The sequence below is a fragment of the Triturus cristatus genome, chromosome 1_2, assembly GCF_964204655.1.
Source record: "Triturus cristatus chromosome 1_2, aTriCri1.1, whole genome shotgun sequence".
In the NCBI taxonomy this organism is placed as follows: domain Eukaryota; kingdom Metazoa; phylum Chordata; class Amphibia; order Caudata; family Salamandridae; genus Triturus; species Triturus cristatus.
Genome location: NC_140580.1, coordinates 941,024,027 through 941,096,115, shown reverse-complemented (window position 1 = coordinate 941,096,115; position 72,089 = coordinate 941,024,027). Strand labels below are relative to the sequence as shown.

At 46.9% G+C, this 72,089-nt stretch overlaps 1 protein-coding gene across 4 annotated transcripts; it reads right to left on the bottom strand.

The window, feature by feature from the left end:
* Positions 1–12,776: 12,776 nt before the first annotated feature.
* AGTRAP (angiotensin II receptor associated protein) lies at positions 12,777–56,962 on the bottom strand. Of its 4 annotated transcripts, none has more exons than XM_085609901.1 (6): positions 56,806–56,962; positions 42,822–42,856; positions 17,304–17,412; positions 15,516–15,732; positions 14,506–14,581; positions 12,777–13,706 (listed from the first exon to the last, which is right to left on the bottom strand). In XM_085609901.1, the coding sequence occupies exons 1-6, from the start codon at positions 56,839–56,841 to the stop codon at positions 13,661–13,663; spliced, it is 519 nt and encodes a 172-aa protein (XP_085466027.1). In that variant the 5' UTR covers positions 56,842–56,962; the 3' UTR covers positions 12,777–13,660. The 4 variants fall into 4 exon arrangements, with proteins under 4 accessions (XP_085466027.1, XP_085466028.1, XP_085466031.1 ...); XM_085609902.1 differs by having other exon boundaries at positions 56,815–56,956; XM_085609905.1 differs by lacking the exon at positions 14,506–14,581 and having other exon boundaries at positions 56,815–56,945.
* Between the last annotated feature and the right edge of the window lie 15,127 nt (positions 56,963–72,089).

Here is a 72,089-nt window from a genome sequence, read left to right as displayed (position 1 = left end):
TTAAAGGTTTCATATAAAAACTGATTAGATGCTAATAGAGACAGTCGTAGGCTGCATGGGAAAGTTAAGGTTCCAAACTGTAGAACTGCAGCACAACAGGTAGTAGATAATTGCGGGTTTAGGTATGTGGTGGGGACATTAGGGGTGGAGGAAGGAAAATAGATAGTTCATGATTTGTATAGTGAGATACTAGTTTTGTAAGGCGGAATGCCCAGGGAAAGGTTTGTGATGTGCATTTTACACACAAAATTAACTGGTCTGTGCAGCGCCCCACTTTCCTAATGGAGGTTTGGGCAATGGCTGACCAAAGGGTGGTCTGTCCCTTGGAGTTTTGGGTGGGTGGTGCAGTCCAGATGACTGCCACCTGGGATTTTGGGCTTCTTTCTTATTGGGAGTTAGCCCAAGGGGTTTGGGTTAGGCTGTTTTGGGGTCCCTGCCATCATTTTGGTAACAGGTGACCCAGTGGCAGGGAGACAAGTTAGGGCATTTTTGGCCCGCCCACCCATCCCTCTTTTTTAGGTAGTTTAGTTTTTGTTTTTTTTGGCAAAGTGTGTTTGCTTAAAGGTGCTTCGGCTGGGAAAGGTGCAAAAAAGGGGGTTGCTCCGTAAAATATTTGTTTGTTGCTTGCGACAGGTGCTTAGCGGTGGCCTGGAAAGTTTTGCATGCGTTCACATATGTTTGATTGGCCTTGCCACTAGCAAACCATGATGATAGGGAAGCGGTGAACAACCTCTCACCTGGACTAGGCAGAAAGTTAAAGGTTACATATAGGAAGTTAAGTGGTTAGATGTTTATAGAGACAGTCATAGGTTGTAGGGGAAAGTTCGGGTTACAAACTGGAGAACTGCAGTACAATGGGTAGTAGAAAGTTGCGGGGTTAGGTATGTGGGGGTGGACATTAGGGGCAGGGGGTAGGAAATATTTCATGTTTTGCATAGTGAGGTTTTTAGTTTTCATAAGGCGGAATGCCCAGGAAAATGTTTTGTGATGTGCACCTTTTCAATAAAGCGGCCTTCTTCACAAAAAATCAAGTGGTCTGTGCTGTGTCCACTCTCTCCCAAACTGGCACCAAAAGCTCAGTCAGAGGTGGGCCAGCACCCAGCATTTGTATGTGAACAAGACTGGCACTGACAGACACACAGCTAAGGCCACTCGGACTCCAGAGGGCACGTCGCAGCAGGCAGAAAGCCACCTTGGGTTCCACACAAGCAGAAAGCAGCAGCTCGGAGACAGCCGTCCCCAGCACGTTCAACACGCAGTGAGAACTGCTGCTTACCACAGATAGATTATGGTCATCTGCAATGATAGGTGGACACGTTCTCTTGAATGTCCAGGCCCAGAAGAGCAGCTTTGGCTTTCATCTTATTGGTGATTCGAGTCAGAAGACAAACATGGATGAACACGCAGGAGTGGGTGGGGAGAGATGAGAGGGACATTTGGCCCCAGCTGGACCAAAACCAGGAAAATAAAGATGGAGTCAGGCTACGCGAGGTTGCTATGGGCCCGAACGCTAAGACAAGCAAAAAAAATGCCCTACTGAAGTTTGGCCTAACAATCCCGCTAAAGGAAAATTACTGATTAGTAAAAAATTCCCCAAAGCAGCAGGAATTTCCATTTAAATATAAAATAGATTTAGAAAATGTGTAGATTTGCCCTCCCCCAAATCAGTGTACTGTTTCCTAAAACAATCAGCATCATTTTTTGTAAAGAAACTAACTTTGTCCCGGAAGATCAATCACTCCAATTTATTTTAGATTCCGTTTTTAGGTCTCGCCTAGCGAAAGCAGCGCATGCGTTGCTCTCGCTATTGCAAGAACCTTTTGGAGCTTATTCTGCCGAGGTCTTGCATGCACGCGTCTGCATGGACAAACATGGCTGCTCTTGCCATTTGTCCATAGCAAACAGCATGCGCGTGTCCGTAGTCCGTAGGGACTGTGGACAGCCCGACGCCATTTTGCATTTTGGTGTCCTAGCAACGAAAATGCTGTTTCCTGTATGGCGTGGAAGGTGTCCTAGCAACGAAAATGGTTATTTATTTATTCTTAACCGGCACGTTTTTAAAAAATGCCGCTTACATTGAGTGAGTTTGTATTTATTTTGTTGAAACGCGCACCGTGTAACTTGGTGCGCATTTTTGTGTGTTTTTGTTGTTGGAAAGGCTGCTTTCAGTACGCAGCTTGCCGGGGTTTGATGACTTTGAAAGTACGCAGCTTGCCGGGGTTTGAAGAGTTTGGAAGTATGCAGCTTGCCGCATTTTGGTGTTATAGCAATGGGAATGCCGTTTCCTGTACAGAGCTTGTCATAGTTTGATGACTTTGTATTTATTTTGTTGAAACATGCGCCGTGTAACTTGGCATTGGCATACTACTCACGCTCTACTACTCACTCTCTGCCTCTCTACTACTCTCTACCTCTCTCCCCTCTACCCCACCCCTCTACAGTCCCCCCACTACCCCACCCCTCTACCCCCTACAACCTCCACACCCCTCTACCCCACTACCCCATTTCCCCTACTACCCTACTACCCACTACCCTCTACCTCTACCCTCGTCCCTCACGACCCGTCTTCCCACTTCTACCCTCGTCCCGTCTTACCCACGTCCCCTCTTCTACCCCACTACCCCTCTACCCCACCACTCTACTACCCCTCTACCCTACTACCCCTCTACTACCACACTACCCTACTACCCCACTACCCTACTACCCAACTACCCCTCTACTACCCCACTACCCTACTACCCCTCTACTAACCCACTAGCCTACTACCCCTCTACTACCCCACTAACCTACTACCCTACTACCCCTCTACTACCCCACTACCCCTCTACTACCCCACTACCACCCTACTACCCCACTACCCCACTACCCAACTACCCCTCTACTACCCTACTACCACTCTACCACCCCTCTACTACCCCACTACTCTACTACCCCACTACCCCTCTACTACCCCATTACCACCCTACTTCCCCACTACCCCTCTACCCTCTACTACCCCACTACCACCCTACTACCCCTCTACTACCCCACCACTCCTCTACTACCATTCTACCACCCCTCTACTACCCCACTACCCCTCTACTACCCTACTACCCCTCTACTACCCTACTACCCCTCTACTACCCAATATCCCTCTACTACCTCACCACCCCTCTACTACCCCTCTACCACCCTCTACTACCCCACTACCCCTCTACTACCCCAATACCCCTCTACTACCCCAATACCCCCAAAACCCCTCTACTACCCCAATACCCCATTACTACCCCAATACCCCTCTACTACCCCACTACTACCCCTCTACCTCTCTACGCGCACACATATATATGTTGTACAACTCAGCTGCCTTTCCGCGGCTGTAAAAAACAGAGCACACTCGGATAATTTCCTCGCTGGTGTTTATTGTGCAAACTTCCCTTCCTTCTCTGACAAACGCGTTTCACCTATTGGCTTTCTCAACAAACAAAAATATATATATATGTATGCATATGTGTATATATATATATATATATATATATATATATATATATATGCATATGCATTTATATATGTATGTGTATATACATATATAAACATATATATATATACACATCTGCATATCTATATAAATACAACTATAAATTCATGCATACATACATACATATGCATGTTATGTACATGAAAGTTTGAAAAACACTACTAAAAGCAAAGCTAAAAAGCAACCTAATTACAAACAGAATTGCTTTAACTTAAACGAGGGCGAAACCTATTGCATTTTCTATGCTTGTTAATTCATGTGATGTGCAAAGCACTCATAGACTCCAATGTGGTTCTTAGTGCAGACCATTTAGAATCCTAACCCAATGAAGTAGGAGTAATAATGGTGATTTGAAAGAGCCATGTTAAACACGTTTACTCTTTTCCCACATAAAAGGAAATTGCATTATATGTTCATAGGTCACAATTGTGCACCCAGTCTCAAAATCCAGGGTCAGTCTTGGATACCCTGTTTTTGCCTCAAATGCATTCCTATCATGTGCTAGGGCTAAACAGTGTAGGCCATGGATGTCGAACAGACACTGTTGAAGGCCACTAGATGCCAAGGATGTCCACCAGACACCAAGGACGCCCACTGTATGACAGCTATAGAGGCCAGGAATTGGCAAGGCAGGGAGTGGGAGAGATTTTTTGAAGGGCCAGGCCAAACATGCCAACCATCCTAATTCAGGCTGGAGACTTCCGAATTCAAGGCTAATCTCCCGCCTGCATTCCTGCATGCAAAAACCAGATTCCTCTGCCGGTCTTCAGGACTGTTGTTGTGTGATTCAGAGTATGCACTGCCAGTAACCTGCTCCAGCATGCAACATTTTTGCCACACTCTCTCTGCCTGCCATAGCGGTTTCTTCTGTGCTCCTTACAGGTAAAGCAAACAACGTAGATTTAAATTTCTGAGATCCAATCCTGCAGCAGCACACTTTCAATCCCCACACATGTTAATAGACCCGATTCAGGCCTCAATAGAAGTCAATAGGAGAAATACATCCTCCCGAATCTTTTGTTCTTTTTAATCTCCCACTTTCCTCTTCTAAAATATTGGCATGTATGCCAGGCACATCATCATAATGTATATCTGGTGCTGGCGATGTAAAGCTGCAAGTCCTGCATGTCAGGGCCAGATCCATCACATTACCTATCAGGGCCTCAAACATAGCAAGGTACCTGAGATGTTCAGACTTCTGCACATGAAATCCTTGGCATCGCTGTGAAAACTCCCAACAGGGCTGCTGGTGCCACACCAATTGTATAGGAGAGGATCTGAGCACAGAACAAAGAAAGAGGTACATGGCAACCCAAAGTTAGGCAGTGACTTAGGGGGAATTTCTACAGCGAATTTATAGGGTGGGAGGAAGAATAATAGGGGTAGCGCCCGAGAGAACTAGGACAAAGGAGATCTTGAGTAGTGAGCGAGAGACTGTAAAGAGCTGCAAATGGATCAGGACGTAGAGAGGAGCATGTCAGAGAGTACGAGCCACTTCTCAGTGCACAATCATTGCCTCGTAGTTCGAGGCGTAACAATTACTCTACCAGTATGTAAGGTATGACCATAATGCCAGAATCCACATCGCAGGCACCCTGCAAGTACAGCACCATAGCTATCCTTGTTGCTAAAATGACCCTCACAAATAAAACATAAGGTTCCTATGAACCTAGTGTGAGCACTTCGTCACCGAGCATGCAGAACACCGCGGCATCTCAAGCTCCTCGATTGCCCCTGCATGTAGGCCGCAAGATATGCCGGCATCCTTAAGTGCAATTTGCTCATCATACAAATTTACAATAGGCATCTCAATTCTCAAGTGCACAACAGCATCTAAAGCATCGTAGCCATGTCATTACTCACACTGGCCAAACTGAAAGCACTATTGCCATGCCAACAACCCCCTATTGCCACAGTGCATAGACATCTCCTCTACCCCTGTTCCCCCCAGCCCTTTGGAGGTGGCTCTTGCCTGTGCTTACCTTGGTGTTGGCGCTCCAATGTCGGCGGGCGGGTCTTTTATTCTGATAGCACTATAGAATTCTGAACATCCTACAAAGCAGACTGCACAGTAAACCTGAGGCTGCAGTGCCTGCACAGGCTTGAGTACGTCCTACAGAAGCACGCCCCTTGACAACAGATTTGTTTAACGTTTGACGTGTATGGCACTTGAACCATCCATGGTGAACACATTATATGTTAAACTTACTTTAAGGGACTTTGGGTCAGCCTCCTTCAGCCATGAGCTACTTTTGCTCCAGAACCTTCAGCCATGCGCTCTAAAGAGCGCCATTCACATCTTGGATCAGTGCATTGGAGTATGAGGGACTATTTTGCATGTGAAATCGGATTGCAAGCAGCATGGTAGCCCTGAGAAGCGAGGGCTGACAAAAGCATCTGAAAAATGGATGCTACACGAAAAAAATGGATGCTTAATTTTCTCCAGATTTTTCAGAGGCTTTTGTCAGCGCTCACACTACAATGTTGCCATCCTGTGAACACAGTAGCGGTCTCAAAGTCTATTACACAGTTTATAATTGTTTTACCATAGCAAGATGGCGACCACTTTTATTAACTGCAGGCGAGCACCGACTAAAGTATCTGACGAAACACTGGTTGCTGAAGAAATGCAGCAAATGCAGGAACAGAAGCATGACAAAATCCTCGTGCAATCGTTCGTCACTGAAGGAAATCCCGTGAATGCATAGTGCAGGCACACAGCCATCACACAAACACTTGTTGATTAAGAAAAGTACTGAAGACAGGGTGCAGGAGCACTTGCCTCACCGATCATTTGCCGCTGAAGAAATGCAGCAAATGCAGGGTGCTTGGCAGGGACCTCACGAACATCGTTCGCTGAGCAGAAGAACTGAATGAAATATGCAGGCCTATGAGCCTCACACAATCATTCGCTGAACAAATGCAGCAAAGGCAGGGTGAGGGACACGGAGGACATGCACCATTTTAGGGCGGTGTGCGCAAGGAAAAACGTAGGTTGGGCTGAGTAGCGTTTCACAGGTTTTTGACCATTTTCTTTCCAGTGCCATATTGAATGGCAACCAAGTTTAGGTGAAACGGTCACTCGTAGGTCGTGGATTCCTCTCAGACCATTTCTGTACCATAACACAGGGAGAAGTGGATGGACAGGAAGCTCATGACGAGTGCTTGATTTGAGCCGGTGGTTTCCAACGCTCGGCACCGGCAATTAATTGTCAGCACCAGCACTTACAGGAGCCGGCCACCTGTTTGTCATCTTTACAGACTAGCACAACAGCAGTTTTTTATTAATTAGATGTACATTGAAATCACTAATACTTGCTGCACAAGCCATTCTTGTACCTCTTGGGGCATGGAATAGTCTGAATTGTCATACTTGTAGGAGTGTTCAGGTCAGTAGTTGTGTTTGTACTGTCACTGGCAATGCTGGGTAAGGCAAGCTGCAGCGCCCTCCTGACGAGGGCCCTGGCACTTGTTTTACAAATTAAGAACTGCTCATGACATTACTGATGGGCAGGCAACTGTAGTCTCAGACCAAACGGGAGGTAACTGTTCCAAAGTGGGCACACTAGTTGTCCACATGAAAAGAGAAATAGAAGGAGGGAACAGTGAAAAGAGAAATAGAAGGAGGGAACAGGCGAACATGTGCTAGCCTATAGAGCACATTACTGCTCTATCAGTAACACACAACCTACGGGGTTTTTAGCTTGTCAGGGGAACCCAGACATTAAACGTATCTCTTGATGGTATCCCCTAGCCAGTTTTAACATTCACTCACTCACTTTTCCTTACGAACCCTTAATCTAACACCCTCACTCATCATACGGCGTTACCAATAAAAGATCCCCCGAGCAACGCCCGATGATGAAGCATGACATCCCCTGGGATGTGTGAGGGCATCAAGAAACAAGACTTGCACTTGCCTCTATTCTGTGGGGTTTAGGCCTAGGTTTTTTCCCCGTTTCCTCCTTCTATTTCTCTTTTCATGTGGACAACTATTGTGCCCACTTTGGAACAGTTACCCCCAGTTTGGTCTGAGATTATGGAGCACGGGTACTGGACCATAACAAGCTCCTAGTCCCCCCCCTTCCTTTTTTGATACAGGCAACTGTAGTTACAGATACCCATCTGCTTGGCATGGATCTTTTTACTAAATCTGCTGGTGAGGCAAAGATGAATTTCGAGCACAGCTCAATTTTTTGGCCCATCTTTCAATCTTTTTAAAAGACACCCCCCAAAGCAGGGTGATGTTTCTGAAAGAAAGACATGCACAGAAAGAGTTTTCTCCCTGCATGTGGGACTTTTTGTTTTAGCTTTCTCGACCTGGAACCATTAGCATCAGTCTTTAGAAAGGACACAGTTTCTGATTCAGGGAGTGAGCATGATTTCAAAGGGTATTTGTAAAGGTCCCTTTTTAGGTCTCGCCTGGAGTGGGCTGCGCACATGCGCAGTCTCGCTGGCGAGATTTAATGTTTCGTGGTATTTTCTGTAAAGGGATTTAAGCCCCGCCCCTCTTTTCAATTGGCCAGCATCACCCTTTATGCTAAACGGTGGCCAGCCATTGGGAAAGAGCTGTTAATGACGTTTTCCTTCGGCTTTTTGAGCCGTCCCATTTGGACGGGCTCGTCTGCCTTCCTTCTGCCGTGAAAGCTTTCTTATCTTTATGGGGCCATGTGTTTCAAAACACATGGCCCCATAAAGACAAGAAAGCTTTCACGACGGACGAAAGTGAAAGCGGACTGTGCTTGTTTTCTCAGAAGGCTGGTACGCGCACTCTGGAGATGGCTGCTCCTTCGCGTGCATGCTCAACTGGCCCCAAAAGGCAAAGTGCTGGCTCGAGAGGATTTTGAAGAAGCGTCAGAGGCCTCTTCACTGCGCTTCTGGGCGCTGCAGCTTTGTTCAGATACTAATTTATTCGCGCGAGGGCCTGTGTCGTTCAACTGACCGGACTTTATGAAAAAGGCTAAGCCCCAGAGTACATCTAAACTAATCTGGTTATTCGGTACTGACATTGTTCTTGTCTGCGGCAGGATGGCTCAGTGAGCTGTATGCTGCTCTCAAACCACAGTTTGTTGTATAGGGTTCGGGATTCAAACATTGTAAGACTGAACACGCCTTCCCTCCTTCTCGGGTTGGGAAATGGACTACTGACACTTTAGAAATGGCAGAATTGCAGTATCAGATGCCGTACAAAAAAGCAAGTTATGGTTTTTATTTTTCCAATAATTGAGGCATGATCTGTTGCACGCAGCCGTGTGCCTCGTTCCGACTGAGTACCCCAAACATGACTATCATTATTAGGAAATCCCTGTGTGGTCCATGACGTTCTGTCCATGGTTTGGAAGCTCGTGTTTTTATAGGTGTTTTATGTAGCGCCTAGATATCACCTTGTTCCATACAGTCCGTGATTGGATGTGTCCATGCCCTCGAATTCAGCGGTGCGACTTCTATCGGCCTTCAAAGATTGAGAGCTGATTTGGCACGCCCGTATGCCATCACTTTAGGTCGAGGATACAGTAATCTTACTGGTCAGCAAGGCCAGGAGACGGACTTGCGATGTCTGTGCGTTCACTCGGTGTAAACACTGTAGGCAAGGAGTGAGCAGCCAGTCAAGCACGAAAGCTGAGCCAGGGCAGCTGCTCAGCTGTCACTCTGCACAAGTTGGGGGAGGGGGCGGAGGGGGGCTAGGGTGGTGAGTGAATGGCAAGCTGTGTGTGAGTGCATGGCGAGAGGTATGAGACCAGTGGGAGTGCAGGGTAATTGTAGTGAGCTGTTTAAAATGCTGGTGGGAGATGTTTGAGTGCAAGTTGAGTGTGGGATCTGTCAGTGCAGGGTGAGTGATATGCCTGGGTGATCGCAGAGCGAGCACTTTTTTCTGTATAAATGCTGGGTGAGAGGTGCCCTTTGGTGAATTCAGAGTGAGTTCATTGGTTTTGTGAGTGAAGGGTGCAGCAAATTAAACAGACCTATCAGCATTGCTAATGCTGGTTTCAAACAGGAATGTCTCAGTTGACAGGGTAGCATTACTTTCATCATCATAAGTGAGGCAGAGGAGGGGCTCCCTTATTCACGGCTACTAGGTAGGAGTATATCTTATGTTTAATGATCTCGAAAATACGCAGGTTTAGTCCATCGCTGCCTCAGCATGGCTGTTGTACTGAGGCCCATTTGTCTTGCTAGTGCTTTCAAAGGACCGTCGTCTTCAGCTTGTGTGTGTTGTGCATGTACCTGGGAATTCTTACTTTGTATTTGATACCTTAGGACTTGCATCTGATTGTCAGACGAGTTCGCGTTTTTAAACAATGCCTCTAAGTGCAGCACACACTTTGAAGTGATTTGCTTGGCATCATCAAGCGCAGGGGGCGAGAAACAATTTAAATGAAGCGTAAAGCACTAGAATGGGATAAACATACCAACACCTGCTTTTATCTCTGAACTAGAGGGCACCCCACCTTATATTGGCGGAATATTCTAGACTTAAACTGAGAGTACCTCTCTACCTCTCTCTACACGCACACATATGCACATATATATGTATCGCAAATAAAAGGTGTTACCTATCTGTTGTGGAGTGCGCCCTGAAGACAGGAGAAACCCGTGGAAACATATGTATATATATGTATGTGTGTGTGTGTGTGTATGTATACATATATATATATATATATATATATACACACACACACACACACACACACACATATACACATCTGCATATCTATATAAATACAAATATAAATGCATGCATACATATACATGTATGCATACATATGCATGTTATGTATATGGAAGTTTGAAAAACACTAATAAAAGCAAAGCTAAAAAGCCATCTAATTACAAACAGAATTGCTTTAACTTAAACGAGGGCGAGACCTATTGCATTTTCAATGCTTGTTTAGAAGGCGGACACATTTTTGCCCAGAGATCACTTAACACCTTGACCTTGTAGCACCAGATCATTTAACTTATGAAGGACTGACAGACCTGTTTGTTGGGTATTGCAAAGGGTATATTGCCATTTTAATAAAGTGTCTGATATTGAAAAGAGGCAGGCAACGGCAAAACAATGTAGAGAATGGAACAGAGGTGCGAGGCAGGAAATAGAAAACTAGAAACAGTTAAAAAACAAATAGAGGGGGAGCAGAGACAAGAGGGAGGAAGAACATGTGAGGATAGAGAGTAGGCATGTGAAGAAGAGCAAGAAATAATTATCAAAGGAAAGAGCCAGAATACTGCGCAGGCTGGAGACCAGGACACTAGAGACACACTGCAGCCTACAGTTTCAAATCCTTCCTGCGCTAACATTTCCTTTTGTGATTTCTGACCCAATTAGAAACTTGATAGCTGTAAATCATCAGTGTGACACAGGCAGAGGGGGGTAGGGTGTGAAGCTCAGTCATTGGGTACACAGCTGAATATCCGTATGTCCTTCCATGTCAAACGCAAGGTGTACAGCCCTTTTATGTGTAACAAGCTGTCGCAGTGTTCCACCTACATCAAATGCACACTGCAGGTCCTGGGTGTGCACGTTCAGTTCTAGATACACCGTGTGAGCGAGAGCTGCTGGTGATGGGTGTAAACATCCAGAGCAGGATCTCATTCACTGACAAACACCAGCTTTGGTCACCTGCGAATAATGTTCCGGCCCATGAGCCACCTGGCTCTCCAAAAGAGGACTCTGTGTTGACAGCAAAAAAAGTGCAGCATGAAGCAGATGACTACTGAACCCCGAGGATGGAAGGTTAGTAAAAATGTGGCCATTTTCAAGCACCATACTTTTCCAATTTTCCGACTTTAAGAGACCTGGTAACTTCATCCACTCTTAATAGGTAGGGTTCAATGCATAAGCCATGAATCTTTCGAAAGAATTTTATGAGATATTGGGTGGTGGGTCTGGAGTGGATTGTAAGAGTGGCATCAGGTTATAATCGCTAAGCGTTAAGGTGTCTATGGGAATTGGAGGACTGCAGAGACGTACTGGTAGCGGAGTACCAGACGAGCCACCTGTTGGAAGGCCTGGGAGGAGGCAGACCATGCATCTGCTCCAGGAAAGGAACATGATGCAAGAGACACCACAGGGATGGGTTCTTGGGAGCGGTGGGGTTACTGTTTGACTGACTGGCAGTGTGCAAATCACAGCCAACAACTGGAACTTTCCAGTTAAGTTCTTAGTTGGAGTCAAGCGCTTAAGTCGGAGTAGAGCGGCACTTATGGGTGTTGCACATGGATTAGCCTAGAGGGTCTCTGTTGGATATTAGGCCATGAACCCCAGCCTGACCGAGTGGGATCAGACCTTAGTGGGTCTCAGGATCTGGGCGACAAGGCACTAAGCTGATTCCATAATGCCCCCCATGTCGTTCAGCCCATTTTTACAAGGCGTGGAGGAACAGAGGAGTTGCTGGAGGAACTTTAGTATTTCCTTGGTGGGCAGTTAAGTGGATGATGCTTTGCCTGTTTACATAGAAGCACCAGGGCGAGCTGCATGGCATCAGGAGTACACAAGATCCTATTGGGCTCCTACCCATAGTCATTGGCACACAGGTTAACTTGCCATTGATGGCCAATAAGTTTCACAGATGGATCCAAGAAGCACATTGTGGGAAACCAGCCTTACACCAGCTTGCAAGATGAGTTGTGCCTCCCTGTGTACTCATCCACTCCCCACAGTAGGCGTGTTTTGCTGCCACTCGCGTGTGCTTTAGTGCCTTTTATCTGAATGAAATGAAAACAGTGATGTTACTGCACTAGAGTGTGTGAGCCAGTAACCCACTAGGCCTCGGAGTGAGAAACATATTGAGAGCGTGAGCGAGTGTGCGATTGTGTGTACCTAGAATGTGTGGTGTCATCGAATTTCCAGACAGCCGTGGTTGTTACTTCCTCTGCTGCATAGAGCACCAGCCAGCTTGTGAGTGAGTTTTTTGGGAAGAAGAAACGCTGGAGGATATTTCTGGATTCACAATCACAAAGCAGACTTTGGGAAACATAGCGCTTCCCTGGCGTGCATAACAGAGTAGGCACTGTGTCTCCTCGTGTATAGGTTAGGGCCAACCGGTCCCATATAGGGAGTCATCCAGAATGGGCTTATGCACACTAGTGGGGAAAACAGGGTTGCAAGAGCAATAATAACGCTACCCTAACATTAACAATAAGTTTGATTTGACTAATAGACTAACGCACAATCCTGGAATTCGATCTACAGTAAAATACACTTTCAGAGGCACTGGGAGCCGTCAAAGTGCTAAACACAGACCTTGCAAAAGAGACATAGGATACTTTTTTTTTTATTATTTAGAGTGCACAGGTGATCGTAGACTCTTCAGAAAAAAGGCACAGAACAGTTTTAGGCACATAATATTTACAAAAAAGAGACTCGTCCCCACAAACCTGCACATTACATACAATTCATTCAAGTAGCAAAACAGCCTGGGGTCCATTTCAGGCCTTGTCAGTCTCTGCATTAAATAGACCACAGTGGGCGACTTCTGCACCCTACAGCTACCACTCTGCATAAAAAGGACTCAACAGTAACATAAATAGTTCAGAGAAACCAGTCTCCACCTCAGTGGCCTACAGAAGAGTGTGTGACCTGGAAGCAGAGAGTGTGACCTGGAAGCAGCAGCACCTAGATAGTGAGACTGCAAGCAACTCCCCAGAACTCCAGCATGAAACCCAAGAGGAAGATGTAGTCCGCTCCGGTTGTCCTTCAAGAGGAACACATAGTTGGCTTCTGTTGTCCTCCAAAAATGAAACGAGGAATCTCTTCTAAACAGCAGACTCTGTTTGGGGTCGGGGTTTGTACCCAAGTAGTTAGAAGTCCAGGACACCCAACCAAGGTTGCGTTGATTCACAGATTGGCACACATCAGATTCCCCAGAGTGCTTTCAAAGTAAGGGAAGTGCAGAAGACGAGAGCAGAGGACCCGGCAATGGAGTGGGTCCATCCAGAGCCTCTTGCGGAAGGTTAACCAATTACGGCCAGACTCTAGAGCGTCACCCAGCAGACCTTGAATGAGTTCAGCGCTCCTGGTCACAAGGATCACCGTATTAAGGAGGAGGGGAGGATACCAAACTTCAGACTGTGCAAGAGTGGCGCCCTCAGTATTGGCGCTGTGGCACTTTGCTATCCTGATCGGTTGGTGGATCCTGTTGGTCAATGCTCTGGTAGGCACTGCGGTCTTGGGGAACGGTGAAGAAACCTGTATTGAGAAAGAGAATGCCAAACAAGTCAAATCACAGAAGCAACAGACCCCAGGTCTAAGTCTGGGTAAATCAAAATAATCCAAAATCCAAAGCTGAAACACCATAAGCCAATGTACTCTACACAAAGCAAGAGACACCGTGAAAGCACACAGAGACCCCAGAGGTGATGGATAATTGTACAGATCACGGGAAAGGGCACAGATGTTCCTTATGACCCAAACGCAGCATAAATAAAATTAAACTACAAAAAGAAAGTTGTAGTGAAGCGAGTTCTTTTTTATGAGTGAGTTTAATACTGGCTGATGTGAATTTTTACAGAGGATCTCCAGAAGGCACAGTACTCCCCAGTCAGTTATGGAGAGCAGCTTTCATGCTCAGTGTGGTGATGGAAAAGTACTGGACGGCTCTTTAAATCGCTGTGTAGCAAATCCACACTTGGACGATTCCTCCCAGTGTGGGGCTGCAAGGTTGCGGATAAGGCCTAATCTCTTACGCATACCACCAATTGGTGAGTGGAGGACACATAAGATGTCACCTGCTCTCTCACCTGTGTATCCTCCCCTGGTTCAGACTTGTGAGAGAGGTACCGTCAAGCTCAGTACTTTGAGAGCTCTCTCTCGGATCCACCCCACTCTGAACATGCCCAAGTGCCAGGTCTCTGCACGGATAAGCAGCCTACCCTTCGCTGTTGAAGGCACACAAAAAAGGAAGACAGGAGAACTTTCCAAAGCACCGAAGAGGGAAGAGCTGACAACAAGTGACAGAGGGGGAGAGGAAAGGGTGGCAATTCAGTACTGCTGAAAGGCAGCAGGGGGCGCTCTCGAGTCCATGCTGTCACACGTAAAGCGGCTTTCAGTCGAAGACTCCAGATCTGTAGAGGAAACGGGAAACACAAGACAAGACAACGTAAAACACAGACAAACCAGAATGATCAACCTGGGAGAGACAACAGGAAGCAGACAGCTCATCACAACAGGAGGAAGGAATCAGCCAGAAGGAGGGGGTAATGGAGGGTCACTAAATCAGGCTTTGAGGACCTCACTGGATGAAATGTAGTCTTGAGGTTAGGTAGTGCATTATGACCACAAGAAGTTCTAGTCATGACTTCCTCACAGCCTTTTTAGGGCCTAAAACAGTGAAAGTGCTTGGAAAAAGATAGGCCACTAGAATCAAGTGATCTGCAACAAGGACCTCTTCAGCTAGGTTTCTAAAGTCAGTGCAAAAGCAGATGTTTATAAACCTGCACCAAATACCTGGGGTGTACTTAGAACAAATACCACCTTCCTGGCACCTCAGTGCTGCTAGCTGAGCAGAGGCACCCTTGGTTGCAAGTGCCATTCCTACATATTTGGAAGGTAGACTCGAATCTAATGCTTTTTCCCTCACAATACTCATTTTTTGGTCTCCTCTTCCAATTACCTTAAATCCAAAGCACGTTCATGGGCTAATTCTACTTAGCTCTGGTCTGCTGCAAAATTCTCCTCTCGGCATATGCATCTGTTATAAGCATACCCATACAGCCCTGCAAGGCACTGGTCCCTTACCCTCACCACCAGAACTGGACCACAAGATGGAATCAGAGGTCGGTAATGGCACCGCTCTAATAAACCACACTGACGTTCATAGGAGTCAAAGATCGGCTGTTTAATGGGGTCCCCAGGACGGGCGGTCATTGGAGGATCCCATATAGCCAATATGAACCTACACTCCTTTTGGAGGCCTTCTGCCCAGTCTGACTTCCAGAACCTGCACATGCAGTCTATTTTATTCTCCACAGTTTTGGCTCCCAGATCTCTGCCACTCACCAAAGTTGAGGTTGTGTTCTCCTCCACGCTCTCGGTACATGAAATACACAAGGAAGCAGGAAAGGGGTTTGAGGATGAGGCTTAGGATTGCCATGCCAGCGCTGAATCGGAAGAAGTCCGCTAGCCCGCCATGCTCCGCCGCACTACTCGAAGTCGCATAAAGCACAGCAAAGTGGATGATATCCGTCAGGATGGTCAGCGAGAGCCCCACCAAAAACTGTAAACGAAACACAGTCAATTGCTCGGTCTAGTAGACATTACAGACTCTACCCCCACTGCTCTCCACTAAACGCATCCCAGTATCTGAGTCAGCCCCGCTTAGAGCCGGGAACTTGCACCCACCACACCATGTAAATAAATTGCCTCTAAATTACCAGCAAAAAGGCCTGCAATTGGCAGCATTATATAGGGAAGAAAAAACCCTTATCATAAAATTTGATAGTGGCACTTATTCCATATCTCAATAAAGTAACCAGCTATGTAGCAAATCTCAACCATGTGTGAAGACTGCACCAAATAGATTATAAAGATTAAACGTTTTTGTATAATACATGTAAATCTCAGTCTAAAAGCATGTGTAATTTAGCATGAATACATGTTTCCAATTGTGCAGGCCAAATACAAATATAACTTGCATCATTTCACAACACCGCATTTAGTACCATGAGAGTGTAACTTGGTGGAGAATATTTTGCACTGTTCCCAGTTAATCGCGCACCCAGTCTTTTTAGTTAATTTTTTTTGTTTCTAAGGGCCCTTCCATTGCTTAGGCCTTGCCGTTGCTAAAACCTGCCCCACTGACTTCTCCCACACCACCTACTCCTCCTCGTTTTCCATTGCATGCCACTTTAGGTTTTATTTTTTTCCTCCTTTCCCTCAAAATTAAAATGTATTTGCCGCCCAACCACTCTGTTTCTAAATAGCAATTTTGCACGTTTAAATTCATTTTTTTTATTTGCTACTCCAAGTGGTATTCACCATCTTGGAATGGTTAAAAAAAACAAAATGTCCAGTGTGTCATGCCATGTGAGCATGCGCAGTGGCCCCATGTAAATGAGTGAATTGCTTTGCATTTAAGCCCATTTATGCACGTGGGCACAGAGGCAAACATGCCCTTAGGAGGGGCAGTGAGGTCACCACAAAAAAAATGGCCCAAGAAAGGCAGCCCTCTGGAGGGGAGAAAGGAGTCTCATAATTGCTCCCAGATACACCCCTGCAGACGTGTAGAATCACTGACTGCACCTGCCTGCAAGGGGATCTCTAATCCTTCTTTGAAGTGCAGGCGGGTTACTCCCTGCACTGTGAAACACGGAGCAGCTTTGAAGCAGCTGATTGGTATTTCACTTGAATGCGCTGCCCCGAGGGCAGAGTAAGTTCACGGATGCCCTCGGGGCAGTGCATTCTTTGTCATATGGTGCACTGTCCCTGTTTGCGCCCGGCACCACCTTTTGAAAGGTGTGCCAACGTGCAACCATGGAAAATGCGTCTTATGTATAATTAGGCCCATGGCATTCAAATATATATATATATATATAGATGGATCTCTCCGCAGGTATCTTTCGCCAACAGTGAACCCACACCAACATACATCGGCCAAGGCAAGCACCTCCAATCATGACCGGTTCCGAGTGATTTATTAAACGGAAGATGAAATCTTCAGTTCTAAGAGCCACTTGAGAAGGAAATGTATAATGGCAGTTTATCAAGTAATCTCTCAAGAGAAGTCAAGCTCCTGCCATTAGCATAATGTCCACACTACCACAACCTCTTGTAGAAAGCACAACTTACCAGAATCACAGCATCAAGGGAGTCTCTCTGGGCAATGGCCCAAACACCAAGTGCCAGCACGGTGAAGTTCCCCCAGGCATAGGAAGGCGGCAGCCAAGCCATGCAGCCCCTGCCAGGGAGGAGACAGAGGTAAAGGTTAGTGTAGACCCCGACCAAGCACGCGGGTTGTATACTGTGCAGGCAGAGTTTGCAATCACTGTAGTTTGCAAGGATTGTATCCGCTTCATCATACGAGTAAGAGTCCAAAGGATGTGAAAGAGGAAATGAATGCAGAACTAGTCACAGAAGGGTGTGAAAATGTGCCAGGGCTGGTTGCAAAAATGTGAGCGAGTTTAGGAGTTTTCTCTGGAGCCTGGTGCTGGGAAGTGTGGTGCCTCAAAGATCACAGCAGAGAGCACCAGGAAGGATTGCACTGATAAGAAATCGAGCTGCTGTTGCGGGGCAGAGTTTCCCTCATACCTGCCTGTTTTTTACCAGTGCCAGCTACTAAACATTAACAGAATAATCATATCTTTATAAAGGAAGGGCTCATTTCAAGTTTTCCTCGCTTTTAAACTACGTATTTACAGAGATCTTGCTCTGCTTCACAGGAGATGTTCCTAGTAAAGGGTAAAACAACAATGCCTGGCCACTTTGATGTGGATGGATTTTAACCAGGGGCGCTCCTCCACTAAGGCGGAGGAGCGTCGCCCCACTGCTTTAAAGCAGTGCCAATTCAAAATCAAATCATAATAACAGCCGGCTGTTATTATCATTCCATTTTTACTATTGTAGTTGCCCTGCAAGTGCAGTCCCGTTGATGGGGCGGGGCCAGCCTCCCCCGATGTCGTGGCCAGAGGAGTGGTGGCTGCATCTAAAGTGTGCACGAGGCTTTCGCAGGTCGTCTCGGGCCGGCCAAACCATTATGCACACTCTGGGCATGTTCTCTACAGGCTGCATTATACAGCCTTAGTGGAGTACGTGCCCACCCTCCAAGCCCCGGCCTGAGCGCTGAACTACGGCGCTCAGACCAATCACAATGCTGCTTAATGCAGCGTTATGATTGGTCAGAGGATTCTGGGAGGCTGGGTGCTTCCTGCTGGAGGAGAAGCAGCGGCTGAGACGGCGACCTCCAGGTAAGTTTGCTTTTCTTTCTTTTTTTCCCAGCCCCCACTCCACCCCTTTCCCTAACCCCACTATAGTTCCCTACCATCCGCCACCGATTATAACTTAGCCAGAAACCTATTTGCTTCAGGTATCACTTGCACCAAAAGAGACCTCTTTTAAATAACAAAAGTTTAAAAATGATTCAAAGAAACCTAAAAGCCTGATTTGAAGCACAAACAGTAAAGAGGTTACAGCAACATCATTCTTAACTAGAGGGATAAATGAAGGCTCTGGCAAATGTGTGGGCTTATCAGCCAGGCTCTTGAACAGAATGAGCCAACTGTGATGGCGATGAATAAGCTTCGCCAAAGACTTGGGCACTTGGGCATGCTAGGATAGTGCTAATGACAAGGCAAGAGACTCATTGACTTGCGGATCTATAAATCTCTAGCATAGGCCCCCTTCTACAAGAAAATTGGACAATCTGAAAATATCTGGAGGTGAGGTTTACGCCCAGATGTAAATACTGTGGTTACCCTTAAAACAGATCTTCCGTACACCTCCGCTGGCATCTTAGCATAACAAGCATTGGCATAGCCAATAGGTCTCTCTTTTGGGACCTTATAAGTATTTAGTTATGCAGCACAATATCCTTGGTGCAACAACATCAACTGTTGCATGGCTAAACACTTATAAGGTCCCAAAGACGAGAACTATTGGCTATGCCAATGCTTGTTCTTCGCATGCTAACACTTGTAGTTCCCCCCAAAAAAGCACAAACAACGCAATCGATGCCAGAACGCAGATTAAAAATATATATATAAAACTGGACCGAATGAACTACTCATGCATGGGCCTGCAGGAAGCATGAAAGTAAGATCCCCGCTGTCTTTGGTATCAAGGTTAGGCTGCAATCACTACTAAATTTAGCTTCCTCACTTTCAATATAATGCCGTTTTGCAATGATTGTCAGCATGGCAGGTGACGCGGCGCTCCAACATTACAACTAATGTAGCACTTTTGATCGGCGGGGTACAGCACAGACAGATGGTGGGGAAAAGCTCCTATGCACATGGGTGTAAGGAAGCATGTGTTTTCCTTCCAACCTCCAGTCCGCGGTGTGTTATCCCATTTAAGGGCGTGTGATGTGTATAATTGGGATAGCATTAGCAAGCAATCGACAGAAAGAAGGGACTTGTAATGAGTCACCATCTTGGATAGGAGCTTGTACAATAATCTATACACTGTACAGTCAGACCTACAAAAAACACTTAACTTAGTTATTTTACAGTTAAAATAATAACACATTCCTAAAGTTTGAAGAAACGAGCACCGTACCTAAACTTGATAATAGGGATTCAGATCGCATGGTAAGGCTGGCACTGCTGCTCCTAGGGCTCGGGCTGCACTCGTTGCTATGCCTGGGCAGTGGTAACGGGACGGGTGGTGCCTGGTTGGGGTCTCGGCATCAGCTGCCCTGCGTATTTATGCTTAGCCCAAGCAATGCTGCGTGTGTGTGTTTGGAAAAAATAATGCCGTCAGCGCTGCACGTTTGTTTTTGAGCAAGGACAATGAAAGCAACCAGTTTGTTTCTCTTTAAAAAAAAATGTGTGGTTGAAAACATTGGCTGCACCCATAGCTGAACCTACCTTCTAATCACAGATCACTGAAGGTTGCGCTTTTAAGCATTCCAACACCTGCGGAGGTCACGGGAGGGGCTTGGAAGAAGGTCTGTCCTACAATGAATGTGGGACAAATATCAAGAGGAAACCAGGGGAGCCCGGGAGCGGGGGAGGAGAGCGAGCAGGCCAGCAAACAGCAGAGGAAGCACGGTCGCAGTGAAACTCGGCCCGTGCTGTCTGAAGAGTTGTTCGTACCTCCCGATCAAAAAGTGAAACAAGCCGAAACATTATAATGCTTCAGGGGCTAAGATCGGGCGCAGCACACTCTCCGTGCCGGTTATAAATCAAGGCGCCTGCCGCCTTTATAAAAGTTAAAGCGCGGCATAGCGGCTGGGAAATTTTTTACTTAAATGAATTGTGGTGTGTTTGGAAAAGCATTGGAGATAGGAGGGCGTTGGACAAGGCAGCGTCCCCCACACAGCTGAGGCATAGCAGGGAAATGAAGCGATAGACAGACTGAATGCTATGCATGCAAGCTTCTGCTTTATGGAAGGAGTCCTCGAAGGAACAGTAAAGAAGCACAAGTGCTTGAAAAGTGCAGACGTGCCCGCGGCCATGCGAATTGGAAACAGATGGCTCCTGCGAGCCGCTGCTCGCTCCTGCAAGGTGGATGCCGCCACAAGCAAGAGTGCTTGAAAAGTGTAGACCAATTCCAAAAGGTCATCTCCTAGAGCAGCGCATGCGCGCTGCCCTAGGCTCGACCTAAAAATTCATTGTACTATACAACTAAGAAACACACAAGCAGCAAAGATTATTTAATTTAAGACTGCTGGCAACAATTTGTTAGCTAACATGTTCCATCCAAAAGGGATTGAATGATGCCCTTGGAAAACAGAAGCAAGATATATGGAGGAAATGCTGAAACAGCACTCTTAGAAAACCCAGTCGGAGGCAACCCCTAAACAAAGCACGGGCATAAGGTGTGGCTATTCCACAAAGCAAAGTAACACAATGATGCTCCCAAAGGAGTCCTTTACATGCCAAATGTGAACAAATGATTAAATGAAGGGACCAACAAGTAGGTGACACTTGCGTACCATCATATAAGCTGTGCATCATGAAACAGTCAATCTCTGATAAACTTTTCAAAGAAACCAATAACAGAATACATTGCCTAGGATAAAATATTTATTCCGGTTTTTCCCCATGTTTAATTTTCTTTGACTAGCATTTTCTAGCAGCCTGATATTTCAGATCTTGGTAAAGTCAGAGGTCCCTTCTGTATCGGGTGGTGTGACGCCTGTCTTTGCTGACATCAAGTGTCCCCATTTCTTCTGGATTGGTTTCAGACTCTCAAATAAGTAGTCTTTTTGCCCACCCCAGTCTTGATTCATTCATGAGATTGAGTTTCTCTGGGGGTATTTTTCTACGCTGTCTGCTTGATCCTTGCTTTGTATTTAGATCATGCAGAGTAGCCTCAATTTTCACAGGCACTTGTGACTTTAAGAAGTTCCTGAGAACGCTTTTTATTTAATAGTCCTAAGAGTGAAAGGGTAAGTTAGGGCAGATTTTCTCTCCCTTACATTTTGCATTTTTGGACTGGGTACTGAGGTATGCTTTGACCAATTATCAAGGTCTAGCTCTTGCTCGCCTGGCACTGCTGCATCAATCTCCATTATGTGAATCCAGAAGTATTTCTATGAGAAGCTATTTCCGATGGTGATGTGTCACCGTTTGTACGTAGGTTCTAGATCAAGCCTATTTTAAGCACCTTTGCCTGCTTGCGTCCTGTAGGTAAGTGTGCCACATTATATGCGTAATGGTTGCTCGTTGCTGCTTCAGAGTGCTGTACATCGAATACCTCTGGCCTTGATTTTATGGTTACGTATGCCTTTGTGTCTTTCATGGCTTTGGGCTCTTTGGTGCTTTTTGGTTATTTGATCATTATTTTTGAGTTGCAGCTTACAGTTGTTATCGCCATCTTGTTCATGGAGTCTCTCCATTTGTCGCCATTTCCAAAACTGCTCTTATTCTACTAGTCAGCTCACTGCAACCATTGGCTCTTCTCATTCTGAGAGTCAGCCTTTCGAATGCAAAATGTACACATCTGCCACAAAAGTAGTCCTCTTTGGTGACAGGAACTAGTGGGCCAATGTATCCTTATTTTGTTCATGGAGTCTCTCCATTTGTAACCATTTCCATAGCCGAAAAATATTTCTCAATTCTACAACTGTAGCAAATACCAGCCTCTCTTAAATGCCCTGGCCTGGTTTTATTTAGCAATGGTAATCTGAGTAGCTAGCAATGTTGTTGTTCTTGTGCAAGTGAGGATAAAGTGTGTGTACACATCGTCAATTAGGTGTACACATTTTTGTGTTGTCCGGATATATATATATATATATATATACACACATATACACACACACATCGGACACTATAGCCGCAAATGTTGATGCCATTTCGGCACCCATTCGGAAAACTGAACGTGTTAACTCTTTATTTGAGATGGGTCTTACTGGACACTTTACCACATTGAACAGAATGTCTCATATGTCATACATGTCAATTTCACAAGTCACCCTGCATCTGGACGTACGTAGGGGTGAGGTGTAAATTGCTCCCCTCTACTTCACTCTGTCTAGTACTAAAGAAAATTTGAATATATTTACATACAATATGTATGTCATTTTTGATTTGCTTGACTAATTGATTATACAGGATTGTTCCTTGATGCTTAGGTTACAGTATAGGATGCATGTGACACCTACTTGATAACCCATTCATTAATCAATTCTGAATATAAATATTTCCTTTGTGAGCATCATTTTGCTGCGTTTTATCCACCCAGTCTCCAGGGGGGTTATTTAGTTGCCGTCTTCTGGTATCATATTTTCCATGGTGCATCCACCAACACACATCACGCTTACAACCGCATGTAGAGAGACACCCTTACATACACATAGCAACACAACTATAGACATTCATGTAACACACAGTCCAGTACACTTGGACATAGACACCCAGAGCACCATACATTTAGGTACCCATGTGCACAGATCTACAGAGGCACATGCATGCACACAGACTACTAGATACAGTAAACTTGAGCCAGATAAAAGAGGCCTGCTTGTGCACACTCACAAAAAGCATGCATGTGCACACATCAGACTGCACACTAACAGGCTTACGTAGATGGTCTTACATAGATGGCGAGGTACAGATGGCCAAACAGAAGGACATAGAACCACTGGCTGCTAGCTTTATGCACACTTTATCTTTAACCTTTCCGCAAATGAAATAATGTGGGATATTCGGGTGGAGGGGTTAATCCTTGGCCTTCTCGAGTGATGGAAGTATTCTTCTCCAGGCCCATGCAGTGATCACGTAAAAAGGAAAACTGTATATGGCGACCCCAATGACACTCAAAGGGGATTTGTCAAACCCATGAAGATTGCTGTGTGAAGGATGAAAAATCTGAGCATGGCCAGCTGGGTACTATTTGATGGGGACAAACCTGAGCATGCTCTGAGGAGCACTAAATGATGTCCAGGAGAGCAGAAAAGTCATGTTGCACTAAGAACTCATGGGACTAAACGCTGGGCACACAAATCATTGCTGGCACACAAGAGGAGAGTCCTTTTTTAGGTCTCGCATACGCCTTGCGGGAGTGCGCAGCGGCGCGCCACAAGCATGAGTATGTGCTTTGAAAAAGAGCAGACTGCTCTCCCCAGTGCACGTGCACCACTCGCGGCTGCACCCCTCCGCTGCAGCCTGCACGCCTTTTTTTTTTTTTTTTAAACTTTCAGTGCGAGGCGCGCGCTTGTTTGATGTTGGATTGATCAGCAACCCGTTACCAAATCCTATTGCTGAAGCCCGTGTGACGGCTGTGTGCGTTTGTTAGAAGTCTAAGATCCCTACAGCGCAACCAGTGCCTCCCTTTCATCTCTGAAGCTTTCATTGCGGGGCTGCCCTACATTCTCGTGCATTGGTTGCCGACCCGTTATTGTTGACGTTTCTGGTGAATTTTTAGTTATTGCCTTGTTTTCAAGTGAGTTTGTCCCATGTAATTTTGCCATTTCCAGCTTCTTTTGCACCGCTCTCATTATACCCCTTTCACCCGCACCTCTCTCCCTCTGCTTCTTTTGCCCAGCACCTCTCTCCCTGTGCCCCTTTTGCCCCCATCTCTCCCGGAGCCCATTTTGCCCCGCACCTCTCTCCTTGTACAGCTTTCTCCCGAACCTCTTTCACTGTGCTCCTTTCAGTTACACGCTGCTCCCTCCATCTGAATTGGCTGATCATTTGATCTGTGTGATATAGAGCATTATGCATGTTTTATATTGTGTGGGTGTTGCTCAAAACGTAAGCCTGTTTGAAACGATACCCTTCCGCCATTGATTTAACATACACCACTATATCCTTCCGCCATTGATTTAACATACACCACTATATCCTTCCGCCATTGATTTAACATACACCACTATACCCTTCCGCCATACACCACTATACCCTTCCGCCATACACCACTATACCCTTCCGCCATTGATTTGCCACACAATTTGGTGTCTTTAAGGGCTAATGTAATGTAATGGGTAATGTACTGCATGGCTAAACACATATAAATTTCTAAGCACAAGACCTATTGGCTATGCCAATGCTTGTTTTGGTCTGCTGGTGTTAGCCAGGGGCTTTTGTTTTTCCAAACAAACATTAAAAAATACATAGATACATAAACTGCTCTTAGTCTGCTTATAGGTTGTAGAGTAATTCACAGTTTGCCTCTATAAAAAACACACTATTCAGTCTATGACAAAGGTCAGCTCACTGCAACCATTGGCTCCCCTCATTCTGAGAGTCAGCCTTTCGTATGCATAATGTACACACTGCCACAAAAGTAGTCCCCTTTGGTGACCGGAACTGGTGGGCCAAAGTATCCTTTTTTTGTCAAAGTATGTGAGGAACCCGCAGCTTCCCAGACACTGACACTGGGCCCTTACTCCTGAACTACAACAAACAAAACAAGCATTGGCTAAGCCAACAGCTCTAGTTAGTGGAACCAATACTTGTTTTTGGCAGAACTAGACTGTGTAGTATGGAATAGGAGGAGTGTTTTCATGAAATGCTGCTAAATGCCCCACAATACAGACCCCAGCTGAGTGGTAGAAAAAAAGTGCAAATGACAATTTCAACAAGCATTGGCAATGCTAACAGGTCTGGCTTCAAGGGACTTTTGTATGATAATGTGAAGCACTACATGTACACAGCATGGAAATACATATATATATAAAGAACTGTAGAATAATATTGGTGTAGGTTTAAAGTTCAAGTAACAGTTGCACTGTCAAACCAAACCAAAAAATCCATGTAGGTAAAGACTGCTCTCCTACAAATCTGTGCAGCTGCTAGAGAAAAACAACAAATGATTGTGTTATTTGAGATACATTAATACATTTTCATAGTCATGTGTGTGCCCTGGAAAGTTCAAGCTTAGGTAGCTGGATAAATAAACAAAATTATCACAGCTGCTAGAGGGCAAGCACGTTTATTGTGGAAGCACACAACTCCTGCCCAATGTACTCCTGCTTCCCAACATGTGGATGGAGCCAAACGCCCCTTTCTAGTGATGATCACATAATTGTCTAGCGAACGAAGCGCTTTCAAGCCAGACCATAAAAAGAAAATGTTGAAAGAAATATTAGTCAAACATACTGAAAAGGCAGGCATATGCACAAGACCATGTTGGGCCCCGGTATCATAAACTTTCAGGAAATTGGCACACCAGCTGGGACTAGTGTTTTAAAAAAAATAAACTAGACCACAAAATGCCTTCATTAAGACACACAATGACGATAATATTGAGAATGCAACGATCATGCTTGAGACCATGTGCAAAGAACAGGTAGGAAATGGGAGCACAAGATGGCACTGGTAGTGTTGGCTCTGCTGCAGCGCTGTAGATATCCCGGAGTAATCATTGCTGCAGGGCTGCCTTCTTCTCCTTAAAAAAGGAAATCACATGCAGCGGAGCATCAATGCCCCTTCAGCTTCCACTGGATGTTAGAAGACTACTGTCTCCATCACCATTCAAACCTTGCCTTCCTTGGAATGAGGACCATAGGTTATCAATACAATGCTGCATGATGCAAGGTCATTTTATGTTTGGCCTCTTTGGTGTAATCACACATACAGCACTTGACTTCATTACCGGTCTATAACAGAAGAACCAACATGTCACATTTGGGATTGCCAAATCACTCAATTTACAACAAAAAAAAAACCTTCAACCATTTGGATTAAAAAAAAAAAAAAAACATTTTCACAAATCCTATATGACACAGATTTGATCAATAAAAACAAAGTTCCAACCTCCAGATGACCCAGCATACGCTTTGAACCGTTATCAAACTGATAGGTCTGGATATCTGGGGGCCTTGTATGCTAGTGGCAGGAGAAACAGGGGGCGATTCTTTGGACCCACCCTACATACACTGGAGATCTGGCGTAAAGTACACTCTCGCCTGGGCTGGGCAGACATTCTCACAAAGGTAACACCTCTCTGGCAGGCGCAGAAACTGGGCATGCTGTGTTACCAGCCTGGCTTTGACAAATGGGACCTTATCGGCATCTCGATGGTCAAAGATTTGGTTAAACAGGGGGCTATACTCAAATTTGAGGAACTCCAACGGCAATATCACCTGGCTCGTGGGGAAACATATAGATATGTGCAAATTCGGCATGCTTTAAGGGCGGCCTTTCTGTCCTTTGCGGACATACCGGAATCTGCACCACTTGAGGATAGGCTCCTAGATGGGCCCTTAACTTCGAAAGTAATATCACTTACATATAAGAAACTGTGCAATAATCTCCCGGATAATTTTTGGAGACTCAGGGAAAAATGGCAGGATGATCTGAGGTTGATGGATGACGAGGACTGGCAGGAGGCCCTTATGTCCCCTCGAGAGGCAGCCATCACACAAAAATTTAGATTGATTCAGTTCAGGATACTGCATCGATCATACATGACAGGACAGACACTAGCAAAAATAGGTTCCAGATTGGATGATCTTTGCTTGCGGGGGTGTGGCCAGCGGGCCACATTCTACCACATCCTGTGGAGCTGCTCGGTGACACGTGTACTGTGGGAGGAGGCCTCAGGGCATATGCAGAAGGCCCTACATAAGGAAATAGTTTTGACGCCGCAAATGGGCCTATTGAATATATGGGAGGCAACAGACCTAACGGAAGTGGAGAAACAATTCACAACGCTAGGATACACATTAGTTAAACGGGAGATTGCTAGGCGGTGGGGGGGAGGTAATGCACCACGGGCCCATGTATGGATGACGGAGCTAGATAGATGCATGCTGGTGGAAATGGAGGTTTTTGTAACTAGGGGGTGCCCAAAAAATTGGGATCGTAAGTGGGAAAAATGGAACAAATATCGAGGGGAGCCTATAGTATCCCCTATGGTGGAACTGGAAATGTGTCAACAGACAGAAAGAGCAGTTAGTGTGTAATGTATAATTTGTTTAATGATTCATTAGATACGACAGTGGTGTCAGACAAGAAAATGTCGTCAGTCTACAATGTATAATGATGCTGTTAAACCAATAAACAAATTTAAACAAAAAAAAAAAAAAAGAAAAAGTTTAGAAAGGCTGCGTTTATATATTTGTATCAAGCAATCCTAGTTGTACACTATATTCTGCATGCATTAACCACAGCAGGTTTTATATTCCATTGTGGACCAATATTTGATGTTTATGATGTGGGCAATTTAACGTATTTTATATGGGTTTGCTACTTTCAAGAGAACAACTTTACATTCTTCTACCGTGCCGGCGTCTTAAACATTTGTATTAGTTTCCTTTTGTTAGCTTTCACAGAGGATGTTCGATTGTATGCTCCACAGATTTGCATTGGGAAACGAAAGATAGACAATAGGGTTGAATGCCCGACTTATTAGCCGGGTCAGATGGGAGCACGAAATGCCATCACAGAAGAACTTGGATTTCACTAGCAGCAAACTTATGAAAAAAGCAGACAACAATTTGAAATATGGTGCATGGGCTAAACTCCATCCCTGAAGTATGAAGCTTGCATGCCCTCTGTGGCTCAACCAATCACAAAGACAGCAACTACACTGTGTGTGTGCCACAGTTCATATTACCTTTGTTGGTACACGGCATATGATCGTTTCATGTATACTCGTAGAATCAAACTTAGGGTGCTGGGTAAAGGTTCACAGAAATATGCACCACAGGAGACACTCCTCGGAGAAAACATTTCTCTGTAGACGCTTACAACCTAAAGTTGTCCAATTTGAATCACAGTAAAAGTGAATTCTCTACAGTGTTAAAGAGCAGCATTCTGCCAACAAGAGAAATACACAAAAATGAGGGGGAAAAGAAAGATGACAAGTGTACAGGTGAAGCAATTGCTTCTGCATATATTAACTCATGGATCTCAAATATGATGCATAAAAATCTCGTTTGAAACACAGTCCCATGGTATACAAAGGTTTTGTTTATTTGGACACAACCTTCATCACGGCAAATCAAAGCTGCAGGCAAAGTTGGACAAATTGGGTCTCCCTCTGGCACTGCTAAGACTGATACAATATATACATACATACATACATACACATCCGATTGGAAATGTACTAGTATAAGCAGCACCAAATGTTTCAGTGAAAGGATGGTGTCTCAGTGCAGTGAAGCAATGATTTCTTCTCATCCCTATTTTATTGAAGATCTATATTTCTTACTTGATTAAGTCTTGCGCAGGATCACATCTCGGAGTTTTACCATGGTGACAAATGATCTTCTTCGATCACTCTCAAGCGCTCGATCAGTTTCACTAATTTATTGAATGAAATGAATGACCAGAAGAAGAATTTTCCCAACCAAACCAATTTAGCCAACCAAAGGCCACGCTACTTGGTAACTCAGGATGCATCGGAAAGAAAACGTAAAAGTGGAGAGGCAGGCTAGCACTCTAGAAGTAGTAGACAAGTAATGTTACTTGGGCTCCGATAGCGGAATACTCAGTCCAGCGAGAACTACATGGCCCAGGACCTTACGGGGGCAGCGTGACCTGCAACAGCCCCTCCCTCTCCAGCGGCAGCCTTATCAGACCTCGCGCCTCCCGCTTCGCGGGACGTGCCGGGCTAAGCCCGGGCAAAGGGCGGACCGTCTACGGCCGTCCAAGGCCGGTAGAGGCTGGGCTGGGCCACGTCCCTGAGGTCTACATCTCCATGGTAAGAACCTCTTGACTATTTTGCACTTGTACGTGATCATGTCAATTACTTCTGATAACGAGGGGAAACGCCGCCTTACACCGGCCGCAGCCGGCGGAAGACCCACTGGCACTCTTGATGACTTTTTCCTGAGAGCAGCTGACGTCGTAGGAAGGGAGATTGCCCGGACTGAAAAGCGACTGTCTATGGAACTTTTGAACGTTAGACGCTCTTCCCTAGGAGATTTAAGTAACGTGGTGTCACCGGCAAGGGCAGATCTGATTTCCATATGCCCACGCAGTTCAACGTATTCTGATTACCCGCTTGTAGAGGATATTGTGTCTAAGAGTAATAACTCCTTTAGTAGTCTTGATTTATCCGAGGGCTTTTATCCGATTGAGCCCAGGAAAAGTTTACAGCCAGCAGATCTTGTAGACCTTGAAGCCATCACGGTAGTGGCCCCACCTAGTTTGGATAGGAAAGGGAAAATGAAAAGGGGCGGGAGCAGTCAAACAGGCAGGAAACCAAAAGTTCTAAAGCTGTCTGGTACACAGAGTGTAACTTGTCCTAAGAAAGCCATCAAAAAATCTAAGAGGAACTCTCAAGCATCGATAGATCCTGTTTTGCAGTCTCCTGATTTAAATAATAGAGCTATATTTAGCGGTAGGGACGAGGACACAGTAGTATCACTTTCAAACATAACCCATCTTTTGCGATCCTTTACCCTTCCAATAATTGAGAGACTGAAAAACATCAACGGGAAGTTAGACGCCTTGGGTGAGCTTGTCAATATTAATACACGTAGGCTCGATAACATAACACTTCCCAAGACGATCACTTGTACTGAGACAACATCTAGCAATAACTTAGCCCCTCAAGGACCAACCATTCAGGTAGCTACAACCCTTTCTGGTGAAAATAGTACCACTACTTTACCTCTGATGCTCCCTCCAACTAAAAATGCTAATATTGCCGAATCCACTTCACTTACTATTACATCTTCACAAACCAGCGATAAATGTATGGGGGAGACAGAGTGGGCTGAACAGGCTGAACGGGTCCCTTTACCAGTTATTAATCTTCCACCAGTGTGCTCACCCTTAGTAGTAGTGCTCGCAAATGTGCCTGCATTGAATAAGGGCGTTAGAGAGGACTTTGGGCAGTTAAAAAATAAGGCGCTCCACTGGTTTACAAAGAACACCATGGCGGGTAACAACATTTGGAATGATTTAATAATGGTACGTAGAGTGTCCTGGATTGGTAGAACCAGGAAGACCAAAGCTGGAGACTGTATTATACTCAATTTTAATAATCCTTTCTTGGTTAGACGAATTATTGATGAATCCTTATCTAATGCTAAGCCACAGTTGAAGGGTATCCAGATCCTCCCACTTGATTATTTTTATAGGGAGCTGAATAGACCAAACTCTAGCAAGATCTCTGAGCTTGGGGGTAGGAAGAGCTACCGCATCCCACTTAATTCAGGTTGGGAATACCCCAGAAAAACGCTTCCTAATCAGATGTGGAGTGGGTACGATGGCCACTACCATAGTTTTGAAGGGGTCAATCGCTTCTCAGTTTTGAGCGGACTTGAAGGAGTTGACGGACGCCCAACTACGGAGGCTGCTGTTAATCCTGCCACAACTGATTTGAATGAACCAATTGTGATAGCCTGTGTAGGTGACGAACAGAAGGTAACCTTACTGTCTGATCAACCAGGGGTTGTTTAAAATAAGGGAACCAGGATTTCCTTCTGGAACGTAGCTGGTCTCCGTTCCAAGATTGATAATCCCATATGGATTGACTATATTAAGGACATAGACATATTATGTCTGCAAGAGACTTGGTCCCTGGACGCCATCCATATCACCGGCTACAGAACTTTTCATCAACCTGCTAGTCCCTCCATTTCAGGGAGAAATAAAGGTGGCCTGATTATCTATTTATCCAACCTGATGGAGACTCTTGACAGTAAAAATGGTGGGCCAATGTAACTACTATCAGATAATTCTAATCCGGGTGACTCCCAAGGTGGAGATGCTTATCGTTAACATGTATAATAGTATTGAGAAAGGTCTAGTTAACGGTATGATAAATACTCTCATTAAGGATTTAGGGGCTTTACTAGATTCATCCCCAAGGGATTCCATTATCATTTGGGGAGGTGATTTTAATCACCACCTCTGTAAATATTTTTTGAGTGGCTGTGGTGATCAGGAAAAATATAAATCAGAATATCAACCACATTTTGATCATAATAGCGGGGGCGATTCATTCAATGAAATGATGGCATCATTCGATCTTGGTTTTGTTAATTTGCTCTGTAGGCCCCCGGTGGAGTTTAGCTCGACGTATGTGGGGAGAGGGTTTAGTACGTTGATCGACTTCGTTACCGTTACCAACTCCCACTCCAGCTGGTTAACCGATTTTGCCACACATCCACTTGGGGTGAGTGATCATCTCCCACTGAGCTTTAGAATACAGCTCCCCTGTAAATCAGTCCGTACTCTGGCGGAGAAATTGGCCTGGACAACTAACTGCACCCTAAATAGAACGAATGGGTATGCCCTTAGATGGTCAAAGTGTAATCAAGAGGTGATGAACAGGAACATAATTAAACAAGCATTAACTTCCATCAATGTTTGCCTTCAGGACGAAGTATCTCATTCAGACATTCTGGACTCTTTTGCTATAATTACAAAGACAATTAAAGTTGACCTACAACGTCCTTTTAAAGAGGGGAAAGTAACTAGAAAAGGGTGGTTCGATTCAGCCTGCACTAAGGCCCATACTGTTTTAAAGAAAGCTCTAGGGAAAACTCCGAGGAATCAACCTGAAATTATTTATCTTAGACGTGTGTACAACCAGGCTAGGAAGGCTCGTAAATGCGCAATTAAGAACGACGCTTGGGAATGTCTATACAATGCGTCTCTGGAAAAGGATTGCTCTGCCTTTTGGCTGGCGGTCAAGGCACCTTTCTTTACTACAGGGGAAACTGATAGAATGGAAGTGGCCATCACAGAAGATTCCTGGGTAGACTTTTTCGCCGAGGTTTATAATCCAGGAGGGAAAGACAAATTGGTAGATATGAAGATTATTACGCAGGGTCAAAAGGCGGGCGATTTCGCTCCGATTAAGCTAGATGCTACCGTTAATGAAATCTTTGACGCAATCACCCAGAGTAAAGGTAACAAAGCGCCAGGTGCAGATGGCGTTCCAATAGATCTATTCAAAATCCAGCCTGGGCTGTGGTCGCCTCTACTTACGCGTGTACTGGAGGCTAGCTGTGCGCGGGGCTTTATTGATACCTGGGCAGACTCTATAATCATACCAATATTTAAAAAAGGGGACCGGGACAAACCCTCTTGTTATCGTCCCATATCCCTTCTGGATTCTTTTTTGAAAGTCACCGGGCGAGTTATTTTGAATCGTCTACAACTATGGGCCGCTGAGTCCAACATTTTATCGCCGGTTCAATACGGCTTTCGCAAGGGCTGCGGTACCGTGGAACAGGTTCTTAATTTTACATCACTATTTGGTAAATATACCCAGGCCAAAGAAGGTAAACTCTTTGTAGTGTTCGTTGACCTAAGTGCTGCTTTCGATTGTGTCATTCACAATCGACTGTGGCAGATCTTGAGCGACATGAAGGTAGACGAAGCACTTATTTCCTTCCTAAGACAGTTGTATGCCGGTGCCAGGGCGAAGGTTAGATATGGTATAAATGGTGAATGCACTAAGCCTTTTCATGTAAAAAGGGGCGTGAGACAAGGGTGTGTACTCGCCCCACTCCTGTTTAACCTGTATATTAACGATCTAGAAAATGTTTTAGTTGCCGCAGTACGCGACTCCCCTCAGGCCAATCAGCACCAAATCGCGTCCCTCCTATACGCTGATGATGCAGTGATTATGTCCCGGACTCAAAGAGGTCTCCAAACTGCTCTGGACACTTACTTAAACTTTATGGACAACAGGGGGTTAAAACTCAATGCTTCCAAATCATTTGTAATGTCCTGTGGTAGTCGTAAGAAAAGAGTGTGCCGCTTGTTTGCTGGGAAGGAGGAACTTGCCCCAACCAAAATATTCTCTTACCTGGGCATAGTCCTCGAGGAAAAGGGGTCCTGGGGGCCAGCCATCAGAAATAGGACATTGTCATTCAAGAAAGCCACTGCTGCACTTATGACTTTCTCGAAAAAGTTGGGGAAGAGACCACCTGCGATTCTGTTAAAAATTTATCAAGCCAAGTGCATCAGTACAGCCATATATGGGGCAGGTATTTGGGGGGGATCAATAATAATTTTTCCTCTATACAAAAGGTAGAAAATGCATTTTTGAGATTCATTCTGGCAACCCCTGTTAGCTCCCCTGTTTTTAACTGCCATGCAGAGTTAGGTATGCGTTATGTGAGTGACCTGATTAGCATACAACCAGTTCTGCTATGGTATAGGGTATGGACCTCGCCGGATCGAACGTTAAATAGAGATATCCTTAAGGATTGCATGGGATTGGATAGGGCTCTCAGGATACCCTGGTTGAAGTATATTTGTCAATTCACAAAGGATCTTGGTAGACCCGAGTTTTATCATCAACCAGAGTCTCTGTGCGGGATAACAAGAAAGGATCTGAAGGAGCTATGTTGGTCTCACGTTGAATCACTTAGACTAGGCGTTGAATTTAACAAGAATCTTGTTTTGCAACATCAACGTATACTGGTCTCCTATAACATTCAGCCTTATTTAACCTGGTGTCAGGTGGGCTTTGACCGTTTTTTACTAACTAGGCTAAGGTTCGACGTTTTCTTCCGATTAGTTTCCTTTCCCGCAGTTAATGATTGGGCGAGAAAACTTTGTAATTGCCCGTGTGATAATCTGTCTACCCAATCAACCTTGCACGTAATTTGTTTCTGTAAATTTTACTCGATGGAAAGATCAAGATGGATCAAGCCATTTTAAAAAAAACATGGTTCATGGAGACATTGTCGCCCCGCTTTATTGTTTTTAGTTTCTTTACAGGATGAATATTGTGTGTCAATAATGCTGGGCTTTTTAAAAAGTATTTTAAGGAAAAGGAAAAGTTTAATCAATTTTTAGGTAATCTTTGTATGTCCTATTTAACAAAAAAATTTTTTTACTGTGGTTTACTTTTGTCCATGTATGAACCTGTTGCTTTTATGATTTCATGAATATTGAATTCGAATAAAGTATTAACTACTACTACTACTTGGGCTCCACAAGTAAGTGCAACCTGTCGGGGATCTTCCACGTTCCTGTGAAGAAACATTCTATTGAAACAGCAGCCAATTCATTTAAAAAAAATAATAATAATTAAGTGCAGTACAATGGCTGTTCGGTTTGCAATGCTGCCTAGCTTATAAACCGACTTTCGTTCCACCCTTGGTTTATGCTGCTCCTGCCTAGTTCTTAGATAGTGCAATTACTCTAGTCAAAGATAAGGTGGAGATATGAACACATGCTCATTCATTGAGGAAATTAACTCTTTTTGAGCAAATTAAACTAGAGCTTGTCATCTTATCTACAAATGTTGACGCACTTATTCCGTGTTTCAGTGGGACAAAGGACATTCTGCATGCCACAGAAGATCCACTCCTGGGATCGCGAGCAAGAGTTGACAATAATATTCCCGACACGTGGTCGGTCAATACAGGACACAAAATTAAGCAACTGGGTAGATAAAATAGACATTGTAATTCTGTTAAATAACAAGCCTTGAGTAAAATTTAAACTGCCTATCAATTAAAAAGTAATTCCAAGTGAAAAGGCAGAGGCTCTAAATACCCTAAGGAGTAAAACCACAGGTACCAACTATATTAAATGTATTGATTTGAAGGTTATGACCCCATACTCCTCCTCTTTGAGGAAACCCATGACTGGCGTAAATTTATGGCATATAAGCGAGGCTAGCTGGCTCATGGATAGGTCGAGGAAAGGCAGGCTGCAAATGTAGATGGTGTGAAAATGACCGGTTGGAGAATCTAACGTGGAATGCTGGGAAATTGCATTCTAATTTTGATGAATGTAAATGATCCCAGTGACTGCTCACAAGTGATGTTATACTGGGACAGAGTTAAAAAAAAAAAAATGCTAATGTAAATTTAATGTATACACAAATTGCATTTTCCTACCCAGGTATAGTATGCATGTTTAGCTTTAAGGAATTGCAGCTGACTTTTTAGTTGGTCTCAAGGATGGAGATACCCAAGATCTAAATCACGTACTTAGTGCTATAGAACCCGGGTACTGGACGCGCCGCTGCGTTTAAACCTCCTAATAGGAGCTTACAAAAACTAGGACTGAAATAGTCCTCGACAAAAGATCTTATGTAACATTTGCATTTCACTAATACCTGGGATTTAACCGCTTGGGCCACAATTGTGCCATCACCATCGTATCTTTCAATTTGCCTTGCCGACTGCCCTTACCATGTGATGGCCATTGCCACTTTCTTTGTGACCAGGGAGTTGTGCAAGAACGCAGTGCACCACTTCTAGGATTTAGTCAAACATACTGCAAGTTGTAGTCCTGGTTCACGTTAGTTCATCTCATTGAATGAACACATGAAAAAGTCCAAAGGCTGAACACTGCACGCATGGCAACATGTCTGCTCCTCCAGTCACGCCCACTCGTATGCATCGGTGTATTGTGTTGTCACTTTCTGGAATATAATGTTTTACATTCATGTTGACTTGCATATATAATATTTTATCTTCTTAGGGCCTGTGTCTTTGCTGGTGACCTGTACTTACTGTGTCCTGTGACTACTTTCCTGAAGTGAAGGGGTCTAGCAATACATGCCATGTACACAACTGTTATTGTGGGGCTGATTACGATCTTGCGGATGGGTTACTCCATCACATCGGTGACGGATATCCCGTCTGCTGAACTATATATACCATTTGATATAATGGTATTTATTTCACCAGACAGGATATCCATCCCCATTGTGACGGAGTAACCCGTCTACCGAGATCATATTCAGGCCCTATGTCTCAGGAACTTTGAGAGCCCATGTGCGTTTGAAAGGTTTGCATGACAGCAGTCAAGATAGACTTCATATGTATAATGAAGCTTGCCAGCAAGTGCATGTATCCGCTAGACTACACAACTGGTCACTGTGCACACGAAGACAGCAATATACAGCCTCTGTGTATAAATGCCTCAACAACCATATACAAACTTCAAGTGTACAAGGTTAGAGTCAGGAATGTCCCCTACATATTTTTACAGTTGTGCACCCCAATGCCGAGTAGCTCAACCTTAATTTCGCTTTTATTCTGAAGCTGTTGCACCCAGTGGACACGAGAGTGTTGCACGCATGCGGATGCAATGGTCTGTGAAAGGCAGAGCATGGCCGTGTGGTCTGGAGGAGCACACCCACTGTGCCTGCCTCGGTCAAGGGACAACTATCCATGTCCCAGGACGCAATCACGGAGTGGCGGAGCCTTTGTCCTGTCCTTGGAGAGCGAGATGCCTACCAGCCTCAGGTACATTTCGGCTACCATGATGTTTTTATGTGAAAGATAAACGGCAGTGCTTCAAATTTGTTGCTGCTAGGGTCCCCTATAGTGGCTGTCCTCTACCTCACTTTGTTAGGGTGATCATTGTATTAACTTGGCACTTCCGTGTTGCACATTGGCTTTTTTTAAAGCACAGTCTCGTACTTGGGTACTATATTGGATTGAAAACCACTGTCCACTTAGCATAGCACCTACTATTGCTGCTTGAATTTGCACTTAAGCACTTCAATTCCTATAGTGGTGTTTGTAGGAGAGGGTTAATTGGCAGTACTACAAATCTGTTGGGGCTTGATCAAGTCATTGCAAGACTTTTTAATTCCTGTCTTGGGCACTTTTTATTTTAACAGACAGGAAGGGCAGAAGGAAAATATAAAAGCCCATAAATATGAGGCTTTATGATGAAGCAGATCCATGATGTCTTTTTATGCTTGTTTGGTATTGTGTATTGTGCTATGTTTATGGTTTTAATTGACTAATAAACAATATATATATATATATATATATATATATATATATATATCCAAGTCACAAAAAAGCACCCCATTTTAAAGAGCCAACTTGCAGGTAGAAAATCTTCGTATTTATTATGCAGAAAACAGCACAATGCCATGAAACAAAGTCCAAAATGAATTCTGTGCCTGACGCGTTTCATGCTCCACGAGCATTTCTTCAGAGGCTTCATTACACACTGCATGGAGCACCGACTTCTTTTAAATCAATAACACCTGCCCAAGTGGGCGTTGGCTCACCCAGAGCCTGCTGGTATTAGTAGTGCCAAATAACGCTGAGTGCGCAGCTCCTGTGCAATGTCAATATGAAAAAATAAAATACCACAGTGGGTCTGGAAACTGTCACAAAGCCTTTGCGCTGCACGATTCAAACCTGCATTACGATCTTCCTGCCCATTTTGCTGCTTATCCAGTGACAACAGCTCGGTCCACTTTTCTGTGGCAGGGCTCTTCAACGACCGGGATTCAGCCGTTTTAATTTCCAAGTCACAAAAAAGCACCCCATTTTAAAGAGCCAACTTGCAGGTAGAAAATCTTCGTATTTATTATGCAGAAAACAGCACAATGCCATGAAACAAATTGATTTAAAAGAAGTCGGTGCTCCATGCAGTGTGTAATGAAGCCTCTGAAGAAATGCTCGTGGAGCATGAAACGCGTCAGGCACAGAATTCATTTTGGACTTTGTTTCATGGCATTGTGCTGAAAAGTGGACCGAGCTGTTGTCACTGGATAAGCAGCAAAATGGGCAGGAAGATCGTAATGCAGGTTTGAATCGTGCAGCGCAAAGGCTTTGTGACAGTTTCCAGACCCACTGTGGTATTTTATTTTTTCATATTGACATTGCACAGGAGCTGCGCACTCAGCGTTATTTGGCACTACTAATACCAGCAGGCTCTGGGTGAGCCAACGCCCACTTGGGCAGGTGTTATTGATTTAAAAGAAGTCGGTGCTCCATGCAGTGTGTAATGAAGCCTCTGAAGAAATGCTCGTGGAGCATGAAACGCGTCAGGCACAGAATTCATTTTGGACTTTGTTTCATGGCATTGTGCTGTTTTCTGCATAATAAATACGAAGATTTTCTACCTGCAAGTTGGCTCTTTAAAATGGGGTGCTTTTTTGTGACTTGGAAATTAAAACGGCTGAATCCCGGTCGTTGAAGAGCCCTGCCACAGAAAAGTGGACCGAGCTGTTGTCACTGGATAAGCAGCAAAATGGGCAGGAAGATCGTAATGCAGGTTTGAATCATGCAGCGCAAAGGCTTTGTGACAGTTTCCAGACCCACTGTGGTATTTTATTTTTTCATATTGACATTGCACAGGAGCTGCGCACTCAGCGTTATTTGGCACTACTAATACCAGCAGGCTCTGGGTGAGCCAACGCCCACTTGGGCAGGTGTTATTGATTTAAAAGAAGTCGGTGCTCCATGCAGTGTGTAATGAAGCCTCTGAAGAAATGCTCGTGGAGCATGAAACGCGTCAGGCACAGAATTCATTTTGGACTTTGTTTCATGGCATTGTGCTGTTTTCTGCATAATAAATACGAAGATTTTCTACCTGCAAGTTGGCTCTTTAAAATGGGGTGCTTTTTTGTGACTTGGATATATATATATATATATATATATATATATATATATATATCTATATACTGGCTACCTGATGTGTCCCCAACTCAGCGCTGACATCAAGTGAGGGATGTGTGCACAGGGTTTTAATGTGGTGAAGGCCTGCACGTCATGTTGCACGCAAGTGTGCTACTGTGAGGCCAATGGGATGCCTTTTTGATCGTCCTTGGTACAACTTGACACCAGATCAACGTCAGACTGGAAGTGTATTACTGCCATTCCCTATCTTTGAATTTCGCATTAGACAGTGTGTGTGTGGACAGAGGTAAGGCTGTTTTCATTATGCATTACTGACCTTTTAAACAAGCATTTGCAATGCAATAGGTCTCACAATTGCCAGATTTTGACTTATTGGCATTGTAAATGACAATATCATTTATTTGAGTTTAAAAAACACCTGCAATAGTAAGGCATGGTCATTTACGATACCCATAGGTCAAAGTTTCTGAAATGCGAGACCTATTGCATTGCAAATGCTTTTTGTTGGGAAGGGGGTTTGTTATGGTTGGGAGGAGGTTTAAAGATGGAAGGGGATATGTTGATTAATTGTATAAGCGAGGTGGGAGTTTTGATATGATGTATTTAATTGTGAAATTCAGCTGCATATCGGTCATGATCATTCCGCTCGATGGTGTGATCTGTGCGGAGGGAGAGAGAGAAAATCCAATGCAAGACCCCACTTAATTAAAATGGTTTTACTAATCTGGCCCCCTCAACCAGAGCAGTGTTGGAACTCTATCCAGCTCACATTAAGACTATCATTTTCTGACGCTCTACCTTTCCAATCTGATTTTTTTAAAGCAGATTTTACTCTTTTTGCACTCATTCGATTTGTATTGACCAGTTTTGTGATTGCTAATCTCATAATGATGTGGTATGTGCTGGATGCCTCGTGATCCAAATACAAAGACTGAGTGATCTAGTAGATCAAAGCGTGTGTGTTTTTCCAATCCTAATGTGAAAACTCTCTGACTCTATGTCTTTTACTTTAATACTTCTATTAATCGTTCATAATCAGTGCACTCGACAACACATTCAGGGACTGGTGCTCCTCTTGGCACAACTTGCAGTCACTCCTAACCGAGTAGGACAAGACAATAACAATAGCATCTCACACACAACACTATCGATCTTCTACCCTCCAGGACTGCCAATTGGCACTAACCTCCGGCAGTGGGACAAGCGCCCCGCCATTCAGGTATCTTTCAACCCTTGAGTATGCAGCCCCACCTACAATCTCTACCGTACTGCACCCTTTCCTGTATGTCCCAGTTCTGCCTCAACTCATGCTGCGCACCCTTACTAATATTGTGCATGAATATATATAGAATGCACTGTTATTGGTGTGATTCCCTCACCTCGCGCCTTGTGTACATCGCGGCCCGAGGCAGCAGCACAGTAGAGCCACATCGCTGGCAATGCACGCCCATACTGTTCTTGCCATCGGCAGACACCAGTCCAGCCTCCATGTCACTGACTGCTTGGGTGAAAACAATCGCAAGTAAAAAGGAGACGCAAGCCTCTCAGAGAAGGGGGGCTTGAGCGTGAGGCAAGGACAAAAATGAAGAGACGCAGTGCACATACGCTGCAGCGCTAGGTGAGTGGGCGGGGCCTAAGGGAGACAGGGATGTCACCAACCCCACTTCCAAAGAAACCCGACAGAAAACCAACGACTATAGATCTCGCCAAGTGAGCAACGCATGCGCTGGAACGCAGGCGAGACCTAAAAAAGGTCTGCTTCTTGTCCTATTTCTGCACACCAATGTTTCACTTGATGGAAGATGCGGGGAGGTGGAGTCAGCAGCCTCTTTTTCGTGCAGAGGGAATCACTCAGGCAGGGCCGGCCCCTCTGTCTTTCATAGGTGCACCACCCAAAGGTTGATGGCGAACAGGTGCAAAGTCTTTACGCTCATTGTGCTCCTGATTTGGATCCTCCAGTTTGAGCAACCCCTCATTACTATCTACTATGAAAACCATTGTCTGAAATAAAGACAGTATCTGCTCTGCAGAAGAGAGATACATTTGAGAGTGAAGCGCTTTGGACTGGTGTCAGGACCCTGACAGCGGAATCAACTTTCCTATTCTGAAACATGACTTTGAAAACAGGACTTTCCACCTGGTTCCACCAGAATTCTCGAGATCCTGGGCCGGTGCCTCTGAAGGCCAGTCTCCCAAAGGTTGACAGGGGCATCCTCTGGAATGACAGCATGAAGCTGCTGGTGGAGCAGTGGGACTGGCACCGTAGTGAAGCCTGCTGGGCCTTCTGTGAGAAGAGATAGGAAGCCCACCCCCACCCGCAGGTGGAGGCTGCCCAGAGGAACCCAGCCACTGTGTCCGAGTGGAAAGGATAGCACAGAATTGCATGGTCGTGATGTTGCAGCTGAACAGGGCTCTCCCTGATTAATGTTAAATCACCATCCGTGCGCAGCACCCAAGGAGGAAGATAGTGAGCAGCGCAGAAGCTGACGTGAGACCTGGCGTTAGTCTCCCTTGCGACTGCTGTTTGAACCATAACTAGGACCCTGCACCAACCGAGAAGGAGAGTGAGAGCATTACTGCATCCGCAGCTTCAGAAGTATATCCACAACAGACCTCCTGTGCAGCTCTGCCAGTAAGAGCAGGATCTTTAAGGACTCCCAGGCACAGGAGTGTGGGCTCTTCAGATGCTTGGGAGAGGGGCCTGGTGGAGCCCGCAGCCACATGCGCTGACATCACTGTCTGCACGAAGCTTCCAAACAACCTTGGAGGAAGCGGGGTCCTGGCACAAGCACTCGGGATGAGGGCCTCATGCTGGAGACCTTGCTGCTGCTACACTCAGGTAAATTATGCTCCACTGAACATGTGCCTACCTGGCACTGGACTCTTGGCTTTTCGAAAAGCTATAATTGAGGTTACCAGTGACTGGCGCATTGAAGGACTGGCCTATGGGCCACTGGCACATCCCTTTGCTTACACTAATCACAGGGAGCCTGCACCGGTGACATTATCCCATGCCGGATGTGTTTGCCTATTCTCCCTGTAGTGCCTGTTACAGAACTCTGTGCCCATGGGCAGTATTTTGTTTGGGGATAATAAAGTATTTCTCCCTTGTAAAAGAGAACCACCGGACAATCATTGTTGAATGTTACTCAGTACCTGTTTAGCTCCAAGTTTCAACATCTTACACAAGCTGTGTGGAAAGCCCTAGACTACTCATCCTGCTACCCTGAGGGTTAAGTGCCTAGAGGGTACACTTGGTGTTAATTTTGCAGTGCCAAGGTAGGTCATGCCATGGTAAGTCAGGCCATAAAAGACCTCAACCACCACGATAGTCACCCAGTAATCTTTGCTTGCACCTTGGCTGCCAAACAGAGTAACAACTTGTATCAGCAACAACATACTGTTAGTGTTAACATGTGTCGGCCAAAATCTAAACATTAGTAGTATGCATGTGCATCAGAGGCAGCTTGTCAGAATATACACGCCTCAGACAAAATACCCAGACACAAGCCAAAGTCTAAACGAAATGGCACTTATAAGTTAGATCCAAGATCAAACTTTAATTACAATTTTAAAAGCAAAAAAAAAAAAAGAAATAGAACGAATACCCTAGTTTCCAATGAGCTTATATTATACGCTATGTTTATATATCATAGACTACGTGTATCTGCTGTGGAGGAGGACAAGGCCTAGTGTGGATTATTCTTGGGTAGATGGATTGCCCATTCCTTCATTATATAGAGAATAATTACTTCTGCAAGATGAAAGCCAAGTCTATAGAAGAGTCAACTGATCTGGAGTTCTTAGTTCCAGGTCTTCACAAGTGGCACGCTTGCAAGCAAGGAACCTCAAAGGCACGCTGCATCTTACTGCATCATTACTGCAATACCATACACTTCTTACTTGAACTGGGATTGGTCTGTGTTACTCACCAGACAGTCAGGAGCCAGTGAGCGAGGACAATCGCCTACAGGAGACACAAAACAAGACTGGGTCAGGGCAGCTGAAAAGGGAAGTAGAGTTAATGATTCTGTAACAGGAAAAGAGAAAGGGTAGCTTAACCTCGTGCCCTCTGGCACCGCCCCTGACAAGAACTACTTCAGAATGCCCTCCCCTTTGGATAGTATTGCTTAAATAAATGTAAGAGGGGAATATTGGGTGACATGGATGGGGAAAAAAACTCCACTCTTAATAAAAAAATGTTTTTTTTTAAAATCAAAAAGCATCACATTTGGCCAAGAGACAAAATCAAAAGCATCAAATATAGTTGGAGATAAAAGTTCAGTAATCATCTTACAAAATGATCTAGGATGTATAATTAAGAAAAACACTTTGAAAACAATATCCATTAAATACCTTTGCCACTCACCAAAACTGAGGTTTTTTGGCTCCCCACAGATGCTCTACCACAATATAATCATTTTAATATCGACCTGCTCTTATATTAAATGAGCAACATCAACTACCAACATATCGTCAATGTAGGTAGATATGAAGTTTTGTATAGTAAATCTATACTTTGGCGCTATATTCATAGTCGGTATTCTGGAATCGATGTACGTGCCGGTCAGTATTAAAAACTTTGATATTTTGTAACACAACCATCACTAACTAACTAGGGATAACGGAAGTGACATCACATACCTTTCTGAACCCCCCCCCCCAAATAGGGACACTGATTTGACCTCTTGCTCACCTTTATCCCCTCAGTAGCCTCCCATTTCTGGTGCAGTGCCAGAGGAAAGGCGAGGACGAAAGGCTGCAAAAGTTAACAGGCAAGAGAGCCTGGACCTTCTGCCTCCATGAACCCAGAGACCCGGGGAAGTCAATGGTATGACAAGCAAGCCACAGGTAGTAGCTGCTTCCTCTTGCTGCCTTTTAGTAGCATCCATGGAAAGCATGCAGAAGGCAGAAGGATCGCCTACAAGTGAACGATAACGTCAGCATACGACCTACCAACACAAGGCCTGAGGCCTCTCAGAAGTATTGTCATATATAGAAGTGGAATGTGACCTCTCAATGCATTCATCTGAAACGGTGTTTATTAAAATATCCGGTATTCTTTTTGTTTAACGTGGTGGCCCCTTGAAAAAGCCAGAAGGCTTGCCTTATATATTAACATAGTAACCTGTAACAAAGACAATAGGCTTGCCCTATATTTTAATGCGGTGGTCCTTTGCCAACTCCAATTGGCCTGCTTTAAATTGATACCCCCCTCCCCGATACTGTGATGTTCGATATGGTGTAGGTTGGGGGGGGGGGGCTTTGTAATTTTGGGGGTCAAATGTGATTTCAGAAGGTCAGCAAAAGAAGTCCATCTGCCTGATGCATATATTTTTAAAATAATGCATAGTATTTAGTAGTGTGTGTAATAAATGTACTTTTCCCTTTTCAAATGAAAAGCATTAAGTGGACAATCATTTATAGAGTGTTGTTATTGCTTGCCAGCAGACGGATGGTGCTAGTCCACACCGCCTCACATATGTGGACCTTGGACTGCTCTGCTTCAATACCCCGAGAGAGTCAAGCGCTACAATGGGGGGGTGCTTGGGCAGACAATCGTGGATCTATTTGTGCAGGCCCAACTAATAATCCAACTTCTTGCAATGGCCAATGAAAAAGGCCACTTGATAGCAATATGCAACGCACAAATGCTTGAATTGTTTGAAGAGTTTGCAAGTATGGCAACATCTGTACTCAAGGTAATACTTTACATCTTGCTTGTATGTTTTCTTGTTTACACATCCTGCTCATTAAGGGCACATCCCCAGTCCTGTGTTCTTCAGGCGATTCGCTCCAGGCAGCTATCCTATTCCGAGTATGGCCGTAATTTGGCATCATCCGTTTTACAGAGTTAGATTCCCACTCCATTAGCTCTCTACCCCCAGCTTGCTGCATCATAAGTGCTATATTCAATGTCATTATCCTTTTCACTATAAAATATGTTGACTTAGAATGTTTAAGCTCATTGTTTTAACTTAAGTTTTGTTTTTCAATTGTACTTGGAGACTTCAGACGAAATGATTTTTTAATAATTTGATTTGGTGTTTACCCAGATTATTTGAGAAACTACGTACAATTGCTGGAGGGTAAAAATACAAACCCCAATAATAATTGTTCCTTAATTTCCGCCCAATAGCTCTGGGATATTGGTAAACTTTATATTTATGAGAAGAATACTTCAAATTGTCCAATAATACTAAAAAGGTGAATTTTAAAAAGGATGGAAATCTACATTTGATTTTATAATCATATATTATGTTTTTAAACAAACAAAATGAAAACCTGCGCTACTGTTTAGTGGACCTTGCGTAGTTTAGGTACAGCTTTAATGACAGGCACCTTAACTTTTGTTTTTTTCCAATTGCAATATATCCTTAGCCCAAAGATGCTGGGGTGCCCAAAGATGCTGGGGTGCTGGACATTTATATCATGTTCCAAAAACAGAGCTCATTATGTCTGCAAGAGACCAGCTACAGGAATTGAGCACCCACTGCATAGCTGTGCAGGTTTCAAACTCAGCACGGAACTCGACCTTTCACCCTTCCCAGGTTGATAAAATGACCATCGGCGAACAGAGGGAGCAACAGCACCTATTATTAAATACCAACAGACGATGTGGGGTCTTTTGCACTCTACTGATGTGCAAGATCAAGCAGGGGCAATGGAACTAGGGGAGTGGAAGGTCCTGCGGCATCTCCAGATTAGCTTGAAGTTCACTTTGAAAATGACCATTGCAAGTTTGTCCTGAAGCACTGAATGATTTCCCAAAAACATGGCTCCTCCTGACCTCTTACTGAGGATTCTTTTAAACACAGTGTTTACTTTTTCTTTCTCCGACTCAAACGTGAAAGCGTTTTGTACCTTGACCCCGATGACACTCTTGCAGCGAGTGGTACAGGATAGTGCGAAAGGAGAAGGCTGAACTGTGTCTATGGCACACAAGAACATAAGCTTGTTTTACAATCTGAACTTTAAAGAAAAAAAAAATAACTAGCATTGAAACAAAGTGGGACTTGTTATGAGACCCCTGGTATTTGAAGCGGTAATATCGCAGCCAGTAAATAGGCCTGTGGCGCAGAAACTACCAGGTGTGGTATTATCAACCTCTTCCAGGATCTACATCTTGGAGAAACATGGTAATAACACAGGTTTCCCTTGTTCTGAGCAGCAAAACTCAGAAGGATGAGATAGTCCACTTACAAATTCTGTTTTACCTGACAAAATTTGTGGTGGAAAAAAAAGTGTGGTATTTTCGCGTAATTCAAGCCACTTACAGGATAATAACCTACACCTCACATTTTAGCCATATATTTTTTTTTTAACATCTGCTCCAAAATGCACTGTTGGACTTTGTACACTTTCTATTTTAGTAGTATTTTTTTTTCTCACAATCCTATATATTCAGATAGGTGAAGTCACTGGCCACCACACCTAATCTCAAAACGGTTCGGGCACTATGGGCATTAAGTATTAATATACACACAGTTTGCCTTGGTCACTAAATGGAAATTCCCTAATTAAGCAATAATTGTGTCTACTATTGACTCTTGAGAAATCAGTTCGACGAAATTGAAATCGAAAGCTCACAGTAAGGGAAGCCAGAAGTTCAGTGAATAAATGTTGGCACATATACGCCTATTTTTGAAACATCGTCCAACCCAAACATTTGCCCTGTTAAAATTGACTTTTTCTAGCAAAACAAACATTAACAACGCGTTGTATTTTTAAAACGTTTGTAGATTTCCTTAAGGGCAGAATCCCGCGTCGCTGCGGTAAAATCCAGCGGCGTTCTGGCTGCTCGCCAAGGAATCCCCCTGTTGCAATATTTTCACCTGATGATTTCTAATTTAAGGCACACCGGGCTACGTGCTCTAAAGTCTGGCGTAGCAGGTAGACGCAGGCTCTGTCTGACTAGGACACACCAACTTGCACCCCCTTTCATTCACCAGGGACTAACCTCGCTTTCGGAACACGGAATGTAGACAGACGAGTTACATTTTTCTGGGTGAGTCCCAAGGAAAGTCTGTCCCACTTCAAAATGAAGGTTAAAATGTATATACATTTTTTTTTTTTTACGCAATGTTGCGCAGCAAGCAAAGTTGCTGCATTGCGTCGCGCAAGGGGGAGAAAACTGTATTAGCAAAGCTAATAGGTCTTGCCTTTGAGAACTATATTACCTTTTGCTCATGTGATGGAGCATCAGCATTGCCGATGCAACAAAAAAAAAACAACAAAAAAAAAAAGGAGAATAAGTGCGTGAGGCGGGGAGAGACAAAGAGAGTGGATGGGAATAAACACAAAGTAGAAAAGAGCACTGGGGCAAGGAGAGAAGCTCAAAGGCAAAAGCAGCACAGAGGAAGGAGCACACAGCAGAGAGAGAGAGAGAAACAGTGAAACGTGGAGCACAGGGTATGGGAAGCACACAGATGAGAGAGATTAACATGGAGCGTGGGGTGGCGAGAGAAGCACAGGAAGGCAACAGCTGGAGAGCACATGCACTCATGGAGCAAAAAGAAAAAAGTAGTTCACTAAACGTGCACTGTGGAAGGACACAAGTAAAGAGGATATGTTTCAGGGAAGAGACAAATACAAGAGGGACAGAGCGACCCATTGAATATGAAGCAAGCAAACAAGAGTGGCAACCATCGTAAGCAATGGGCAGGCTTTAAGTCTACTGTGAGTTCTTGGAAAGCTGGCAATGGTTCTTTTGCAATGCTGTCTGGTAGGCTCGGCCTAGAAATGACCTGCTGCTGCTTGCTACCACTGCGCTAGCGCACTGTAAATGCTGCATACCACCATGCACAACCTTTGGACTATGGTACAGTGGTGTGCAAGAGGAATATACGACGTTACATCGTGGTGTTTACCCCGCGATGCCTTTACAATGCAGGCATTACAACGACTTGTGCCGGAGGGCGCTGGACTTGGGAATAGTAGGATTTACTATTCCAACTCCATTCTACGTACAGTAGGGAAGGTGTTGGAATAGTCAATCATACTATTCCTTAGGTTAGAGCACCATCCAGCGCAAGTCATTGTAATGACTTGCGTTGTAAAGGTATTGCGGTGTAAACACCGAGATGTAAACGATGTTTCCTGTGCGAGAGATGTAGCATAGGTTTTTTTACTGGTAACCTAACTATCCAAGACAAAATCCTAGGGTCTAGACAAATACTGAAAACATTCCACACATTGCATATATGCTGCAGCACCCATGCAATATGTAGAATATTGGTAGAAATTAAAAGAATTCTCCTTGTTAGCGCCTGCTTCAAAGAAGCATGATTTTTTTAATGAAAATTCTGGTCTGGCTGTCTTAGTAGATTGGAGTCAAAAACGATGGGTTTTTATGCACTCTGCTCAAGTTATACCCATGTAACTCCCCCTTGAAGACAAAGTGGCACAAAGAAGTGCAAAATGCTATTTGCACTGAGAAAATGGCACCTTTCCAGCAAAACATACCTTTTGCATTGAAAGACTACAAACCATTCAGAACTCGGCAGCAAGACTCATCCTCAACCTCCCACATAGAATTCACACCACACCACACCTCAGGGAGCTACACTGGCTTCCGATACACAAACGTGCTCATTTCAAACTAATCACACACATTTATGGCACTACATACGTTAGACACCACCTACCTGGAACAGTCCCATCTCCTTCCACAGAAAACTCCAACATCTCTGCTCTGTAGGGCTCCCACACACACACACACACACACCTGACACATACACAATACCATATCAGGAGGACGGGTGATATCTTACATCGCTCCTAAAGCATGGAACAGCCTCCTACTCCCCATCAGAGCTTCCGCCTCTCTCTTGAATTCTACAAGAAGCTGAAGACCTGGCATTTCAATTAATCAACCATCCACAGGCAGAGCTATGCACACACACCTGCTCAGCAACAGGATACCCTCACGGGTGATATGTGTATTTGTAAATCACACTAACACAGTAAATATCCTTGCAAGAGTTTGCATCTCTTTGTGTGACTCTGCCCTGGTACAAACCCCTTGATAAATCTGGCATGAAATGTCTCCTGTCCCAGCAGATGCATGAAAAGAAGGCATCTGAAAAACTCTCCTCCCCCAGCAGATCCGGTTGATTGCTCCACACGTCAGACATCCCTAGGAAAGCCCAAGGCTATTTACAGCATTTTCCACCTCAAGCTTTTCAATCAGCATGTAACAAAAATAAAGCACTGAACACACAAAGCTCTGCAGTTCTCTGGCCCAGGCCATTCACTGCAGAAACTATTATGCTCTCATATAACACAAGAACTGCCCAGGGCAAGGATGCAAACAGAAATGCGGTGACAGGAAAAGGGAGATACAGACTGGGCAGGAAAGAACTGTAAAGACAAAGAAAGAACAAGAAGCAAAGTCAGTTAAAAGACAGATAGGAAGGATGTTGAGGGGGACACAGGGAAGAGACAGAAAGAGCGAGAGAGAGACAGAAAGAGACAGAGAGAGACAGAGATGGGGCAAGACAGATGACAGGAGAGACACAGAAAAGATAGCCAGGGATAGACAGACAGAGAGGAGGGCAAGATAAAGACGGAGAGGCAGGCCAAGAGAAAGAAAGAGACAGCAACCGCTAGAGACAGAGCAAGCACAATGGACAAGCAGGGAGAATCGGGGAAATAGAGGCAGGGAGAAAGTCAAGTAGATAAAAAAAATAAAAAAAGACTGTCAGGAGGGGGATAGATAGACAAGGAAAGAGAAAATGATAGGATGCAATAGAAAAACAAGCATTGGCATAGCCAATAGGTCTCGCCTTTGGGACCTTATAAGTGTTTAGCTATGCAACAGTTGCATAACTAAATACTTATAAGGTCCCAAAAGTGAGACCTATTGGCTATGCAGAGCGGTCGTGCGGCCGTGAAAGTAATTGCGATCACGATCAAACATCAAAGCGCCAAAGTGAAAGTAATCGCCATCAAGCGCGGCGCGCGCGCCCGCGCACATGCACTGTAGCTCTAGGCTGGCGTGGTAGCACTTTTTGGAGCCCTCTCAACAAGTCTCGCCAAGCCAGCGCATGCGCTGGGTCAGGCGAGACCTAACAAAAAAGATTTATGTCCATCTACATCTTTGTATCCACTTACCGTTAGATTTCTCTACCTCTATCCCTCCCTCACACCTCTACCAACACTGATCCATCTATCTTTGCCCAGCGCTGTCTCTCCCTCTGCCTATCTCTATAACTGTGTATTAGTCTGTGGCAAAGAAAGTGAGTCAAGAACGGAAAATGTATCCCCACATTAGGCTAATAAAGACAGCTTCCTTTCACTGAGGCAGAGTGGCACAGATTCCATGATTTGATGCCCGGAGCAGATCTGCAGAAGACCGAGGTACTCAGGGCAATCTGGGAACTGGGAGATTGAGGGTCTTGGTATTGACAGAGAACTTAATTGCTCATAGGATCAGAACAGCTTACAGGCAAGCTTGGTAGGCCGGTACAAGAGGGCAGGGTGCAAAAGATATGGCACCTAGAAAAGAGGACGTAGTGTTTCATCATGAGGAACATTGACAGGGGAGTCTCAGCCTCAACAATTGCATGGAAATTGACTCGGATACGTTTTTATGGGAAAAAACTTCTGGGGATATGAACTCACTGCAGGGGAAATAAGTCAGCGGCTGCTACATGGGTGGGTAAAAGAGAGGGAGCAGGGAGCACTCAACAGGAACCTATGACAATGCTGAGGTTGATTTGTTTGGAAGGAGATCTAAAGGATGAGTGCTGGTCTCTTGAAACTAAATTGTTTACGTTATGCATGTTATGGTTATTTTTTGGAGCCTTTCAAAGTTGTTGGGTGGGGTATCGGAAGAGGGGTTGAGGGTGGAAGATGTCAATCTAAAAAAAGATCATTAGGGTCTGTATTTGAGAAAATCTAAAACAGATCAAATCTGACACAGGATACAGGACAGTGTGTGTGCCCGGTGGAAGCTTGGTCGGACCCTGCATTTTGTCACAAAGATGGGAAAAGGTTGTCAGCGTCACAGGTGCTAGTGGTCATGCAAAAAGCGTTGACATGCATGGGAGTGGGCCAAAAGGAGTTTGGTACCCATTCATTTAGGATTAGGGAAGCATCAGAAGCGAATAGATTAGGATATTCAACGGGAGAAGTTATAAGGCTGGGTAGATGATCACCCGCATGTTGTTTGCATTATATTAGGGATATTAAACGGTTGTACTGAGTTCAATTTGTAACATGTTTCGCTTTGATACCAGGTTGTGTAGCACCCAGCACGGCGATTTTTTCAATTTGGATTTTCAGCCATTCATTAATTAAATGGGTGACGAAGCAAGCTGAAGCTCGTCCTTTTGGGAAGAACTTAAAATATGTTTAACGGAGATTAAGACTGAATGGTGGGGTGGGGTGGTATGAGGTGGGGGCAATTGTTTCCGTCTTTCTCTAAATCAGCGAGTGTGAGACCGTGCCCTGATGTTCTGCTAATTCATTTGGGGGAAATTATTTGGTGCAGTTACCTGGTTTGGGGTTGTTGGAAAAAATGGAAAAATATTTGCATATGACGAAGTGGGTGGTCGGGACATACATGTTTTGGACGGCCTTGCACGCAAGGAGAGCTTGGCGTGGGGCAGTGAAATACAGTGAGGTGGAATACGGTGAAGAGAAAAGAGCCAGGCAGAAGATTCATACATAAATGCTAGATTTTTGCCAGGCTTGGAATAGGGGTGGTAGAGCATGGAGACATTAGGAAGGAGGATTTCATGTTTTATCAACATGGTGAGGTGCGTTTGTCCTTCATGGGGAATGAGTCATATTTGCTTGAGTTACTAGATTGCTTGGCAAAGAAGTTGGCGGTGTCTAGATGGACCTTTTGAGTTCATGGCTGTTATGGCGACAGCCTATCCGTTGTGCACTGTTGGAGGCTGTTCGGACAACAGCTGCAATACAGAAATTATCCAGGCAGGGCTGACGCCTGTTCAGGGTGCTTTTCCTAGGTGGCAGTGAAGCATAGGGATCACGAAATGGGCCAGAAGGGTTGGGGTCCGGCATTACAGATAAAGTACAGGGGAGCAATGGTTGGGGCATGTGTGAGAGGACAGTGAATTAAATAAGGGGGTGGTGAGAAATGTTTGGATGCTTTGTACATTGTATTAGTGAGATGGCGTAGTTTGAGATATGTTGTGATGTTTATAACTTTCAGCTGCATACCTGTCCTAATAAAGCAGTCTCTTGCTCTTTAAAATTGGCCTAGTCATTCTGCGCTGTCACACCTGATGTGGGCTCCTAAGGGTGGCATCTATTGGATGTCCACCCCAGGGGCGTCTCAGGCAGATGGTGCAGTCCATGCCCAGGCGGCACCAGTGCTTAATTTGAGCCGGTGGTTTCCAGTGATCAGCACCAGTACTTGGATTGGCTGATGGGTGCCAGGGGAGCGGCTTTGGTGGCAGGGTCTTAGCAGGAGATTGGGGACAAAGTGATAGTTTACTGTGGTCCGGACAGGCCGGTTAGTTCTTTGTTCCCTCCCACCCCATGTTGATGCTTTTTAGGGAACATGGAGTTGGCTTGTTTTGTTTATTGTTATGGGTGAAGCGGAGACTTTAGTTTGTCGCTTAGGACAAGTGGCAGAAAAGCATAAAGATCACAAAAAGCTGGAAGGGTTGGGGCCTGGCAGGACAGGCATTGGCAGAGGGGGTGCAATGGAGCGATGGTTGGGGCACATGTTAAAGATTGCGGAATGAAATGATCGGGGGGGGGGGGGGGGGGTGAGGAAGGTTTGGAAGGCGTGTTGAGGACTAGTTTATGTTGGGACGGAGGCTTAATGGTGATGGGGAGTTCGTTTTAACATTATATTATTGAGGTGGGATGGGTTGACATGTGTTGCAATCTGTATACGCTTCAGCTGCATACCTGTAGTGATAAAGTGGTAGTTTTCTCTTTAAAATTGGCCTGGTCACTCTGTACCCTCTCACCCGAAACTTACCATTAAGAGTGAACAAACACTGGCTGTCTATTGTCTGGACTTGCCGGGGGCGTAACACACGCTTCTGAGCCCCTGTGGCATACGTGAGTCGTGGGGGCCCTTAAACACATTCTGCACCCCCCCCTCCCCCCCGGGCCCTGGTGCTGTCCCAGTTTTCCTCCAGTATTTCTGTAAACTATCGTTTTTTTCTAAACCGGGGCTTCACGTCCACGCATTTTAATTCCTTATTGCGTCCAGAAGGCAGGGTTAGACTGGAGGAAGAGGCACGTTAGGAAACAGTGCAGCCTGTGTTTGTGCAACGTTCTGGAATTGTGGCCACAAAACACTGTCACACAGAAGCATGAATTATAAGCAGCTCCTGAAGTGTGTGTGTGTGGGGGGGGGGGGGGGCTTGAAAGGTGTCGGGAGCAGTTAAGGAGGGCATAAATCGAGATAAAAAAAACTAGAAAAAGCAGCGTCAGTCTCCTCGTGAGGCCCAGAATCATGTGAGGCACTTGGGATGAAAGAAGGCTCTTTCACTGGAGGAGCCCGAGACCCTCACATGATGAACTGCGCCGAGAACATATCAGGAGGGGGTGGGTGAGATCTGAGGTGAAGACAGCCACCCGAGGTGAGCCGGGGAGACAACATCCCCGTGGAGCGAGAGGGGTTCTCGTCACGACTTTAATGGTGAATACTAGTCCCCATGCAGGGGAGGGGTGGGGGGGGGGGTATCTGCTGAACCCCTCACTAAAAAAGCTCGGGGGGAGAAACATTTCCTTGGAGGGGGAGAGTTCATCTCCCGAAGACCCTCACGTGAAGGGCGGCAGGGAGAACTATGTCCTGGAGGGGGAGGGATTCTCGACAGCAAGAGACATTTCGCGGGGGTGTGAAGGCATCTGAGCGTGGGGAGATGTGAAAACGCATCTGGCGAACATCTCACTGGGACTCCAATAGCACAAATGTAATAATGCTCAAAGCGCCCAAGACTGGTCAGCGACTTCATTTTTTTTTCTTTAACTCGTACCTTTAAAGACTCCCCCAGCTTACCCCACGGACAGCAAGCATGTGGTCCAACCCACCTGTCTCTGCGCTGCAGACCAGACTTTCCTCCCATCCCCCAACGTGATCTTTAGGAACCGCCTTACATTCGGGTGTCAGGTATGTTTACAAGTTTTGTTGCCCCTTCTCAATAAGCATGCTCGTATTCCCCTCTAGCTCCCACTCTCAAAACCCTTTCCCCACTGGGGTGTAGTAGCGCACGCTCCTCTAGCCGCCCCCACCCCTCCCTGCCCATGTCACATAGAAGGTTCCGCATCCTTTTATCCTCGTCTGTGCCCTGCGCACTCGTTGCATGCCCTCTGCAACACCAGGCTCCGTAAGAACATAACGGGCAGCACACGAATACAGAATAGATAGTCACATCACCACCCGACCCCCAACCCTGACTGGACACTGCCTGGCCTTCACTGCGCCCAGCTATACGCTGCTATGGAAGGTGCCGTGGTCCAGCTGCAGCACTCGATCAAATCTGCCGGAAGGGACCTAGACCCTGCAAACGGGGGTCTCCCTACCCCCTAAGGCCGCTAAGGCTAGGGACCTTAGCCGGCATGGAGACCCACAGTTACACACTCCAAGGGGAACACAGCCTCGGTTTAGAAAGCAGGCCCGCAGCCCCCCGCCTTTGTTAATTCCACCCACTACATCATTGGCAGCTATCTCACCAGTGGGCCCACCACATATTTTGCTAAATATATTGATATGTGGTAATCCTGCACACTTTTAATTCACTATGGCCACTATCGTCACAAGTGCTACCTGCCAATACTGTTGCAGTCTCAGCGTGGGCATGGGGTCTGTAGTCCCATTCCTGAGAAAGTGTGATGCTAAACGGAGTGAGCATAGTACGTTAGCGCTTCATGGGCAGGATGAGGACACTGGGGAAAAACGTCGGGCACACCCACGGCAATGAACGACACAGATGGCAATCTGTGGGCCACGTGAGAAGCAGGTGACTCGTGAAGCTGCTACGGTTGGGCGATCTAAGGTGTTTGCGTGGGATGCAGCATCACACACGTGTGGAGATGTGAGCCGCACGATACGCTTGCACTTGTGCACAGCATGACAGCATGAGAAACTGGAACGGGGCAGCAGCAGAGGACACAGTAGTGAGCGATCATCCACGTCCATCACACTTTTGGGCAGTGCAAGGAGCTAGCACTGTGAGCGTTGCAAGACCGCGGCAGGCAGTATTTGAGGCCAGTGGGCAGGAAGAAATGCTGGTGCCAGCGAGCAGGCCACGAAGCGGACACTGGTGGACACTATGAGATGCTGTAAATGGTCCCAGAGGGCACTAAGAGAGGCTGACACCAGAAGGCAGTATGAGATGCAGTCAACCGCACCAGTGGGCAGTATGAGATGCCGTCAACCGCACCAGTGGGCAGTGTGAGATGCAGTCAACAGCACCAGTGGGCAGTATGAGATGCTGTCAACAGCACCAGTGGGCAGTATGAGATGCAGTCAACCGCACCAGTGGGCTGTATGAGATGCAGTCAACCGCACCAGTGGGCTGTATGAGATGCTGTTAACCGCACCAGTGGGCAGTATGAGATACCGTCAACCGCACCAGTGGGCAGTATGAGATGCTGTCAACCGCACCAGTGGGCAGTATGAGATGCAGTCAACCGCACCAGTGGGCAGTATGAGATGCTGTCAACCGCACCAGTGGGCAGTATGAGATGCCGTCAACCGCACCAGTGGGCAGTATGAGATGCCGTCAACCGCACCAGTGGGCAGTATGAGATACCGTCAACCGCACCAGTGGGCAGTATGAGATGCCGTCAACCGCACCAGTGGGCAGTATGAGATACCGTCAACCGCACCAGTGGGCAGTATGAGATGCTGTCAACCGCACCAGTGGGCAGTATGAGATGCTGTCAACCGCACCAGTGGGCAGTATGAGATGCTGTCAACCGCACCAGTGGGCAGTATGAGATGCAGTCAACCGCACCAGTGGGCAGTATGAGATGCTGTCAACCGCACCAGTGGGCAGTATGAGATGCTGTCAACCGCACCAGTGGGCAGTATGAGATGCTGTCAACCGCACCAGTGGGCAGTATGAGATGCTGTCAACCGCACCAGTGGGCTGTATGAGATGCTGTCAACAGCACCAGAGGGCAGTGTGAGATGCTGTTAACCGCACCAGTGGGCAGTATGAGATGCAGTCAACCGCACCAGTGGGCTGTATGAGATGCAGTCAACCGCACCAGTGGGCTGTATGAGATGCAGTCAACCGCACCAGAGGGCAGTATGAGATGCAGTCAACCGCACCAGTGGGCTGTATGAGATGCAGTCAACCGCACCAGTGGGCTGTATGAGATGCAGTCAACCGCACCAGTGGGCTGTATGAGAAGCCGGCACCGGTAGGCAGTATGAGAGGCTGTCATAGCACCAGAGGGCAGTATGAGAGGCGGACAATAGCACCAGTGGGCGATGTAAAACTGACACTGCTTGGCACTGGGAGATGCTGGCAGTGGCACCAGCGGGCAGTCTGCGGAACTGACACTGGTAGGATGAGATGCTGTCAGTGGCACCAGTGGGCAGTATGATAAGCGGCATTGGGTACCGGTGTGAAAAACTGCCATCGGAGGGCACTTTTTGAACCTTTTACTGCTTGGTGAAAAGTTTACAAATAATGCATTGTGGGTGCAGGAAGCTGACGCCCTCAACCCGCCATGCATCTTCCCAGGCGATCTGCACTCCCCATAACACTTATCACACCACAGACAGTGCCAGGTCTCCCGGACCCCTCAGGTACAGCAAGCTAGTCTACCATTCTCTTACACTGGTATCCCCCACTTTCTTCCCCCGTGACTGCTTGCAAGTCTCGCCACTCGGGACGTCGCCATATCGGTTCTTCCCCGCGCCCTCTTATTTCCCAAACCTTGCGCCAGGGTCCCTTCCGTCACACTCACTCCTTGTACCTTCAGGTTCACAGCCGGCAGCTCCATGGCTCAACTGTTGCTTTCACTGAATACCAAATTTCACGTGACAGTGAAGGGCGGGGTCGTCATGTGATCAGGGGAGGAATGATGCCTAATCACGTGGCTTGTACGAGGGTAGAAATCCTGTTTCTGTGGAGTTCCTACGAGAGGCGCCCAAACCGCGTGAAAGGAAGCAAAAGTTTCGCTATGGCGAATGCTTCCTGGTCTGACACTATAGTAAGCCTGTAACTACACAGAGTTGTCACTAGAGGGCACTCTGACCATGCAAAATGACAAGCCGACCTGTCAACTTCAGGTCTGGTGAATGAGGCTGAAGATCGCTGTTTAAGAGGATGTCCGGTGAGCCAATTGAAATCAAAGGAGGATAAACAATCTTAGGAAGCTACTTACGTAGGTTGAAAAAATTGAAGCACGTGGAAGCATGTTGCTTTCTGTGAGGGTATCATTTAAAATAATGTAACACTCTCCAGGTGGTGGTTAGTTGGGTTGTATGAACTGGATAAGTGCTAACAACCTAAGGTGACCAGATTCTCAGAACTAAAAACCAGGAGGACACAGATACAGAAATAGGTCTAAATGCCCTATTAAACAAAAAAATATCTATCTATCTATCTATCTATCTATCTATCTATCTATCTATCTATCTATCTATCTATAAGAAAAGTCCTTCCTGCCGAAAACACCAAAGGACACAACGCGGGTACCAGGTAACCATTTATTTATCGCAGATTTTGGGCATAATGCATTTCGGCGTTTAGTCGTGCCTTCCTCAGATGCCTTTCCTGCCTTGGGTTACGCTCGCTCCCTTATGAGATGTCATGCAGTGCTCCAAGTGGTTGGAGTATTCCAGGCCCCGCCTTTATTGTCTGCAGCTGTAGTTCAATGCTGACCGGACTCGGCCTCCCAGCAAGCCTTGCAACTACAGTCCAAAATGCGGAGTAGCGCTTCAATGCGCCCTGTTGAGCCTTAACAAAAAGAGGGAGAAGGCTAATTTGAGCCACGAGAGTCCCGGTAATAAAGATACAAATGACCACCTTGGGTCCCCAACGCCTCAACCTCCGGAGCAGTTACAAACCGGTCCATGACGATGTGATTCCGTGATCCAGCGTCCCCGTGCAGTCACGGACTGCATGCTGCAGCGGCCCTTGTCCGTCGTGCTCCCGAGGTGGGCCAACAAACTACCAATCCCTTGGTGTATCCTGCCACGTTGCCTTTACTGATTGCCGGCCACTTGCGAGACGGGTCCTCTGTTTTGCACGCGCTAAGGCTCAGCTCGTGGAATTTTATAAAAGAAAAGTCCTTCCTGCCGAAAAGACCAAAGGACACAGCGGGGGTACCAGGTAACCATTTATTTATCGTAGATTTGGGGCATAATGCATTTCGGTGTTTAGGCGTGCCTTCCTCAGATGCCTTTCCTGCCTTGGGTTACGCTCGCTCGCTCGCTCGCTCTATATATATATATGTAATACATACACACACACATATATATATATATATATATATATATATATATATATATATATATATATATATATATATTTATATATCTCCCCTCTCCTTTCTCTGAAGAACTCCTGGGTCAGTCTGCGGGCCTTGAGGTACTGCAGCCCTGATTCACATCTCATTAAATCCTGCTGTGCTGCTTGAATGAGGCGAGGCAGCACCGCAGGCAGTCTAACAAGCATTTACACTGCAATAGGTCTCGCAACTGCGAGTTTTAGAGCTTTTGGTATTGTAAAGGGCAATGCCCTTTGAAACATTAACAGGTATTGTAATTTATAATAGTTATTTTCCACCAGTACCATATCTACCACTATTATTATTACTATCACCACAGAGTAGTAATAGTAATAAATGTAGTGGTGGTTATGGTACTTGTGGTGGTTGTAGCGGTGGTGGTAGTGGTGGTGGTATTGGTACTGGTGGTGGTGGTACTGGTGGTGTTAGTGGTGGTGGTACTGGTGGTCTACGTGGATTTTATTTAATTACTTATGCTACTGCTGGAATATTTTTTAACAAAAAAAATACAAAAACTAACAAACATTATCATTTGCAACGCCAATAACTCAAACTTTTAGTAATGCCAGCCCTATTGCATTGCAAATGCTTGTTTTATGTTGCAGGCATGAGGTGCATCATCTACTTCCCAAAATACAATCTTAGATTTGTAGACACTCGTAACAGTCCTATGGTAGGAGGCAGTTGTTCAGCCAGTGTAAGGCTAATAGCTCACACAACTTTGCATTTTGATACCTAAAGTTTTAAATTACAATAAATGTAGTAGACCTCAGGCAGGAGACTTGAGTTACCAGTAACTGTGGAAAGAGCAATAACTTTAGAAACTTGTTCTTTATTTCACCTTTTCCGTGGTGTGAAGGTTATGTAACTGTTTTATTGCGTTCGAATGGGCACAATGGGGCTTATTTACAAGTCCCTTGCACCGCCAGTGCTTCACTTTTTGTGTGGGAAAAAGTGATGCAGCGGCAGCGCTAGGGGCTTGTAAATAAGCCCCAATGTCGTTGGCAGAATGCTTTAAATATGCCAGTCGATTGCCGCTCACTCTATGCACGCAGAGAAAATCCTGCTCTTAAGCAGTGTTGCCACCTTTTGGTGTCCAGTGAAGCTTGAATACTTCCAACTGAAAAACGGTTGTGAAACCAGGAGCAGCTGAATCCGCGAAACACCTGGACCTACAGCCAGAAACATCTGGCATTAGCAAGGAATTTAATACATCATTAAAAAAATCCCCCTGGGCCTTAATGTCCTGTGGCAGTGGAAATCCCTCAGTCAGGGCATATACGTTGTTGGCAAACAGTTTAAAGCCAAGGTGTATAAATAACCCTCAGAGCCTCATCAGAATGTAGCTGAGAAGTAGCAAAATCAAGACATATACAAAGTTGGAAAAAGTGATCTTATACATCCAGACCGCACCACAATGCTGCATAAATTCAACTAAATTGATGCTAACTGCCAGTGATATGTCATCTAAGTTTATGAAAGGTTGAGAAATAGGAAAAAAAAGAAAGAGAAGAAAAGAAAAGAAAAATATCCCAGTGTGAATGTATATACGGCATCTAGTACTTAATTGCAACCAGGGTTCTCTGGCTCTATAGTAGCTCTGCTGACCTGGTTCTCTGGCTCTACAGCAGCTCTGCTGACCTCATTCTCTGGCTCTACAGCAGCTCAGCTGACCTTGTTATCTGGCTCCAAAGCAGCTCTGCTGACCTGGATCTCTGGCTCTACAGCAGCTCTGCTAACTTGGTCCTTTGGCTGTACAGCAGCTCTGCTGACCTGGTTCTCTGGCTCTACAACGGATCTGCTGACCTGGTTCTCTGACTCTGCAACAGCTCTGCTGACCTGGTTCTCAGGCACTAGAGCAGCTCTGCTGACCTGGTTCTCTGGCTCTACAGCGGCTCTGCTGACCTAGTTCTCTGGCTTTAAAGCAGCTCTGCTGACCTGGTTCTCTGGCTCTAGAGCGGCTCTGCTGACCTAGTTTTCTGGCTCTAAAGCAGCTCCGCTGACCTGGTTTTCTGGCTCTACAGCAGCTCTGCTGACCTGGTTCTCCTGCTCTATAACAGCTCTGCTGACCTGGTTCTCTGGCTCTACAGCAGCTCTGCTGGCCTGGTTCTCTGGCTCTAAAGCAGTTCTGCTGACCTGGTTCTCTGGCTCTAGAGCAGCTTTGCTGACCTAGTTCTCAGGCTGTACAGCGGCTCTGCTGACCTGGTTCTATGGCTATACAGCAGCTCTGCTGACCTGGTTCTCTGGCTCGAGAGCAGCTCTGCTGACCTTCTACTCTGGCTGTACAGCAGCTCTGCTGACCTGTTTCTCTGGCTCTAGAGCGGCTCTGCTGACCTGGTTCTCTGGCTCTACAGCAGCTCTGCTGACATAGTTCTCTGGCTCTAGAGCAGCTCTGCAGACCTGGTTCTCTGGCTCTACAACGGCTTTGATGACCTGGTTCTCTGGCTATACAGCAGCTCTGCTGATCTGGTTCTGTGGCTCTACAATGGCTCTGCGGACCTGTTTCTCTGGCTCTAAAGCAGCTTTGCTGACCTGGTTCTCTGGCTCTACAACGGTTCTGCTGACCTGGTTCTCTGGCTCTAAAGCAGCTCTGCTGACCTGGTTCTCTGGCTCTAGAGCGGCTCTGCTGACCTTGTTCTCTGGCTTTACAGCGACTCTGCTGACCTAGTTCTCTGGCTCTAGAGCAGCTCTGCTGACCTGGTTCTCTGGCTCTACAACGGCTCCGCTGACCTGGTTCTCTGGCTCTAAAGCAGTTCTGCTGACCTGGTTCTCTGGCTCTAAAGCAGCTCTGCTGACCTGGTTCTCTGGCTCTAGAGCAGCTTTGCTGATGACCCGGTTCTCAGGCTGTACAACGGCTCTGCTGACCTGGTTCTCTGGCTCGAGAGCAGCTCTGCTGACCTTGTTCTCTGGCTGTACAGCAGCTCTGCTGACCTGGTTCTCTGGCTCTATAGCGGCTCTGCTGACCTGGTTCTCTGGTTCTACAGCGACTCTGCTGACATGGTTCTCTGGCTCTACAGTGACTCTGGTGACCTGGTTCTCTGGCTCTAAAGCATCTCTGCTGACCTGGTTCTGTAGCTCTACAGCAGCTCTGCTGACATGGTTCTCTGGCTCTACAGCAGCTCTACTGACCTGGTTCTCTGTCTCTACAGCAGCTCTGCTGACCTGGTTCTCTGGCTTTACAGCGACTCTGCTGACCTAGTTCTCTGCCTCTAGAGCAGCTCTGCTGACCTGGTTCTCTGGCTCTACAACGGCTCCGCTGACCTGGTTCTCTGGCTCTAAAGCAGCTCTGCTGACCTGGTTCTCTGGCTCTAGAGCAGCTCTGCTGACCTGGTTCTCTGGCTCTATAGCGGCTCTGCTGACCTGGTTCTCTGGTTCTACAGCGACTCTGCTGACATGGTTCTCTGGCTCTACAGTGACTCTGGTGACCTGGTTCTCTGGCTCTAAAGCATCTCTGCTGACCTGGTTCTGTGGCTCTACAGCAGCTCTGCTGACATGGTTCTCTGGCTCTACAGCAGCTCTACTGACCTGGTTCTCTGTCTCTACAGCAGCTCTGCTGACCTGGTATTCTGGCTCTACAGCAGCTCTACTGACCTGGTTCTCTGTCTCTAAAGAAGCTCTGCTGACCTGGTTCTCTGGCTCTAAAGCAGCTCTGCTGACCTGGGTAACTGGCTCTACAGCGACTCTGCTGACATGGTTCTCTGGCTCTACAGTGACTCTGCTGACCTGGTTCTCTGGCTCTGCAGCGGCTCTGTTGATCTGGTTCTCTGGCACTACAGCAGCTCTGCTGACCTAGTTCTCTGGCTCCACAACAGCTCTGCTGACCTGTTTCTCTGGCTCTAAAGGAGCTTTACTGACCTGGTTCTCTGGCTCTACAACGGCTCTGCTGACCTGGTTCACCGGCTCTACAACGGCTCTGCTGACCTGGTTCTCTGGCTCTACAACGGCTCTGCTGACCTGGTTTTCCGGCTCTACAGCAGCTCTGCTGAACTGGTTCTCTGGCTCTAAAGCAGCTCTGCTGACCTGGTTCTCTGGCTCTAAAGCAGCTCTGCTGACCTGGTTCTCTGGCTCTAGAGCAGCTTTGCTGACCTGGTTCTCAGGCTGTTCAACAGCTCAGCTGATCTGGTTCTCTGGCTCGAGAGCAGCTCTGCTGACCGTGTTCTGTGGCTGTACAGCAGCTCTGCTGGCCTAGTTCTCTGGCTCTAGAGCAGCTCTGCTGAACTGGTTCTCTGGCTCTACAACGGCTTTGTTGACCTGGTTCTCTGTCTATACAGCTGCTCTGCTGATTTGGGTCTGTGGCTCTACAACCGCTCTGCTGACCTGTTTCTCTGTCTCTAAAGCTGCTTTGCTGAGGGGCGTGGCCAAGATGGCGGCGAAGGAGGACGCATAGTTCAGAGCTCCAACCTGCCGCCCGCCAAAAATAGCACCAGCGGGCCCTCCCGGGGGGGTGAAATCCTCCTGGATGATTACAGCGGAGTCTTACTGGTGGGGGACTTTTGGAGCGGGCCCTGTAGCCCTGCGATAGACGATGAGAGTTGCGGCACCAGTGCGGCCATGTGAGCGGTCCGGCGGCCCTGTCCCTCGGCGCGGTGTTGGATGGCTTCTCCAAGCGGTGGTCTGGCGTTCCGGACCATCAGGGCTAGCTTCTTTCTGCCCGGCCATCACGGCGGGGACCCGGACGACACACGGGTTGCACACGGTGCTACTCAGCCGCCTCCAGAATCAAGATTTGCCGGAGGGCACCGGACCGGAGGCAGAGCGGTGGGCCCTTTTGGGGCGCTGCCGAGACTGTATAGGTGACTGGGCCTCGGCGAGCCTGGCCGCAGTCGCGTCGGGGTGCCTCTGGACGGGGGCAGGCGCTCCCGCGCCCGGCGGGAGGGGAGCGGCAGCATGGTGAGCCCCAGCGGATATAGGGGCATGATCCCCTGAGACGCGACACCCCCTGCCTCTGCCTCGGTGCAGTCCACGGCAGGGGAGACTCAGGAGACCCCTGGATTCAGAGCTGACGGGTGCAGCGGGGCCTGGGCCCCACCTGGGTCGCCTGAGGTGATTAAGCAGTCTGTGGAGCCTCGCATATGGAGGAGGGAGTAGCAGACTCGGCGACCGTCGGCCGCATCGGGAGACGGCCCTCCTGGAGACGGCGTTTCGTGCCTATGTGCATCGGTGGAGGCAGACCAGACAGCGGGGGGCGGCGTGTGGCCTAGATAGTTGGAGCCACTGCTGGTGCTCCCCCTGCTCCACGGAGACAGCCTGAGGCCTGGTGAGTGGCTGCACCTTGGGACGGGTCCGGTGTTGGTTCTGAGGTGCCCCCGTTAAGCCTGATTGCAAGCATTCTGACATTGAACCTGGGGCCCCGGGGCAGTCCACCGGCTACTTGTGGGGGTCCTGTGTCCTAGGAGCTGCTCCGGCCACCAGAGCTCCCGACTTTGATGCGCCCGGGCCCGGACTTTGCTTACAGGCCTGCTGTGGCCTCCCGGGGAGTATTGACCGCGCTTCTTAGGGGAGCGACAGGACAGCCCAGGGGCCGCTTCGGGGGCTCCGAGAAAGAGCCCCACTTGGTTCTGGAATGCTGATCGCTGGGCCGGTCTTGCGACATCTGGTGGAGTGGTGACCTCGGCTGCAGCTTGGGATCGTGCCTCCTATCGGGGAGGGGAGAGAACGGGGCGTAACCCAGGAGATCTGCAGAGTACTGTACTGATCAGTGGAGGTTTCGCTTGCTGGTCGCCCGGGGGGACGGACGGGGGCCCTCCCAGCACGCACCTCTTTCTTGTTGCAGCTCTGAAAGCGCAGGGGCATGTCCACGTCCAGGACACGAAAGGGGAAACCTTTGACAGACATATTTGGCCGCTCGCTGTCCAATCCTAACATGGCGGCGGCAGCACCTGTGAACGTGACCTCCAAACCCCCAGAGCCGATAACAAAGGCGTTTTTAGAGTCGCTGTTTCGCACTCTTCGCGAAGACATACAGTCAGTAAAAAACGAGTTTGCGGCAGAGGTTAAGGAGATGAGAAGGGATGTGGATGCTATCGGAGAACGAGTGGCCACCCTGGAGGAGAAAAGCAACGCTGGTGTGACAGAGATAACAGCACTCCAGCAAGAAGTAATCTGGGTGCAGGACCAACATATGGACATTCAATCACATCTAGAGGACTTGGAAAATAGGTCCTGTAGACATAACATTAGGATCCGGGGTGAAGACAGCGGAAGACACCAAGGATCTGTTTGCTTTCTCCAACAGTCTCTTCCGACACAACCTCGGCGACTCCCATACCTCAGACATTATCCTGGACAGAGCACACAGGGTTGGGCCGCCTAGGGTACCTAATGCCCCGCCAGCAGACATATTGGTCTGTGTACAGGGCTTCAAGATTAAGGAAGCCATCCTTACTAGGGCACGGTCATTGCACCCTATCTCTTTCCACGGTCACTCCCCGGTGCTATACCAGGACTTAGCTCTGATCACACTGCAACGCCGCCGGCAATTCCGCCCTGTAACTGTGCACCTTCGGCAATTGGGGATCCCATACTCATGGGGTTACCCCTTCCGCCTCATCTTCCGCTATAATGGAAAACTTCACCAACTCCGCTCCCGGATGGACACCTGCCAGCTGCTGGGCATTGCCCTACCGAATGAAGAAGACGACGCACACAGCGCTGGATCGGGACCGGAGGTCTCCCCGTCTGGATGGCAAAGACAGGGCAGGCGGAGATGCCCCCGGAAACCACACCAATATGAAATTGCCAGGAGCCAGCGGGCGGCCGTCACAGCTGTCTCGGAGGCCCTCGCGGGCGTGGGATCTAGCACTAAGTGACACCCGGGGGGTTATGTGTCTGCTTTTTCTACCTTGGTCCAGATCTCTTGCATGTTCCCACAGGGAGTGTAGGTGGGCGGCGGGTGGAGTGGTACTCTTCCCCTTGGACGCAACACAGAACTCCCTCTTTTCTCTGACCAGTCATCTCAGGATCACAGACAATGTCACATGACTTTATACGATCAAACTGTCCCCAACGGGTTGTTGTATTGGGGCCGAGTTTCAGGGAATTTTGGGGCTTTTCTTCCCCCCCCTTTTTTCATTTTGGTTGGGTCCCCTCGTCCACCCTTTTCCCCTGCGCTCTGCGTCTCAGCTATTTGGAGGGGTGGGTTATCCTTCCCTATGCCCTCAGTTCTTGGTCTACACAATTGTCCACGATGTAATACAGCTCCCGCCTTCTGCTACATTTCATGTCACATAACCCAGTCCGATTCTTGACGTTTAATGTGTGCGGCCTAAACAACCCCATTAAGCGCAGAGCAATTCTCCACTACCTGGAGCACTCCAACGCCGACATATGTCTCCTTCAAGAGACGCATCTTATCCCCAAGGACCACCATAGAATGAAGTCACGTGCCTTCCCCACACAAATGTTTTCCTCTAACTCTACTAAATCGGCTGGGGTTGCCATACTTTTCTCCCACTCCTTCCAGGGTAAGGTGATACAGAAAGAGGTAGAACTTAAGGGTTGTTTGCTCGCATATCAATTTCAGGTGGCGGGTGTTTCTTTTATAGCGAGCTCCCAATGAATGGCAGGAAACATTCTTCCACAACGCTCTTACTGAGGCAACGGCTAACTTGGAGAGGTGTCTATTGCTTGGGGGGGATTTGAATATGGTATTTGATAACATTCGCGACCGCTCATGTCAGCGATCAAGTCAAGTTGGTGCTCTCTCGTTGACAGCCTCGGCACGTCTCCAAGATCTGGGCATAGTTGACATTTGGCGCCACTTTCACCCCCACAGTTGAGTATACACCTTTTACTCAGGAGCACACAAGACATACGCCAGACTAGATTATCTCCTCGGCTCCACCCCGATACAAGCTCTTGCGTGCGACTCCGAGATCCTGACAGCATCTCTCTCAGACCCTTTCCCGGTCATCGCCTCCTTCCGGTTCCCCCCTGCGCGGCCACAATGAGAAACTGGTGACTTCGCGACACACTGCTCCACCGGGTTTCCACTGTTGATCAAATTAAAGGCGCCATCACAAACTACCTTGCCCTCAATAGTACCCCGGACAATTCCTTAGCAACACAATGGGTGGCTCTCAAGGCGTTATTGCGAGGGTAATTTATAGCTATCTCCACCACTGAAAATCTAGAACGTAGTCGCAAACGGGCCGAGCTCACCCAACGGTTGGCCGAGTTAGAACAGATGCACCAATACATGGGGGCAGCCAGGGCATGGCGCCAACTCTGCGTGGAAAGGAAACAGCTCACGGCACTCGATCAGGAGCAAGCCGAGTATGCGGCTCTCCGCCTCCGTCACTCCTATTATGTTGGGGCGATAAATGTGGTCGCCTCCTCGCACACAAGTTACGAGAAACTAGGCAACGACAGGGAGTGCAGACTATCAGTACTTCCGGGGGGGAGCTCACCACTGATGACACGGCCATTGCGGAAGCCTTTAGACACTTCTATGCAACACTGTACTCAGGCGACACTTTAGATGCACAGCACTGCAGCGATTATCTGCAGACGGCAGCGATACCCGCTCTCAACAAAGCACAGGCTGACTACCTCGACAGGGACATAGGCACAGAGGAGGTTATTGCAGCAATTTCTCGGCTTAATCTGGGCAAGTCGCCTGGGCCGGATGGTTACACGGCGGCCTTTTATAAAACGTTTTGCGCACAAGTAGCGCCCATACTGCGGGATCTGTTTAACACCTTCGCAAATGACAGGGCTATACCAGAGGAGATGGTGGAAGCATCAATAGTAGTTATTCCGAAGCCCGGGAAAGATAGGACACAATGCAGCGCGTACAGGCCGATTTCCCTGTTGAACGTACACATCAAGTTGTACACTGGTATTCTCGCCACTCGGCTAGCGCCATATATGACCCAACTGATAGAACCGGATCAGGCTGGCTTTATCCCGCAACGGCAAACGAGCGACAATACTAAGAGAATCCTCCACCTGATAGAGAAGGCGTCCCGTACTACAGGGGAGTACATGTTGTTGGCTATAGACGCCGAAAAAGCCTTCGACAGTCCATTGGCCCGATCTAGAGCAGGTCCTGATCCGATTCGGCTTTGGTGATAAATTGCGCTCTCGGATACTTAACTATTATCGCCCGCCCAAGGCGACCGTTCGGGTAAATGGCCGGACGCCCTTGCGTTTCTCCATAGGCAGATGCACTAGGCAGGGGTGTCCCCTTTGACCCCTCCTGATCGCGCTTCATATGGAGCCGCTGGCGCTGAGGGTTCGCAGCCACCCCCTCATCACAGGCATTCGTTTTGGAGGCGACACTCACACCATCAGCCTCTATGCTGATGATATTTTGCTCTTCCTCACTAGCCCGATCCCGGCAATGCGTGCTCTTTTCGTAGAACTGCATTGCTTCGTGCAGGCCTCCGGCTTTAAGGTCAATATTGATAAATCGGTTGCATTAGATATATCCCTTTCCACTGCCACACTGGCTCATCTGCAAGAGAAATGCACTCTCCAGTGGTCGACCTCTTCGATCCCTTATCTGGGAATTCAGCTGGCGCCCACTATTCCAGCCACCGTTGCTGTTAACTACTCCAATCTTCGCTCACTCATCCGCTCGGAATTGGGAAAGTGAAAGCACCACACTTTATCGTGGTTAGGCAGAATAGCTGCCATTAAAATGACCATCCTCCCCCAAATCCTGTATCTCTTCCACACCCTTCCCCTTTGGCCTCCCTTAGGTTGGATTCAACAGACACAGGCTGACCTAGCGAATTTCATCTGGCAGCGCCGTAAGGCTCGGTTCAAACATGCGATCGCGGTTCTCCCCCCGGAGAGGGGGGTAACGGGATTCCGGACTTACAGCTATATTTTAACACTGCACAACTCCGCTACTTGGTGGAATGGTACCGCCTCGAATCGGAGAAGCATTGGCTGTTTCAGGAGCAGGCGGTGGCAGCTATGCCCCTACAGGGCGTCCCCTTTCTTCGGAAAACAGATAGACCGCCCAATCTATATGCTTCATATATCACGGATACGATCATGGAGGTTTGGGACCGCACCAGCACTGCTCACGAACTGACTTCCTTTCCCACCCCACTGACGCCTCTCTTTAATAATCCTGAATTTCACCTTGGCACTGATCCTAAGGCCTTCACTGCATGGCGTTCCTCCGAGTGTCAATCCCGCGGTTATCTCTTTGATTTAGAAGGGATTCTCTCATTCCCACTACTTAAGACACATTACGGCATCCCTGAATCGGAACGTCTACGGTACCTACAACTTAGGCACTGGGCGCTCCACCCGCAAATTAAACCTGGTGCCCAGCGCCTACTGACTCCATATGAAAAATGGCTTATCACCCGCACCTCTGATAAAAAGCTTATTTCTGACTTATATAAACAGCTGCTACTGAATGCTACTCACACCTATAACGCAGGTCAATTGCGCTGGGAGCGGGAATTGGGACGTACCCTTAGCCATAAAGAACGGGATGGTATCTACCACAGGGCACGGCACTTGGCATACCACTTGGGCCTCACAGAGACATTGACTAAAGTAGCTACTTACTGGTATTACACACCAGAACGCCTACACCAATTTGACACGCGACAAAGTGCCCTGTGTTGGAGGGGATGCGGGGAGGTGGGCACACTCACACATCTTTTATGGAGCTGCGATCGCATCCAGCCTTACTGGTCTCGCATATTGGATGAGGTGGACACCCACTTTGACACACAAATCCCGCGATTCCCTGCGTATGTCCTCTTGGGCTTACCCAACCCTATCACATATCCCTTAAAATCTAGGAGGGGTCGGTTGATAGCTATCACACTGGGGGCAGCTACTCCGAATACTCTTGCGCACTGGCGTGATACCCACCCACCAACACACTCTGGATGGCTGCAGAGGCGTTGGCAGATACTGGGGCATGGAAAAGCTCACCCTCACTCTGAATTTCCAGAAATGTGGTGACCTTTCTTGACACTACTCACGGCCAAATTCAGAGAACTGACATGCCCCCATTATCTCAGACTTCTCCGCCTTGCTGACCCACAACTCCTGCAAGCAGGCCCTTCACGCACCCTCAAGCGGGCGCGATAATTCTCGGGGCGTTTTTTCTTCCTTACCCCCTTTTTTTTCCCTTTCACCTGTATGTGGACGAGGGGGGGGGTTGGGGATAGAGGTAGAGTGGGGGTTTTCAGGTTTGTTCTGTGTTCCTTATTTCCACTCTTTGTTTTCTTTGTAGACCCGCTCCGCGCATCTTACTTTTGTAATGTTCTTACTTGCGACACTAGATGTCCTCATTGCACCATCTACAGGGAGCTGGGGGTCTCTTTGTTGTTTCTTCAAAACTAATAAAAGATTTAAACCATGAAGCTGCTTTGCTGACCTGGTTCTCTGGCTCTACAACGGCTCTGCTGACCTTGTTCTCTGGCTCTAAAGCAGCTCTGCTGACCTGGTTCTCTGACTCTAAAGCAGCTCTGCTGACCTGGTTCTCTGGCACTAGAGCTGCTCTGCTGACCTAGTTCTCTGGCTCTACAGCGGCTCTGCTGACCTAGTTCTCTGGCTCTAGAGCAGCTCTGCTGACCTGGTTCTCTGGCTCTAGAGCGGCTCTGCTGACCTGGTTCTCTGGCTCTACAGCAGCTCTGCTCGCCTAGTTCTCTGGCGCTAGAGCAGCTCTGCTGACCTGGTTCTTAGGCTCTAGAGCAGCTCTGCTGACCTGGTTCTCTCCCCCTAAAGCAGCTCTGCTGACCTGGTTTCTCTGGCTCTACAGCAGCTCTGCTGACCTGGTTCTCTGGCTCTACAACGGCTCTGTTGACATGGTTCTCTGGCTCTACAGCAGCTCTGCTGACCTGGTTCTCTGGCTCTATAGCATCTGTGCTGACCTGGTTCTCCGGCTCTAGAGCAGCTCTGCTGACCTGGTTCTCTGGCTCTAAAGCAGCTTTGCTGACCTGATTCTCAGGCTGTACAATGGCTCTGCTGACCTGGTTCTCTGGCTCGAGAGCAGCTCTGCTGACCTTGTTCTCTGGCTGTACAGCAGCTCTGCTGACCTGGTTATCTGGCTCTATAGCGGCTCTGCTGACCTGGTTCTCTGGCTCTACAGCGGCTCTGCTGACCTGGTTCTCTGGCTCTACAGCGACTCTGCTGACATGGTTCTCTGGCTCTACAGTGACTCTGCTGACCTGGTTCTCTGGCTCTAAAGCAGCTCTGCTGACCTGGTTTTCTGACTACAGCAGCTCTGCTGACCTGGTTCTCTGACTCTACAGCAGCTCTGCTGACCTGGTTCTCTGGCTCTACAGCAGCTCTGCTGACCTGGTTCTCTGGCTCTACAGCAGCTCTGCTGCCCTGGTTCACTGGCTCTACAGCAGCGCTGCTGACCTGGTTCTCTGGCTCTAAAGCAGCTCTGCTGACCTGGTTTCTCTGGCTCTACAGCAGTTCTGCTGACCTGGTTCTCTGGCTCTAGAGCAGCTATGCTGATCTGGTTCTTAGGCTCTAGAGCGGCTCTGCTGACCTGGTTCTCTGGCTTTGAAGCAGCTCTGCTGACCTGGTTCTCTGGCTCCAGAGCAGCTTTGCTGACCTAGTTCTCAGGCTGTACAACCGCTCTGCTGACCTTGTTCTCTGGCTGTACAGCGGCTCTGCTGACCTAGTTCTCTGGCTCTAGAGCAGCTGTGCTGACCTGGTTCTCTGGCTCTACAACGGCTCTGTTGACCTGGTTCTCCTGCTCTACAGCAGCTCTACTGACCTGGCTCTCTGGCTCTATAGCAGCTGTGCTGACCTGGTTCTCTGGCTCTAGAGCAGCTCTGCTGACCTGGTTCTCTGGCTCTAAAGCAACTCTGCTGACCTGGTTCTCTGGACCTAGAGCAGCTTTCCTGACCTGGTTCTCAGGCTCTACAATGGCTCTGCTGACCTGGTTCTCTGGCTCGAGAGAAGCTCTGCTGACCTTGTTCTCTGGCTGTACAGCAGCTCTGCTGACCTGGTTCTCTGGCTCTATAGCGGCTCTGCTGACCTGGTTCTCTGGCTCTACAGCAGCTCTGCTGACCTGGTTCTCTGGTTCCACAGCGACTCTGCTGACATGGTTCTCTGGCTCTACAGTGACTCTGCTGACCTGGTTCTCTGGCTCTAAAGCAGCTCTGCTGACCTGGTTCTCTGGCTCTACAGCAGCTCTGCTCACCTGGTTCTCTGGCTGTACAGCAGCTCTGCTGACATGGTTCACTGGCTCTACAGCAGCGCTGCTGAACTGGTTCTCTGGCTCTAAAGCAGCTCTGCTGACCTGGTTTCTCTGGCTCTACAGCAGTTCTGCTGACCTGGTTCTCTGGCTCTAGAGCAGCTATGCTGACCTGGTTCTTAGGCTCTAGAGCGGCTCTGCTGACCTGGTTCTCTGGCTTTGAAGCAGCTCTGCTGACCTGGTTCTCTGGTTCTAGAGCAGCTTCGCTGTCCTGGTTCTCAGGCTGTACAACCGCTCTGCTGACCTGGTTCTTTGGCTGTAGAGCAGCTCTGCTCACCTTGTTCTCTGGCTGTACAGCAGCTCTGCTGACTTGGATCTCTGGCTCTATAGCGGCTCTGCTGACCTAGTTCCCTGGCTCTACAACGGCTCTACTGACCTGGTTCTCAGGCTCTATAGCAGCTCTGCTCACCTGGTTCTCTGGCTCTAAAGCAGCTCTGCTAACCTAGTTCTCTGGTTGTACAGCCGCTCTGCTGACCTAGTTCTCTGGCTCTAAAGCAGCTCTACTGACCTGGTTCTCTGGCTCTAAAGCGGTTCTGCTGACCTT

Excerpts from the sequence above, each read along its gene's own strand:
- AGTRAP (XM_085609901.1), bottom strand. The coding sequence starts at position 56,841 with ATGGAGCTGCCGGCTGTGAACCTGAAGGTACAAGGA. Across the intron at positions 15,733-17,303 it reads CCCTTGATGCTGTGATTCTG|TTTTTGGTGGGGCTCTCGCT; the intron begins GTAAGTTGTGCT and ends TTTCGTTTACAG. Across the intron at positions 14,582-15,515 it reads AGAACACAACCTCAACTTTG|ATCTGGAGTCTTCGACTGAA; the intron begins GTGAGTGGCAGA and ends TTTCCTCTACAG.